Raw genomic sequence first — 57,107 nt, 5'->3', positions numbered from 1 at the left:
TTGCGGATGTCTGCAATCTTGGAGGAGAAGAAGGAGGTGAAATCATCAGCAGTGAGAGATGAGGGAGGAGGAGGGGAGGGGGGCAACTAGGGAGGAGAAGGTGGAGTAGAGTTTGTGGGGGTTGTTGACGGTGGATTCAAAGGGCGATTGGAAGTAAGATTTCTTGGCTGAGGTGAGTGAGGAGGAGAATGTAGACAATAGAGAGCGGTAGACTTCGAGGGCAGCTGGGAGTTTGGTCCTTTTCCACTTCTGTTCTGAGGAGGGGAGGGATGGGCAGGACGAGACGTGAGAGGACAGAGAGTCAAGGGAAGAGGTGAGGGAGGAGAACAAAGAGGAGGTAGCACAGTTGACAGATAGATGGGAAAAACAGTCAATGGAAGGTAAGAGAGTGAGGGCAGTGGAAGCAAGGGTGGAGGGGGAGACAGAGCGGAGGTTACAATAGAAGGTGACAGAGGGAGTGGGTGGAGTTGGGAGGGAAAGGGAGAAGGAGATGAAGTGGTGGTCTGAGTTACTATAATGAAAATATATTCAAATTACAACCTCACACGACGCTTCCAGAAATAAATGTATTAGCCTGGCATTTCCACAGTGCGGAGCAGGAGGGGGAATCAAACATAAGAGATTAATGACAGGCCCCACACCGTCCTCCTGATGAAGAAGAGGCAGCCAGTGGAGCACACACACAACACAGAGATGAAGGCCAGGTGGGATAGGCACAGCTCTCTGCCCCAAACAGGGAGACGACAAGATTGCATATCAAGTTAAAGACACAATGTGTCTAGGAAAGCTGAAGCAGATTACAGTACAGCAGGGGTATAGAGCACTGTAACTCCATATTGTACTGTACTATACTCCACAGCACAATACTGTACTGCACTTTTTTGTATTAAACTACTGAATAAACCAGTGTAATGATTTATAATAACGTTAGCATTAAAAATAATACTGACATGTTAATGGTCAAGCAAACTAATCTGTTTCTCCAGACGGTGCATCTGTTTCCTCCACAGGAGCAGGACCGGACTTACCATTGGGCTTGACTGGGCTCCAGCCCATGGGCCCCGCCAGTACGGGGCCCCACCTGCTTACTTTAGTTTGTTTTGTTCAGTTATTTGCCGGTCATTTTATTTTTCATTTGAAGTTTGCTGAATTATTTCATTTGATTGACTAAATGACATGTCAGTGATCTTTATGTTTGCCGATTGGTTATTGGTGGTTACAATGTGTCGCGTTTACACATCGTGTTACACACCCGTCTGCATTAGATGCTGTTAACATGGCGGACAAGCGGTATTGGATGGCGTGCTTGAAAGAAAACTCAAAAATGAGAGACCGCAACGCGAAAGGAAGCACTCAGCAAAATGAAAACGATCACTGGATTTTTCACACCTGCGACACCACAGCCTGATGTGCAAGCAGAGAATCTAGAGGACAACCTGCTGGAGGAAACCGCTGGAGTCAATCTGACTTCACGAGCAGGGCAGCCCATCAGTGGATCATCATCTCTTCAGTCAGAAGCCATTGGCTTGGTGGAAGAAATTTCAACTTTTTCAGCTACTGAACCAGATAGGCATGCTTTCTGAAATCATTGCTGAAGTAAAAGTGGCCAAGTACTTTTCTATTATTATTGATTCAACTCCCGACATGACGCACATCGACCAGCTTACATTCATCATAAGGTACATTTCATCCGAGGGCCTCGTTGAAGAGCGATTCTTAAAATTCCTCCCTATAGCTAGCCACACGGGGAAGGCACTGTGTGATGCAGTGCTCACAGTTTTACATGAGATGGGCATAAACATCAGTAACTGCTGAGGACAGTGCTATGATAACGCCGCAAACATGTCAGGAGTGTACAACGGGCTGCAAGCTCACATCAAAGATATTAATCCAATGGTAGAGTGGGTGCCGTAAATAGCGTATAGCGTAAATTAATAGCGTAAATTGCTGTGCAGAGACCGCAGATATCTTTAACTTCATGCAAGCTTTGTTCAACTTCTGCTCCAAATCCACAGCTAGATGGAAGGTGGTAACTGCAGGATTGCAGACTAATGAAAACCACCGCATTGAGACACTGAAATCTCTCTCTGACACCAGGTGGGCTGCACATGCACAGGCCACCAAGGCACTGTGCAGAAATTATGCCAATATTCAAGAGTCAATGATGAACATTGCAGAAGACGGCAAACAGAACCTGACAACACAACATGATGCAAGGTCACTGCATAAAAAAATGAACAAGCTTGAGACTGCTTTTATTTGCACTATGTGGAATCATGTCCTCCATCGCTTTCAGGGGACAAGTGTTGCACTACAAGCTGTGGAGATGGACCTGTGCAATGCTGTTGATTTGGTGAGGTCACTGCAGGAATATATTGTTGGGTTGAGAGAGGAATTTGATATGTTTGAGGCCCAAGCAAAAGCAATGTCACCCACGGTTTCAGCAACATACAAACAAGACACATGTGGGTGAGTCTGCAACACCGGAGATTCACTTGTCAGGAAGAGACAAATTCTCATCTGGTGTGTTTCTGGTTGTGATGGATAGTCTGCAGGCTGAACTTGATCGCTGTTTTCAGTCCTATAATGACCTCAACAGCACTTCTGGTACCCTGAACAACATATCATCTACCCTCTCTGCAGAACATCTGTGGAAAAAAACAGCAGATCTACAGAGGAGCTACCACACTGACCTGGAAAATGAATTTTGTGAAGAAATCATACAGTTCAAAGACTTCACCTGCTATGATGAGCCATCATCTACAAGGGAACTTTTATTGTCCATTAGAAAAAGAAAACTACAGACCAAATGTGGATGTTGCTATCAGACTTTACCTGACATTACAGTCACGAATGCAAGTGGGGAGCGCACTTTCTCCAACGTGGGACTGGTAAACCATAGACTGAGATCCACAATAGTACAGGATGAATTAAATCATCTCACTCTGTTGATAATGTCCATGAATCATTATTTTGGTGGATGTGCTGCGCTATTGCTCTCTGTACTGCAGTAGCATCGCATATTGATCAGTAGAGTAAAAGTACTCGGTGACATTTGGACCTGGCGTTTCACTCGCAGTGTTTTCACAGCACTGGCACAAACCCACGAATGATCTGTCATTCCCAGTATCACTGATGCCACTGAATCAGTCATGTTCATATACACAGCATTTCCAAAACGAGCTCTCTTCAATCTCCGTTTCCAGTCCATGTTTATTTGTGGGTAATCACTGTATCAGCTCAATCTGAATACAGCTGTAAGAAAACACCTGTAATGCTGTACAATGCGTGTTTTTCAAGCACATGAAAGACTGTAGACGGGTAGAGATCGCTACTGGAGCGCCAGACTGACTGTATTGTAAAGGGAAGGCAGGATTATGCGTAATATTTGAGTTATTATGTATTTAAATGACCGGTCAAAATAACCAGATTTTGGCTATTCTAGGTAAATGTGTTTATAACGTATTTATTTTCGCGTTTATCCAGCTAAAACGCGGTAGGCATGTTTAATACATATATTTAGGAAAAGTCACGAACGGGTATGTGCAGTGTCTTTAGGAACACAGAGTAATTCAAATTTTAATAACCAAATCGGTCAAATTGACCGGCTTGGTGCTGCTAGTGTTAAGCAAGCAACCTTAAATATCAGTAGTTTATTCATACTAGAGAGAATCTGTACTGGATTAGATTTGTATATTAAAATTACACAAACAGTTATGTTAATAGTTGTATGTATCAGTGCTATGTGTATCATTGTATTGTAGCAGTCAGCCAGAGTCACCAGAAAAATACAATTCGAGTCAACATGGTGGGGGAGTAATTTTTGGACAACTACATCTCCATTTGACACCCCAAAAAAGGCAGTCCAAGTCAAACCACAACGTAGTCACTACCACAGTCATTTTCATTAGCTCTGATTGTCAGCATTTTTAGGAATGACCAGAAGACAGCTGCTGCCTTTGACACACCTGCGACTGCTAGAAAGTTCAATAATGAGTCAGTGCAGCACAGCACATAATCGTGTGCAGATTATAAGAGATGCTTTCATTTTGATCAGAAACACTGGTCAGCTGTCCATTCAGTCTGCTGAGTGACAGGAGTGTGAAGCAGCTGATCAGAGCAGATCTTTGTCAGACACAGCAGTTAGACATCAGTGTTTGTCTGGAAATTCACACAGTTCTGTGTCTGACTCCATTCTCCAGCAGTGAACGGCACTAATCTGTACCACACATTAAGTACACTATTGTGGAACTGAAGCAGTTCATAATACTTTATTATTATTTGCAGAATCCTTACCAAGGATGACTTGGTTGACAGATTTTCCAGTTTAGTGTGTTCTGATGTTTTTTGAATGATTATTCACTGTTAGTTTCAGTTTTTAACAGTGTTGTTAAAATGTGACTAATCACTCTTATAGTGTTTATATTTGAGTCATATTTGTATTCTAATCTGAATTGTTACTGAATTTGTAGATTTCACATCTATGGCATTAATCACTTATTTTTCTTAAATAAAAATGTACCTTAACTCTGCTGCAGTTCTTTCTGTTGGGTGTGTCAAGGATGTTGTTTTTCAGAAGATGAGAGAAACCTTTGAGTATCAACAAAAATGAATTCACGATCCACAAAAGTCAACCACAATACTCTCTGTTTTTCCAAGGCTGTTGGATACAAAGGGATTGGTAGGTTTAAAGAAAAATGTCACTAAGAATAACCTTATGAGAAGACTATGGAACTAAAGTCATAGTGTTATGTCTCAATTCAGTTTTAAAAGTGAATCGGAAGAAATTCCTGCTAAATTACATACTGACATAATGGCTTCAGTGAAACAAAAAGTAATTGTGTAAATTGAGGGCCCTGACCCTGTTTGTTTGCTTCATTATTATCTATGTAGGCTGGGATAGTGACATGTCCTCCCTTCTACTGCTTGTTCACCTTTTGCCACCATTACAAGAAGGGAAAAAGAAATCTGTTAAAATAAGTGTCCGTGATGCTGTCGAACATGTGATAAAATCTCACAAGGTATGCATTTCAGAACAGGATAATGCCTTTTTTGGTTCCTATAGCTTAATCATATATAATTTCCCCCCTTATAAACTTGTTCTTTGTATCGATATAGGGGTTGCAAGTTTGTTTAATGTTAATGTAACATACTGTATTTTAATGATTACAGAAGTTATTTTTCTAATCAGACTAATGGATATCGGGACAATAACCCCCTTCTCCCCTTGGTGTGGACATACACACACCATTGTTCTGAGAACTGCAGAAATTAGTATCATAGAGGGTATAGGTGTGCCACTATAGGCGGGTGAGAGACTATATTTTGAGGAATCATTTTTTTTTATGTAGTTCCACTTTACATCTTGATATAGATATATACCACAACATAGTACCAGGGTATTTTTTTTATATATATATTATTTTTTTAATATTATTTGCAATTTAGAATGGTCAGTGCTAACTGCACGTATGTAAATATTTCAACAAATGATAAAACAAACTTGTCTGGTTGTAACGCATGACCTTTTATTTTGACATTGAGTTTGTATACAGTGCATCTGGAAAGTATTCACAGCACTTTACTTTTTCCACATTTTGTTATGTTACAGCAGGGGTCTCCAACCCTGGTCCTGGAGAGCCCCTATGCAGCAGGTTTTAGAGGTCACCCTTCTATTGCCAATTTATAAACACCTAGAAGTATTTCAGTCAGATCAGTGAAGCTTTGGTTTGGTAAATTCAGTAATTTAGAAACCATTTAAGCAATTAACAGAAAACCTGCAGCCTCTCTGAGCAAGAGCTGTCTTGGTTGATTTGCTTAATTGATTAATAACTCACATGTGTTCCTAGAATTTAGAAATTGGTGATTTAGGGTGACTTATAAGAAACTGGATTGGGGCTCTCCAGGACCAGGGTTGGAGACCCCTGTGTTACAGCTTTATTCCAAATGGATTAAAATTCATTATTCTCCTCAAAATTCTAATGACAATGTGAAAGAAATTTATTTGAAATCTTTTCAAATTTATTAAAAATAAAAAAATAAAAAAGCACATGTACATAATTATTCACAGCGTTTGCTCAATACTTTGCCACCAATTACAGCCTCAAGTCTTTTTGAGTATGATGCTACAAGCTTGGCACACCTATTTTTGGGCAGTTTCTCCCATTCTTCTTTGAAGGACCTCTCAAGCTCCATCAGGTTGGATGGGGAGCGTCGGTGCACAGCCATTTTCAGATCTCTCCAGAGATGTTCAATTGGGTTCAAGTCTGGGCTCTGGCTGGGCCACTCAAGGACATTCACAGAGTTGTCCTGTAGCCACTCCTTTGTTATCTTGGCTGTGTGCTTAGGGTCGTTGTCCTGTTGGAAGATGAACCATCGCTGCAGTCTGAGGTCCAGAGCGCTCTGGAGCAGGTTTTCATCAAGGATGTCTCTGTACATTGCTGCATTCATCTTTCCCTCGATCCGGACTAGTCTCCCAGTTCCTGCCGCTGAAAATCATCCCCACAGCATGATGCTGCCACCACCATGCTTCACTGTAGGGATGGTATTGGCCAGGTGATGAGCGGTGCCTGGTTTCCTCCAGACATGACGCTTGCCATTCAGGCCAAAGAGTTCAATCTTTGTTTCATCAGACCAGAGAATTTTGTTTCTAATGGTCCGAGTCCTTCAGGTGCCTTTTGGCAAACTCCAGGCGGGCTGTCATGTACCTTTTACTGTGGAGTGGCTTCCGTCTGGCCACTCTACCATACAGGCCTGATTGGTGGAGTGCTGCAGAGATGGTTGTTCTTCTGGAAGGTTCTCCTCTCTCCACAGAGACACGCTGGAGCTCTGTCAGAGTGACCATCGGGTTCTTGGTCACCTCCCTGACTAAGGCCCTTCTCCCCCGATCGCTCAGTTTGGCCGGGCGGCCAGCTCTAGGAAGAGTCCTGGTGTTCCAAACTTCTTCCATTTACAGATGATGGAGGTCACTGTGCTCATTGGGACCTTCAATGCTGCAGACATTCTAATACTGTTGGAAACCGGCTACATTAAAGTATATAAGACCATTTTAATATGCAGTGATGATTAAAGCACAGTGATTCAAGTATCTCAAGTGCATGCCTGTCTGACCCTCACTGGTGCTGATACTACTGATACTACAGCTGCTTCAGAGGAGACTTCAGTCTCAGGGTTTAAAAATATATTGAATATGCTTTAATATAGACAAATACTGAATGTACACTTTTTGTCGCTAAAACCCACTGTAGTCTATGAAGGATGTGAATAATTCTGGAGGCAACTGTAGCTGTTGGCCTAGTTAGTAGTATTACAGAAGATGCAACATTTTTTTTTTTCCTTCTCTGCTAGAATGGGATCCTCTCTTATATATTTATTTTGCCAGCTGGTCTTTCGACACAATTAAATGTGTCTGTTTCAAATTGAAATTGTTTTTTTTTTTTTTTTTTTTTTTTTTTTTGGACACAGCTCCTAAAACCTGTTTTTTGTAAAATATGTTGTCGACTTGCTAAATGTATCCAAATTGCAATCATAATGATAATAAACATGTTCACATTGTACCCTCGCCAGGATAAGCGGTTTCGAAGATGGATGGATGTTCACATTAGCGTGTCCTAAGGGTGCCAATGTATTTTTTATTACTATTGTCTTTAGAAATCCAATTTGTATGATTAATTATGTATCACATTAGAGATAATATTGTTGATATTGTAATTATTAGTATTAATCTTTTTAATAGTCGTTACAATAATATTATCCATGCATGATACTTATTATATTATGGTCAGGAACTCTTCATGGCCACCTGGTGGTTGGTATGACAATGTTTGAAAGCTTGACTGGAAAGAGTGCCAGGTGGAGCTAATAGTTTTTCAACACCAGCAGTAATGAGAGCAAGAGTAAAAGCTTTTTAGTTCTTGGTTTGGTGATATTTTTTTTTTAATGTAAGCAGTTCAAGTCCAGTGAATAACCTGAAATGGTACAAAGGTAAGTGGTAAACTGCCAGAGGTTACACAGACGGTCACAGATCACTCAGTTTCAATCAGATTTCAGAGAAGCATAACAGAGCCTCCGGACCCCCTCACTGTAGGGTCCAGCAGTCAGGCCTGTAATGTTCTCTTGGTGTTGCCACACATGCACTCGTCCACTTGTCGAGAACACTAGCCAGTTGAGTGTCTTTGTGACTGAAGCTCCTGCCATTTGTGCCCCAATAATAACCCCTCTTTCAAAGTCACTTAGATCCTTTCCTCTTGCCATCTTGATCCAATATCGAGGTCAGCTGGGCCTGCTCAGCATTGTATACACGCCACAGAGCATGATAGGATGTTAATTGCTTAATTGTATCATGCAGTACACCTGTTTGGAGGCATCTGCATTCGTTATGTTCCTCCACTCATTTATTCAGGTTTTTCCTTTAATTTGTTTTATGGTGGCGCGGTGGTTAGCGCTGCGGCATCACAGCTCCGGGGTCCCGGGTTCGAGTTTCGGGTCGGGAGTCTGTCTGTGTGGAGTTTGCAAAGCAGAATATTCCAAGAGTAACAAGCAGGTAGCTTTAGCTATAAGAGCACCAAGGCTTCCCAGGGAGCCACTTATCCAGCTCCCCAGAGACCAATCCAGGGTCTGGTGAATTTGAGTTACTTCTTTACGAATGTGATGTGTAAGATCATGAATCTGTTCAGAGTTGTCAGGTATATAGGTACAACATTCAACCATTTCAACTGTTACCTTAAACAGTTTTATTACATGTTTATATTATATCTGTTCTGGTCAGCACAAACATCATGGGAATTCCTCCCAGAGCATTGTGGGGCACGTGAGCACACTCAGCTCAGTATTCCAGTCTTTAGTAAACTGGTAAGACAGTTGTTCACTCTTGTCAGGTGGCTACTGTCGAATCCTCAGTCGTATTTGATCAGTGTAAGTGTTAATGTCTGTCTTGTTGATATGCGTAAGGTGGGAGGTTACTAGCACATGACATAGTATTTGTGGACTTGTGTGTGCTGTTGCTCCTTTTGGACCACTGCTCCGGCCCTGCGCTGGCCTCGTTAGCTGGAGGCTGATGATGATGTCAGCTGCTTCTGGACTGATTTTCTCAGTCAGCGATGATCCCATTGGCTTGGCATTGAAGGCACCCTCTTCCCAGGCTGTTATGGTGCAGATGATGGTCCTGCAGGCAGTGAGGAAGAGGATCCAGGTGAAGGGGAGAGCATCCCTCTGGTCTCCACCAGTGTCGTTTTGATCGCTTGGATGGGTGAGTTTGCAGTGGGAGGAGTGGATCCATGTCTTTTCTTTTGGCACTTCACAGCTGTGTGGGTGGTCAGGAGCACCTGGTCAGGCCCTGTCCACCTGGGCTACAGGGAGGACCTTCTCTTGTGTGCTTTGTTGTACACGTAGTCACCTGGTTGAAATGGGTGACAGTCCTGCTGGGCTGGTTCAGTCTGGGCAGCTTTAACCTGTGAATGTACAGCTTCGATCGCAAGAGTTAGTCCCATACAACAATACAACATAGCATCATTCGAGTGGGTGTCCATCTCCCTTACAGACAATGGAGGAGTGACGGGGAGTCTCGTAAGTCATCCCATAATAATCTGATGCAGACAAAGGGATGTTTATTCTTTAGCATCCCATTTTGTCTCTCTACTGCTCCAGCTGACTGTGAGTGATAGGGGCAAGGAAAATGTTTAACCTGCAGGGCTTTGCATAGCTTTGCAAAGCTAATGCCTCCTTTTAAATAAATAAAAAAAGCGAGTGTCATGCCATTTGCCTCTCTGTCATAATTGTATATCGTATTTAATTATATTACATCATATATTAAACAAACATTGTCAAATTACATACATTACTGGCAGGTGACATTCAGCTCCACAGTGTAAACAGGTAATGTGCTCTGACATGAAGGAAGATCTGATCTCCCTCCTCCTTGAAGCGCTTACAATGAAATGAAGAAGGTGATTGGCCGCAAGAAAAGTGATTGACAAGCATTTCCTGCAAAGTGATTGGCTGCACACAATTGAGTTACTGCTCTCGCATCCCAGTGTCTGCAGCTGGACGACGGGCCAATGGCGTGGTTTATAGTGATGGGCATTCCGGCTCTTTTGGCTCCCAAACGGCTCTGACTGACTGTCTGTCTGTCTGTCTGACTATGATTTTTGTTAAAACAATTCTAATTAAATTATTACATTAAATCATACTCTACCTTAACCACAATGTATTTAAAAATGCATTGGTTTGTTATGAAAATAAGTTGCATTTAAAGTTGAACTTTTTAATGTATATAAACAAACTGCATATAAATCTAACCATTCAAAACGAATACAATCTGAACAGCATAATAGAATATTGCACCATATGAAACAAAAATAAATAACAATTTGCAAAACTGCAGCATTAAATAAATGTAAAAAGAAGGATGCTATTACACATGTGCATTTAAAGTATAACTTTTTTTAATGTATATAAACAAAGGGCATATAAATGTCCCATCTCTCTGCTGGGCTGCTGAGTGTGTGGCTGTGAGTGGGTTGGCCCGGCCCGCCCTCTCGCATCTTTTCATTGGTCGATGCTGCGTTTGATTGACAGGAACAGGGAAGGCTGTCAGTCTGAATGCATGTGTGTGCTCGAGCATTTAGGCCTGTATTATTGTATTTCTTTTTTTGTGATTTGAATGAGTTAATTCTATTCATTTAAATCTTTTGATTGTTCATATCTTAATTTTTTTATACATTTATAAATAGATTCGGCTCTTCTGATATGTGAGCCGGCTGCCAACGTTCACCTACAAGAGCCGCACGACCCGCCACTGTCCTCCATTTCTCGCCTCACTGGGGCTTCACTGCGTCCGCAGCCTGAGCAGCATGTCTCTGTCCTACACTTACAATAGTCTATTCATGTGTTCACAACAAACAGAAAAAGGTAGAGATAGTGAAAACTGGAGGAGGGCATGATTCACGCATATTTCGGGAATCCACTCTTGGTCGTGGCTCACCACCTAATGTGTCTTTAATTGTCTTGAATATAAGTAGAAGTTTAAAGGACAAAATAATGTAGACTAGCCTATATGTCAGACCAAATATGATATGATCATATAGCTGAACACTGATGCTGTGAAATGACCTCCTGTTCACATAATACAACATAATCCTTAATTTGTCTCTGTTTTGCATTTGATCTACAGACGCTTTTGTAACCAAGTCACATTAGCAGCTTGCAAAAGAGCAGGTTGCTCTTCCAAAGGAAGCAAACGATGTCCTGGGACATGCATAAGACGTCCAGTCATCGTTTGATGTGGTGTAATTCTGCTAGTGGAGTGTGGTGTTGCCATTAGGCACAGAGGTAATGCCCCAGCCCACCTTTTTGGATCGTCTTGACACATTTTTTTTCCAAAGTGTCTTTAGAATGCGGTTTCCATGCGGTTTTAGCTAAAGGACCAATTAAATCAATTTGAATATGAGTCCAGGGACCTTCCGGCGGAGTTGATAGTCTGAGTTTGGATTTGTGTGTGAAAGGTGCAGGATTCACCTGTAAGCAGACAAGACAGTGGTTACATGCAGTGGTCATGTCAGCTTTCATCTGGGAGTTCACCAAGGCAGAGACATTTTCATTGGTAGGCAATGGGTCTGGCAAATGCCACGGACCACAGTGTCTAGCAGCAAATTTAGCACACTGATCAGCTTCATCATTTCTGATATGATGTTCACTTCTCTGATCCTTTCTCACATGGGCCTTAACTTTCAAAACAGCAATTTTGCCTGGTCTAGACTGAATAGAAGACCAGATATGTTGTAGTAAGGTAGCATGTTTCAAGGGACAATCATCTGATGATTGATTGGAAAAAAAAATTGGCATAGAGAGGTAGCAAGGTACATGCAGTAACAACATAAGCACTATTTGTATAAATATCTGCAGAATCATCAGTTATCCTAAGGGCTAATTTCCGACTTGGACAATAACTGCATCTGATTTGCGACCAGCTTGAAGTCTGCGCTGTTTTTTAGTCAGTGTAACTGAGGCACTGGAAAATCAAAGTGCAACGATGGCTGGTCTCTATGGAGCATCGGAATAGGGTCTGTGTGCTCTGTTCAACTCCAATACGGGAGCCTTTTGGTTGCAGATCTTGGAACCAATGAGGGATTAGTTGTTGAAGAAAACAAATGGGTTGATTTCCCTCCACTCCCTCTGTTAACCCAACTAACCTCACGTTGCAGCAACGGTTTCTGTCCTCAATATCTGCCAACTTGTCTTGCATTGTGTCAATGCGAGCATTGCGTTGATGATCAGCTTTTTGCTGATCTTCCTTCGACATGGACATGGGATGGTCACAGGATCTCCGGATTTTATTTTCTTAATTGCATATATACTGTATCTGTTATGTATGATTTATTAATAGCTCTATTGGGGTTTTATTCATGTTGTAGGACAAGTATTTGATCTAAATCAAAACAGACAGTAAGTCACTGGGGTTTATTTTCTTAATTGAATACATACTGTATCAGTTATGTATGATTTATTTTGATCTCTGAATTTATTTTATTTCTGTAATTTGCAAAGGGAATGTGTAAAATGTCGGTGACTTATTGTCTGTGATTAATTGCCGGGATGCCCCTATTCTGATCTGCTCTCCTGTCTTGTCCTCCTTCAGGAGCTGGAGAAGACACCGGCCTCCCTGACTCTGGGAAAAGGTCTCCCACTGAGCAGCAGCCCTGTGAGCAGGAGTGGGGCTCCAGTCTGAGGCAGGACACAGAGCCCACAGCTACTGAAGACAACAAGAGTCTGTCTGAGCAGCACAGGAGCAGACACAGTGAAATGGAGCTCAGTGGACTGGAGTCTGGCCACATGGCGGAGCCACAGACTGTGGGTTTAACACAGGGACTCAGGGCACTGGGATCTGAGTGTGGACCCAGTGCAGCTGGTGTTGAGCCAGACTCTACCAGTACACAGTGTGAGCCCAGTGTTGCGTCTGTTCACATTAAGACAGAGGACAGTGAGCTGAAGTTGGAAATGCTTACGAATTTGAAAGATGAACCCTGTAATCTTAGAACAGAGAATATTACAGGAGGCCTCTGTAAACTAGAACCGCAGCTCCCAGTAGATGGACTGTGTGACACTGATTCTGTTGTCTTGAGGACGGGGCTCAGTGGAGGCAGTGACAGTGCAGTGAGGGACGAGAGCCGCCTTCACAGGGCAGACAGCTGAGTCCTGGACCTTCCAGCTCTGACTCTCCTCACTCAAACACAACTAGGAAAACTCGGGGGTACCATCGCTGCCCCCAGTGTGAGAAAATGTATAGGAATTATGAAAGCTTAAAAAAACACCAGTGCATTCTTACAAGGAAAAGAGTGCACAGCTGCACCCAGTGTGGGAAGAGCTTCAGTCAGGCAGCAAAATTGACAATTCACCAGTGCATTCACACAGAAGAGAAACCGCACAGCTGCACCCAGTGTGATAAGTGCTTCACTCAGGTAGCACACCTTAAATATCACCAGCACATCCACACCGGAGAGAAACCGTACAGCTGCACCCAGTGTGGGAAGAACTTCCGTAATGCAAGAACCCTTAAATATCACCAGCGCATTCACACAGGAGAGAAACCGTACAGCTGCACCCAGTGCGGGAAGTGCTTTTCTAAGTCAACACACCTTAAATCTCACCAGCGCATCCACACGGGGGAGAAACCGTACAACTGTTCCCAGTGTGGGAAGAACTTCCATTGTGCAGCAAAACTGACAATTCACCAGTGCATTCACACAGGAGAGAAACCGTACAGCTGCACCCAGTGCGATAAGTGCTTCACTCAGGTAGCACACCTTAAATATCACCAGCACATCCACACCGGAGAGAAACCGTACAACTGTTCCCAGTGTGGGAAGAACTTCCGTAATGCAAGAACCCTTAAATATCACCAGCGCATTCACACAGGAGAGAAACCGTACAGCTGCACCCAGTGTGGGAAGTGTTTCACTAATGCATCATGCCTTAAATCTCACCAGTGTAGCGTAAGGTACACTTATAAAATTCAATTAAAGAAGTGAATTTATAGTATCACCTTATCACGAATCCTGGAATCTTGTAGAACTCAATTTCTGTAATAATTGGACGCAGACACCAATTCCAAAGATATACATTGTCAAATTTATTCAAAACAAAGACTAAATGTAGCACTACACTAATTATACAAAAGGGAAAAACTAATTAAAATTCAACTCTAGATCAACAAATCAAAGACAAATCACTTCCGTGACCAAATCAAAGACCATGGGATCGCGTATGATAACACAAATCGTTAAACAAAAAAGGTTATAAACACATTGACTACAATACCGGTTAGTAAGACGAAGGTGAGTCTCTCGTTAGTATTATTAGTCAGACATTAAATAACTACGTAGGTTAGTATTTATGTCAGGTAACTTCTCGTTATATATATATCAGTCTCATTTACGTTTAGGTGCCGAGAAAGATCCTATCATTACTTGTTACCACAATTTCCCTTAACTGATTATTATTCAATGATTAAGGATAGGCAGGGCCACCAATCTAATGTCTATTAACTTGTGTCAATTTCAGACTAAACAGTTAAACAGGAATGAGAAGATATTTCTCAGCGTTGACAGATTTTATTTCTAAAATTATCAACAAAACAGTTTAATGCAACACACATTTATATTTAAGAAAACTAAATGATATTACACATTCTAGAGTTATGAATCACAGATTAACATTTCTAATTGATTTCTCAAATGTCATGAATCATGAACTCCAAACTGTTAAACTTATCTGAACTTCGTCGCAGAGAGGCCTCTCTGGCTTCGGGCTCAGATAACAGCACACGGCACGAGGTCCGTGTGGTTGGAACAAAGGCAGTCCGGTTCAGCTTTGTCCAAGAACTTCCACTCAGTCGATGCACCTGGAAGTTGGGGTTTCGCGAAAGTAGAGTCGTTTCCAAACAGATTTTCCACTGGTTTGAAGGCTCCAAGGTTGTGCACAAAATCTTCTTGGCAAGCAGGGTCTCTCACCGTACTTATTTGAAGACAAAGTCTTTGAGGAAAGCAGGGCCCTGTTCGTTCCAAGGGTCAAGTTTCTTAAGACTCAATAGCTATTTAAATGACTGACACTTTCGTATTCAGTCGACAATTGTCCAGCTGTAAAACTCCACTGATCAGGTGGGCACAGGCGGGCAGCGCAGTCTGTAAAGTTCTTTATTTAATAAAGTCCTTTAAAAGAATTCTTCGTACGGCTCAATCTCCTTCTCCCAGTTTAACTCTTCTGTTGCCGGCAAAGACTTGGTTGGTTTCTGGTTCCGGTTCTGGCAACAGAGCTACAGGTTGAGCTGTGGCAGCGAGTTACTGGTTCAGGTGAGAGAGAGAGAGAGAGAGAGACTGTCCGCTGTTCCTTATAGTCTGTCAGATCAATAGGTGATTGGTCCCTGAGTTCTTGAGATTGGATTTCGGTTTCAGCCTATTGGAGAGGGGGCTTGATTTATGACTGATGTCAATCCATGCCATCTTTTGGAAATGCCGGTTGGCCTGGGTTCGTAGCTCTATGTCGGGATTTCGGCTCTCGTCCACTTCAAAGAGTTTTTATCACCTACAGGCCCCTTTCTCCAGACATCTCATAGCAGAATTCCAAACTATTTGGCCTCTTCTCGGTGCCATCCTCCCCAAAACTGTCACTTTGATGCAAACCAGTTCCAAGCTGATGAGCTAAGGAAATCGGATAACTTTGGGGGGGGAGAGGTCTTCTTTAGATCAGTGCTTCAGCTCAGAGCCCAAATGCTCTTGTATTGTAGGTATTGTAGTCAATGTGTTTGTAACCATTTTTGTTTAACGATTTGTGTTATCATATGCGATCCCATGGTCTTTGATTTGGTCACGGAAGTGATTTGTCTTTGATTTGTTGATCTAGAGTTGAATTTTAATTAGTTTTTCCCTTTTGTATAATTAGTGTAGTGCTACATTTAGTCTTTGTTTTGAATAAATTTGACAATTTATATCTTTGGAATTGGTGTCTGCGTCCAATTATTACAGAAATTGAGTTCTACAAGATTCCAGGATTCGTGATAAGGTGATACTATAAATTCACTTCTTTAATTGAAATTTATAAGTGTACCTTACACTACACAGTTTTTCATGTGCAGATTACAAGAGATGCTTTAATTTTGATCAGAAACACTGATCAGCTGTCCATTCAGTCTGCTGAGTGACAGGAGTGTGAAGCAGCTGATCAGAGCAGATCTTTGTCAGACACAGCAGTTAGACATCAGTGTTTGTCAACTATGTTGTTGTTTTTTTAAATGATTATTAACTGTAAGTTTCAGTTTTTAAGTGTTGTTAAAATGTGACTGATAACTCTTATAGTGTTTATATTTGAGACATTTGTATTCCAATCTGAAGTCTTACCATGTTTTGTAGATTTCACATCTATGACATTAATCACTTCTTTTTCTAAAATTTAAAATAACCTTAACTCTGTTGCAGTTCTTTCTGTTGGGTGTGTGAATAAGTTCTTGTAAGTCAACGTTTTTGCTTGTCTGTGTGTATGGCATGCATCAAATATGTGAAGAAAAACAGCATGCTTTTAAAATCACAACCAGGGATCGATCTTTTTACATTTGACATGAAAACATTGCAAAATTCTATCTCTGAAATCAACTGCAAGTAGCTGTGATGAGACGAAGCAAGAAGCTGAAATTTACTCAACTCACACTGCGCTACTTTAGACTTGTGATTGGTGTGTAATTTAAGATCAACTCCCAGATTTAATTTAGGTTTACAATTCTTGACTTACTAAGCAAGGTGATTTAGTTTGTATTTAACTAATTGATAAGTTTTTATAATTAAACATTCCATCAGGTCTCCTGATTTACATAGAAAAACTTTTATTTATATAGAAAAACTTTTATTTATATGTGTGTAATAATCAAAGTTTTGTTTAAATTGAAGGAATGGTTAATTTGTTTGCAGTCAATCAAATACTTCAACAATAATCAAATGGTGTACTTACAATATAGCCCCAGAACAGATTAATTATATAATTTTCTTTATATATTACTCTTTTTTTATTATTAATATTAATGATATTCTTCTTACCATTATTATCAATGTTGGTATGTATGGAGCCATTACCAGAATCCCTGTAACAGGTACAATTATTGTGCTGGTTCGTGTCGCACACAGTTTCATATAAGGGCGTGACGTCACACTTGGCCAGATTCTTGAGTTCTGCCCTCTGTCATAGTGTTTGAAGTTTGAGTGCAATCCCTGCAGCAGTTCTGGTTATTTTAATAGCCTCAAAACTAATATTACATTTTTGCTATTGCTGGGGTGGAGGAAGAAAAACAAATCTTACAATAACAGAGTTAGCCAGGATAACTTTCAGGATAACTTAAGAAAACTCTGGCTTTTTCTGTTCCTCGAAGCAAGTCCTGCTGAGTACATTTCTTTGAAAGAGCTTCAGAGTTCAATGGCTGAGATGGGAGAAAATGTGCATCAGTCAATAATATCCAGAGCACTTCACAAAACAAGCCTGTATAATAGGGGGGCAAGACAGAAGCCCCATTAAAACCAGTAGATACAACAGTAGATAAAACAAACAATGGTTCAAGAATCAGCTGGACAGTTTTTTTTTTATCACCAGTGCAACTCAAACTGGCATCTCCATGTTAACACTTATAACAATTTAAAACAAAAGAACGTATTGGAGGCAGCTAAAGACTTAAAACTGGGATGAAAATTCACCTTTCAGCTGAATAGTAATCTGAAGCCCAAAGCCACACTGGAGTGGCTTCAGAATATGAAAGTGAATGTCAAAGTCCTGATTTGAATCCTATTGAAAATCTGTGGAAAGACTTGAAAATTGCCGTTCATAAGCAATCCCCAGGCAACTTGAAAAAGCTTGAGCAAATCTACCAAGAAGCAAACATTGCACCAAGTCGGTGTGTAAGGTTGGTAAAGACTAACCCCAAAGACTTCCAGTGGTATAAGAATTACAAGAATTGTTCAGCATCCATATTGAATGTAACAAAATTAATTAGTTTTGGCTCATACAGGGCCTGTGTGCATCTGATTTTATAAATGTCTTGAAGTCTGTAGCAGACAGAGACACTCAGTTCTCAAAACATCTGATCTCCCTTGCCTTGACACTTTATGTTGATGAAGTAGACATGGATACATTGTTAAAAAACAACAACCTTGCTGCAAGGTTACAGAAGTGGTGAGGGAGAAATATACCACAGGGTTTGGCAAATCTATTCATTAGCTATATTGTGGATTATTCAGTAGTCAAAATACTTGGTTAGCCTTGCATATTAATCAGGATTTAATCAATATTCATTGGTTCTTCCAAATTATCCCCTTTGAATAAAACTAAAACCTGGTAAATTCCACTCTGGCAATATTCCACAGGTCTGGACAAGTCCAGGCTCCCTAAATGCTCTTGAGAGGTGCGCTGATTCACAGAAAGTGAGAGGGGGGGTTAGAGAGGAGGGGCGTGGTGTATTGGGAGACTGCAGTTTTTATCTGGAAACTGTATAATGTGTGTGTGTCCAGTCTCAGTGTCAAGTCAGGCAGTCAGTGTGTCTGTTCTGTATTAACCCCTCTCTCTCTCTGTATCAACCGCACTGCACAAGATGTTGGTCTCAGACCAGTTCCCTCAGGGCCACCGTCCCGGAGCTGCTGTGCCAGTGCTCAGGAGAGTGCGCTGGAGACATCGCCTCGCCCTGACTCTTGTGGAGGCCCTGCTCCCCCTTGCCTCTCTCTGCCAGAGACACCTCTGTCTGCCTGCCTGAGACAGTGCCTGGGATGATCCTCACTGTCTGCCCCCCCTTTCCCTGTGTATATAGGCTTAGTTCTGCAGTGTCGGATAGTGTGTGTCTATACTGTATTATCACTCTCTTAGTGTAGTGTTAGTGAACACTGTCCTTACCTTTATTTCAATAAGCAGTCAGTTTATGTGCCTGTATTCATCTTTGGCAGTCCAGTCTGTGTGTGTGTGTGTGTGTCTGTCTCTCTCTCTTCTCACTCTCTCACCCCCATCTCTATCTCTCTTTTTCTCTCTCTGCATTTCAGAGTGTTTTAAGTGCTATCAGGAGTGCTGGCCTGCCTCACTCCTCTCCCTGCCGTGCTGGAGGACCACCTCCGCAGGATGGCAGCCCCTGCCTCAGTGACCCCAAGACCCGGCAGCCTGGGGGATGAGATTTTCTCTCTGCCCACCATCGTTCCCGACTACTTGCCCACAGTGGCTCTCTTACACATCAGGCTGCAGTGCTGTACTGCGATTGCACCACCATCCCTCTCCCTGTGTTCTGCCTCGGTGGACTGGGTCCAAAATTCAGCCCTGGCATTTTAGCCACACCAGCCCCCCCCATACCCAAACCATAAACAACCATCAGTTCCCCCCCCAACCCCTCCCCCACTGGCCTCCTCCTGCCCTGCACACCCTCACCACTAATTGCACACAGGAGGGATTGTCACAAACCTGCGAGTGTACAACACAGTTCCTCAGCGTTTAATTTGACCGTTGATAAATAGTAATTTGGTTTGACCAGCACTTTTAGAACATGTTTAAGACAAATATTACAAACACAATTGGAGACACAACTCCCCACTATAGGTGTACCTCTCTGTTGTGCTGCCTGTCCCTGTATATTAGTTCCCCCGACCCCAAGTGTTAATTAATATTACATATAGAGCCAACATAACAAGGACCTGGCAGCACATCTGTGCACCTCTGTCTTCGGTGTACCTCCACTGCACTCACCTCTCTGTCTCTGCCGAGTCGAGCATCATTGGGACTGTTATAAAATCCCCCCTTGGCCTAGGCGCTAGGGGTGGGAATGTGCAACATTATGTAGAGACAGAATGGGGCCACAGACAATGCAGTAAAATAATAAATATTTATTATTAGGACAACTGATACAGCCCAACCCATGGGTGCCAAATCAAAGAAATAAAGAAAACCCCAACCTATTTAAGCCACTAAGGCAACACCCTCCTACCATAGCCCAAAAATACACATTGTGGCACCCTGTAAAGGACTAGCCTAGTGTTTTGAAACAGAAACCAAACCCTACGTGATGTAAATGGAAGCCCTGGGGTGTCTTACCTACCTACCTTGCCCTCCCCAGGCTTATTACAGGGATGGGTGACAGTGGGATTGAAACAGATAACATACAAGACAATACAAACGAAACCCGCAGGTATAACAACAGGAAACGCACAAATCTCTGAACAGCACAGACAACACACTAAGAATGACGAGCCTCCTGCTGGGGAAAATGGGAGGGTTGAAGTAGTTATGGAGCCTCCTCTGATCGGATGACAAGCAACAGCTCGTCGAGGGAGGAACCCAGACCTGAGAGAGAAATGGAGCGCAAACGAGAAAACAACGACACCACACAGACCGCACATGCGTGGGGTTGTAACAGGGACCAGAAGACCAGAGGACCACACTCCCTGTGCTGGGCCCAGCAGCATCCTGGTTGTGATTGAATAAACACACACATTAGACAATGATGATCACTAAATAAATGCCTAATAGATGACCAGTGGTTCAATACTTTATAAGGGCCCTCTGCTTTAGTTATTATTATTACTATTATTATTTTTATTTCTTGGCAGACGCCCTTATCCAGGGTGACTTACAACATAAGTGCAAAACAAAGTGCAAAAATACAGTTCGGTAAGGCATCAATCATTACAAATTCAATTTACATAAACATAGCAATTCAAAATATAATACATTTACAACTTCCAATTTACAATGTACACAGGCAAGTACAGTAAGTGAGGTCCTACATCCTGGATGGTAAAAGCTAAGTGCTATCTAACAGGGATTAAAAGGACTAATATTATAAGTACTGTCTGAAAAGATGTGTCTTGAGTAAGCGCTGGAAGGAGGTCAAGGACTCTGCGGTTTTGACTTCGGTGGGCAGGTCGTTCCACCACTTAGGGGCCAGAGATGAGAAGGAGCGGCTCTGGAGGAAGGAGAGTGGAGAGGAGGTAGAGTTAGTCTTCTGGCACTGGAGGAGCGCAGTGGTATGGAGGGGATGTATGGAGAGACGACTGTCTGAAGGTAGCTTGGTGCAGTGTGGTCAAGACAGCAGTAGGTGAACTGGATGCGTGCCGGTATCGGGAGCCAGTGGAGGGAGCGGAGCAGTGATGAGCTTGGAATTGATCTTGTCACTTGACTGGAATGTTAAGCTTTTTTTAAAGGGTTTTCATCCCCTTTTAGGTTTATGTCAGATGGTCAGCATTATACTATAATACATTGCACAATGTATTATACTTCCTACAGTAGTACAACAGATACTATACTTCACACTGTATACAATATACACCGTTTTATGCCATAATACAATATTATACTGTGGTAATTTGTGATGTGATGTACAGATAGTGCTCTGTTACACAACTAAAATGTGATGTACTATAAGGTGCTAGAGTATTTAATATAGTACTATAACATATAAGAACATAAAGTTTACAAACGAGAGGAGGCCATTCGACCCATCATGCTTGTTTGGTGTCCATTAATAACTAAGTGATCCAAGGATCCTATCCAGTCTAATTTTAAATGTTCCCATATTTTCAGCATCTACCACATCGCTGGGGAGTTCGTTCAGATTGTGACGCCTCTCTGTGTGAAGAAGTGTCTCCTGCTTTCTGTCCATTTGTCTCCTCTGTTCCAGGGTGAAGAGGTTCAGTTCCTCAGTCTCTCAGTAGGACATTCCCTTCAGACCTGGAATAAGTCTGGTTGCTCTCCTCTGAACTGCCTCTAGAGCAGCGATATCTTTCTTGAAGTGTGGAGCCCAGAACTGTCCACAGTATCCAGATGAGCTCTAACTAGTGCATTGTACAGTCTGAACATCACTGCCCTTGTTCTCAATTCTACACTTTTGACAATATACCCTAACATCCTGTGTGCCTTTTTTATTGCTTCCCCACATTGTTTGGATGGAGAAAGTGAGGAGTCCACATAGACTCCTAGGTCTTTCTCATGCGATACTTCATCCAGTTCTATTCCTCCCATAGTGTAATTATAGTGGACATTTTTGTTACCTGCATGTAATACCTTGCACTTGTCCACATTAAATTTCATCTGCCAGGTGTCGGCCCACAACTGAATATTATCTAAGTCCCTCTGAATAGCCTGTGCTGCCGAGATTGTATCTGCTGAGCCACCTATTTTAGTATCATCTGTAAATTTGACAAGTTTGCTAACTATCCCAGAGTCCAGATCATTAATATAGATTAGAAAAAGCAAAGGCCCTAATACTGATCCCTGTGGACCTCCACTAACAACCTCACTCCAGTTAGAAGCAACTCCTCTAATCAACAGTATATCATATGCTTTCACATGATCTACAGCTGCAGTTGCATGTTCAAAAAAATCTAAAAAAATAGTAAAGACATGATCTGCCTCGTCTAAACCTATGTTGACTATCTCCAAGAATATGGTTTTCATTAAGATGTTCCTCTATTTTCTGTCTAATCATTTTTCCCAACATTTTACAGGTGATGCAGGTGAGACTGATTGGTCTGTAATTTCCTGGCTCAGTTTTGTCCCCTTTCTTTTGGATTGGTTTGACATTTGCTGTCTTCCAGTCCAAGTAGTATATTCTTAAAATATACCCATCCATTTTCATCTGACTCTGTATCCAGTGTGCTCCAGTCTACCTCTTCTAAGTGCCGCCTCATAACTTCAAGGTTTCTTTTCTGAAATTGTAGACCATTGTTTTAGACTTGGTTCTTGTTTTTGTAAAGAATGCCTCAAAGCTAACCATGTTGTGATCACAGTTTACCAATGGTTCTCTAACTAGTGTCCCTCTGACTCTGTCTTGGTCATTTGAAAAGATCAAGTCAATACATGCTCTCTCTCTGGTTGGTTCCCTGACAAATTGAGTTAGAAAGCAGTCATTTACCATCTCAACCATTTCTATTTCTGCTTCTGTAGTCCCAACTGGGCTTTCCCAGTATATGTTTGGGAAATTGTAATCCCCCATTATAACAGCCACATCGTTGCTACATGCAGTCCTGATTACTCTATACAATGCAACATCTTGCTGAATATCTGAGTTGGGTGGCCTGTAACACTAATCCTCCAAATCTCTTGTCCAGAAGTTTCACCCACAAAGATTCTATTCCGTTACTGGGATTTAATGTTAGTTCTTCTGCTTCAATGTCATTTTTTACATATAATGCTACCCCACCACCTCTTCGATTTTGCCTGTCTCTCCTAAACTGTGTGTATCCTTCCAACTTGTATTCATCCCCATCGTTTTCTGTAAACCATGTTTCTGTCAATGAGTTCATCCAGGAAGGCAATCATTCTGCAAACCTGACACTGGAGTGGCCACATTCTTCTAAATATTAGTTGTTGTTTCTTTTTAAGTCCCTTGGTTCCTGTTGCCTAGTCAACTGTTTAACTTTTGTGAAACAGCACAGCTCTCTCAACAGCTGCTTGACGTAGATTTTGTCTACCTGCCACCAATTCACACCTAACTGGCCCCACCTGGCTCCTCCTGCAACACAATTCCTGCAAGTCCTAGACAAAAACTCCCTTCTACAACTTGTTTCATTTCACCAACTCAGCAGCTGAACTGAATTGACTTCAATGTAGGCAAACTACAGACAATGCTAACTTCAATTAAGGCAAACTTAAAACAAAATGAGCAATGCTAAGACTGGTCTGAAACTAGTCAAACAACAAGATGGCTGCCTCTCTCCTGTACTTTTTGAGTAGAAGTGAGAAACACACGCAATGATAATCAGCACCGAGGCGACTGCGTCTCTGAAACCCTATTTAACCATCACAATTAAACTCATTCAGCGTCTACACAGCACAGATACACTGAAAACACAAAACACAAAACGCGAGATCACATGTAGATGTAGGCCATGCGGATTGGAGCTCCCCGCCCAGCGCCTCTACGCTACGCACGGATGAGCCCCGTTACACAGAGAAGCAGAAACGAAAATACAACTATACGAATATGCTAAGATAACTCAGCCTTTTATTTGTATTGATGCATTAAGGGATTTACACCGATTCGCTATTTCAGACACTTTTACTGTATTGAATAAAATACAAGATAGTTAACATGCATTCGTCACCGCGCACAGTTAATTATGAGTGGATATATTTTCATTCATTTTTACTTTTATTCTTTTTTTTTTAAACAATGACTATAGGCCAGCCTATTGATTATGGATGCGGCTGTTTTGGGGGTGTTTACGGCGCAGTCGTGGCAGATCAATAACCTGTCGGAGATCTCAGTTGATGTTAATGGTTTGATGGGAAACTGTGCTTATTGATGAAGTCTGGGATGATGGTCCCAAATCACTGTTACATTGTCCCTGTTGCCAGACACGCAGCAATGCTTTTGTATATTTTGTGTAATTCGCCCTGTGCTAAGAAAATGAATTTATTCACATTATGAATCATGCGCAAACCAACCCGGGACACGTGACTCGTAGAGGCGCCGGATTCGGCGTCACACCGGATCAGTTAGTGACCAGATCATTAACAAACAACATTTCTGTTCAATCTGTATCGTCGCATTAACTCTCATCATCATAATCTCGCTGTAACACGGCTTTCCTGTCACGGAAGCTGCGCTCAGTCGTCTTTCATTGCTGCCATTTGCCAATAACTAACTAGTTATTGACCTGTGAGCCCATATTGTTACTGTAGTGTGTCTGACAGGCCGCTGTTTGCTGCTGTTCGCTCATTTTTAATCAAATCTCTCCTCGCTGCTCGTCTCTGCGGGCATTTTAAACATGGCGGCTGAACTCCAGCCAATCACTTTCTGTGGAGACGACTTCACCCGCCCCGGCCCTGACGTCACTGTTCTTAGGTTCCAGACCAGCAAGTTTTTGGTGCCAGAAAAAGCGGCTCCGTGCGGCCGAGAGACGGGTCTTCTGCGGCGGAAAAGCAGAAAATGGTTGCAAATTAGGCACCGACTCCGAACTGGCACCGAGTCCTTGTCGGTGGAAAAGCGCTACGGGACAGCCCTTAACGGCCACCGTAGCACTTCCGCCCCGCAGGGGAAGGGACGAGGGATCAAGGCTGCGACCCAAAGCACACGCTGGCGCCGCTGCGCACTGAGCCGCCCAGCAGCCCGAGCAGCATGTCTCTGTCCCAGCGCTTCACACAGCGCCTGTCCTCGGCTCTGGCCGAGCTGATGAGAGCCGCTCAGTGTGCGGCGCGGAAGGCGCTGGCAGAGACGCTGGCGGAGCACCGAGAGGAGATGAGCCGAAGGCGGCGAGAGACCGAGAGGCTGCGCTGGAGGCTGCGGGAGCTGCGGGCGGCGAAGCGGAGTTTGAGAAGCGGCGGACACGGAGGAGGAGAGACCCCGGGAGCTGCCCTAGGTAACTTGTTCATTGTGTTCATGTCCGCTGGTTAAAGAGACGCGATGCGCAGACGCGATGGGCTGGATCTTATTCTGTGACGCATCTGTGCGGCTTCTCATCAGGGCTGAAAATGCGCATCCGCTCGTTTCATATTAAAAGCGCTGTGAGAGGATCTCGGCGCGCCTGCGCAGTGAGGTGCGCTGCTGCGCATTTCCTCAGACAGACAGTCCGCTCAGCGACACAGACTCTGTTGAACCCGTTCATTGCAGACGACATTGCGCAGCTTCCGACCTCATCTATAATGGACATCGATCTAGTATTAGATCTGAGCACCGCAGCGATATGAGTTCATTTACATGCGAAATTTGATACTGACGTGCCATGGAGACTATTAGTATTGTAATCATAATATAAACCATAGCCTATATATTTATATATTACATTTATATTTTTATATATCAATACAATCTAGTAGACAATGGAGCAACAATTAGTTGTACACAGTGGCGCAGGTTTGGTTTCAGTTTGGGGGGGACGTGTCCCCTACGCCTGTGGAGCCGGCATACATTATTGGGGGGCAATTCAACAATCTCTCTCCTACGCATATGGTTGTACAGTTTCGGACGGCGGTGTGTGTTAAAAAAAATAAAAAAGTACTCTGTATTAGGGCCGTACGATATGACGATACAGTGAGGGAAAAAAGTATTTGATCCCCTGCTGATTTTGTATGTTTGCCCACTGACAAAGAAATGATCAGTCTATAATTTTAATGGTAGGTGTATTTTAACAGTGAGAGACAGAATAACAACAAAAAAATCCAGAAAAACGCATTTCAAAAAGGTTATAAATTGATTTGCATGTTAATGGGGGAAATAAGTATTTGACCCCTTCGACTTAGTACTTGGTGGTAAAACCCTTGTTGGCAATCACAGAGGTCAGATGTTTCTTGTAGTTGGCCACCAGGTTTGCACACATCTCAGGAGGGATTTTGTCCCACTCCTCTTTGCAGATCCTCTCCAAGTCATTAAGGTTTCGAGGCTGACGTTTGGCAACTCGAACCTTCAGCTCCCTCCACAGATTTTCTATGGGATTAAGGTCTGGAGACTGGCTAGGCCACTCCAGGACCTTAATGTGCTTCTTCTTGAGCCACTCCTTTGTTGCCTTGGCTGTGTGTTTTGGGTCATTGTCATGCTGGAATACCCATCCACGACCCATTTTCAATGCCCTGGCTGAGGGAAGGAGGTTCTCACCCAAGATTTGACGGTACATGGCCCCGTCCATCGTCCCTTTGATGCGGTGCAGTTGTCCTGTCCCCTTAGCAGAAAAACACCCCCAAAGCATAATGTTTCCACCTCCATGTCTGACGGTGGGGATGGTGTTCTTGGGGTCATTCCTCCTCCTCCAAACACGGCGAGTTGAGTTGATGCCAAAGAGCTCGATTTTGGTCTCATCTGACCACAACACTTTCACCCAGTTCTCCTCTGAATCATTCAGATGTTCATTGGCAGACTTCAGACGGGCCTGTACATGTGCTTTCTTGAGCAGGGGGACCTTGCGGGCGCTGCAGGATTTCAGTCCTTCACGGCGTAGTGTGTTACCAATTGTTTTCTTGGTGACTATGGTCCCAGCTGCCTTGAGATCATTAACAAGATCCTCCCGTGTAGTTCTGGGCTGATTCCTCACCGTTCTCATGATCATTGAAACTCCACGAGGTGAGATCTTGCATGGAGCCCCAGACCGAGGGAGACTGACAGTTATTTTGTGTTTCTTCCATTTGCGAATAATTGCACCAACTGTTGTCACCTTCTCACCAAGCTGCTTGGCGATGGTCTTGTAGCCCATTCCAGCCTTGTGTAGGTCTACAATCTTGTCCCTGACATCCTTGGACAGCTCTTTGGTGTTGGCCATGGTGGAGAGTTTGGAATCTGATTGATTGATTGCTTCTGTGGACAGGTGTCTTTTATACAGGTAACGAGCTGAGATTAGGAGCACTCCCTTTAAGAGAGTGCTCCTAATCTCAGCTCGTTACCTGTATAAAAGACACCTGGGAGCCAGAAATCTTGCTGATTGATAGGGGATCAAATACTTATTTCCCTCATTAACATGCAAATCAATTTATAACTTTTTTGAAATGCGTTTTTCTGGATTTTGTTGTTGTTATTCTGTCTCTCACTGTTAAAATACACCTACCATTAAAATTATAGACTGATCATTTCTTTGTCAGTGGGCAAACATACAAAATCAGCAGGGGATCAAATACTTTTTTCCCTCATTGTATATATCGTATGACGATAGAAAAACGTTTACCGTTTCATATTATGCTCTATCGTTTATATCGTGATGCCGCAAATCGTATTCTTTACGGCAATATTTTTCGTCATTACACTACACTACGGATGCGGCATGAAATGTGCATCAGAAACACAAACGGACACGGAGGAGAGTGAACTCGACCTAACCAAATAATAAGAATAACCAAAATAACCAAGAGATACTTTAATGCACAAGCTCACATTATTAATAATAATAATAATAATAATATTTCTAGGCAGATGCCCTTATCCAGGACGACTTACAACATAAGTGCAAAACAAAGTGCAAAAATACAGTTCAGTAATATTACAAGTACAAGTAGCGCCGGAATGAGGTCAGGGACTCTGCTGTTTTGACTTCGGTGGGCAGGTCGTTCCACCATTTAGGGTTCAGGGATGAGAAGGAGCGGCTCTGGAGGAAGGAGAGTGGAGAGGAGGCAGAGTTAGTCTTCTGGCACTGGAGGAACGCAGTGGTCTGGAGGGGATGTATGGAGAGACGAGGGTCTGAAGGTAGTTTGGTGCAGTGTGGTGAGACAGCGGTAGGTGAGGGTGAAAGTCCTGAACTGAATGCGTGCCGGTATCGGGAGCCAGTGGAGGGAGCGGAGCAGTGGAGTAGCGTGTGAATCGGGGCAGAGAGAAAACCAGACGAGCCGCAGAGTTCTGGATGAGCTGGAGCGGCGGGTAGTGGATGCAGGCAGGCTGGCAGGAGGGAGTTGCAGTAGTCCAGGCGGGAGAGGACCAGTGACTGGACGAGCAGCTGAGTCGAGTAGTCGGTGAGGAAGGGATGGATCCGGCGTATGTTGCTCAGGAAGAATCTACAGGTGCATGTCAGCGTGGTGATGTGCTGGGGGTAGGAGGATCGAGAGTGACTCCTAGATTTTTAGCGGATAGCTGATAATATATTTTTTGTTAGAGACATTTTAACTATTGGTCAGCTTTTTAACCTGGATATGGGGATTCTTTCCATTGATCAGCGGGGGATTCGTCAGGGTTGCCCTCTTTCTGGAATGTTGTATTCCTTGGCAATTGAACCCCTGCTGTGTCTGTTGCGGACCCGTCTAACCGGCCTGGCCCTGCCCTCTGTGCCCACTGCTTCTCCTCTCAAACTTTCAGCTTATGCTGATGATGTGACTATTTTTAATACTAATCAGGCTGATGTGGCAGCAGTGAAGGACAGTTTGAATATATTTGGAAAGGCTTCTTCTGCTAAAGTGAACTGGGGGAAGTGCACAACTTTGCTGCTGGGTCGGTGGAGTGGTGTAGGTGCCCCAGTTTTGCCAGAACAGCTGCATTGGGAGAAAACTGGCATGATGGTGTTAGGGGTGTTTCTTGGGGGGCAACAGTGTGAACAGAAGAACTGGGAGGGGTTGGGGACAATGTTAAGAAGAGGCTGTGTAGCTGGACATGGCTTTTGCCAAAGGGGGTTCTTGTCATAAACAATTTGGTTGCCTCAATGCTTTGGCACAGGCTGGCCTGTTTGGATCCTCCCCCGGGGCTGCTTCAGGTCATTCAAACTGAGTTATTGAATTTCTTTAGGGACGGTCATCATTGGCTGTGGCCGGCTGTCTTGTATCTTCCCATAGAAGAGTGGGGGCAGGGGCTGGTGGACATCTGCAGTCGGGTGGCAGCTTTTCGCCTGTGCTCTGCTCAACAGCTGCTTTTTTCACCCAAGACACTGTACAAAAACGTCACTGTTGCTTTGTTATTATTATTGGAGTTATTTTATATGTTTAATGTATATTTCAATTATCTAATTTTTTTAACTCTAACTAGCTCGAGCCTTCCTTGACGCACCCCCCTTGCAGCGCGACCCACAGTTCGACCTAGCAAGTACAATTGCCAAATCCCATTTGCCGATATTAACTTACTAATTAGATAACTTGATCATTGATGTTGCAGAACTATGTAGCAGTCTAGCACATATTTTTACAGCAAAAATAAACAAATGAACAAACTCTTGCAGATCCTATTCAAAGTAAAATTAGCTAAAGATGCAAATACACAGCCACCATGTTACAATAAAACGCTATTTGGTGGTAGGTAAGGTGAACTTGGACTACCCAGTTTAATAAAACCATACAGCCAGCTACTCATTGACTGCAGTCATCATTACAACAGTTGTCATGCAAGCAACCTACTGTTCAGCAATACAAACTAAGCATAATCAACTAATATTAGAATACCTTTCCCTTGTGCTTGTTTTTCTTCAGTTTATTTTTACTCTTTTGTGCGCCAGATTGGCTGCGTTCCTAGTCTGGATGGTTCTGAGTCACAATCCTATATACATATTTTCACTGTGAGAAATTGAAATGTGCCTCTTGTGCTGCAAGACAGTCTTGTTGTTTTGTTAAAAACAGTATCATTGTTTTCAATCCTTCCAAGAGCACTTCTAGGACTCCCCCTGTATATGAACATCTGACCAAGTCATAAGAAATGTGCTTTGAGAAAAGTAAGTTTTGAAAGAACTTGATGTTTTCCTTAAACTCATCCCTACATTAGAGCAGATGACAGATATGGTTTCAGAAGTGAAAAAGTTCTGTCACAAATAATTATCTAATTTGGTATTTTTGTTTTTTTGTGAATTTAAACTATCTATATATATATATATATATATATATATATATATATATATATATATATATATACACTCACCTAAAGGATTATTAGGAACACCTGTTCAATTTCTCATTAATGCAATTATCTAACCAACCAATCACATGGCAGTTGCTTCAATGCATTTAGGGGTGTGGTCCTGGTCAAGACAATCTCCTGAACTCCAAACTGAATGTCTGAATGGGAAAGAAAGGTGATTTAAGCAATTTTGAGCGTGGCATGGTTGTTGGTGCCAGACGGGCCGGTCTGAGTATTTCACAATCTGCTCAGTTACTGGGATTTTCACGCACAACCATTTCTAGGGTTTACAAAGAATGGTGTGAAAAGGGAAAAACATCCAGTATGCGGCAGTCCTGTGGGCGAAAATGCCTTGTTGATGCTAGAGGTCAGAGGAGAATGGGCCGACTGATTCAAGCTGATAGAAGAGCAACTTTGACTGAAATAACCACTCGTTACAACCGAGGTATGCAGCAAAGCATTTGTGAAGCCACAACACGTACAACCTTGAGGCGGATGGGCTACAACAGCAGAAGACCCCACTGGGTACCACTCATCTCCACTACAAATAGGAAAAAGAGGCTACAATTTGCACAAGCTCACCAAAATTGGACAGTTGAAGACTGGAAAAATGTTGCCTGGTCTGATGAGTCTCGATTTCTGTTGAGACATTCAGATGGTAGAGTCAGAATTTGGCGTAAACAGAATGAGAACATGGATCCATCATGCCTTGTTACCACTGTGCAGGCTGGTGGTGGTGGTGTAATGGTGTGGGGGATGTTTTCTTGGCACACTTTAGGCCCCTTAGTGCCAATTGGGCATCGTTTAAATGCCACGGCCTACCTGAGCATTGTTTCTGACCATGTCCATCCCTTTATGACCACCATGTACCCATCCTCTGATGGCTACTTCCAGCAGGATAATGCACCATGTCACAAAGGTCGAATCATTTCAAATTGGTTTCTTGAACATGACAATGAGTTCACTGTACTAAACTGGCCCCCACAGTCACCAGATCTCAACCCAATAGAGCATCTTTGGGATGTGGTGGAACGGGAGCTTCGTGCCCTGGATGTGCATCCCACAAATCTCCATCAACTGCAAGATGCTATCCTATCAATATGGGCCAACATTTCTAAAGAATGCTTTCAGCACCTTGTTGAATCAATGCCACGTAGAATTAAGGCAGTTCTGAAGGCGAAAGGGGGTCAAACACAGTATTAGTATGGTGTTCCTAATAATCCTTTAGGTGAGTGTGTAATATATATATATATATATATATATATATATATATATATGTGTATATGTATTCATCACACTTTTATGTATTTTTTTATAGCTTGATTGATAAGTGTGATACCATAAGTAACGCATAACCATTCAAATATATTGTTGTCCAAAAATCCAGTGCTATGGAAACATTCCCATGTTTGCTTGTTTTTTGGTTTGTTTTCTATTGGGGTTTTATTTATGTTGTAGGACATCAATACGTTTTCCATCTAAATCAAAAGAAACAGTAAGTGACTGGGTTTTATTTTTGTTTTAACAACTGTTTTTTTTTATTGTTAATAGAAACGGACATTAACCATATTCACCCTCCCCCTCAGTTGTATTTAAAGCAGTAAAAGAAACTTAAAAGTTGTGTAACTCAACAGCAGAGTCCCATGCAACCAAACTCCTAGCAGAGGCTGAGTTTAGTCGAGCTTTGGATCTTTCTAAAATAATATCATAAAAGTGATCAAGTCTAAGCATTTTCTCCAACATTTTACAGGTGATGCAGGTGAGACTGATTGGTCTGTAATTTCCTGGCTCAGTTTTGTCCTCTTTCTTGTGGATTGGTATGACATTTGCTGTCTTCCAGTCAGTTGGCACATCCCCTGTTCTAAGTGTCATTTGGAATATTTTAGTTAGCGGCCTATAAATATTTTCCCTCCTTTCTTTAAGTACTGTTGGAAGTATCCCATCTGGCCCAGGTGATTTGTTTGTTTTTAATTCTGCTAGTCCCTTTAGTACCTCCTCCTCATTTATCCTGATCTCTCTTAGGGTTTGACCTGGACTGATTCTTAACCTGTGGCTTGTTGTCTGTTTTTTCTTTTGTAAAAACCTTTGTGAAATACTAATTTAGACATTTAGAACATCTTGTTCATCAGAGTCTGATCATGCTGGATCAGACAGTGAATGCATGATTCCAACCTTCGGACTAAACATTTGCCATATACATTTATATCTGCATTTAAGAACTTTTTTAGGGTTCCTCCCTCTTCTTTAAAAGAAGAAAGAGCAGCGCTGGTTTGTGGTCTCTGTGTAACGAGACAATTTCTATTGAAACATTAAGGGAATTTAGAAGAATGGGGCCAACCTGTTTCTATAAAACTTCTGGAGACAAGTAATCTAAACCTGGGGCACGGCCTCTATTCATAGAGCAAACCACATCTTCAAGCTCCTGTAGTGTAAGAGGCATATCTAGCATTGAAGCTTGTTCAGGAGACAGTGAGGGTAATTCTAGAGGATTTAAAAATACTGATATACTGGTACTGATATACAATACTGAATCTAGAGTTTTTAAGCCATTCTGATATCTGCTCTGATGAATACAGCTGAGAGTAGAATGATTTGATTTGGTTAACTTGCTCTGGTTGAGAAACCACCCTTTCGGTTTTGTCTATGATTGCATCTATAGAAGCAAATTGTTCAGCCTGTTTTAAAATGTATGTTGACTGTCGGTAGTGCAACATGTTGTAAGATCCTAATATAATGTCAATTCTGCTATATGTTTTATGTCTACCTGAAAATAAGTATAATCTCTGTCAGAGGGGTGCTGAGCTTGCTGAGCTTTCCTGTAGAAATTGGGTAATTTGGGAGATTGTGTGGGTGAAGAGTATGATGTATCCAACACTGGATCAAATAGCCGATTGAAATCCCCAGCCAATATAATAGGGATATTTGTCAGAGCCGGGTCCCGCCGTGGTTGACTTTCAGAACAACAGGAGACACCAGGAAATGTTCTGCTCTGTGGGGGCAGAGCCTTGCCCTGACCGGTCCAAACGCCTTTCTCTTCACAGCAGTGACAGCAGAGTAATCCACACAGACGGCTAATTTCCGACTTGGACAATAACTGCATCTGATGTGCGACCAGCTTGAAGGCTGCGCTGTTGGTCAGTGTAACAGAGGCACTGGAAAATCAAAGTGCAAGGACGGCTGGACTCTTTGGAGCATCGGAATAGGTTCTGTGTGCTCTGCTCAATACGGGAGCCTTTTGGTTGCAGATCTGGGAACCAACGAGGGATTAGTTGTTGAAGAAAATGAACTGGTTCATTGCCCTCCACTCCCTCCGTTAGTTGCAGCAACGGTTTCTGTCCTCAATATCCGCCAACTTGTTTTGCATTGTGTCAATACGAGCATTGCATTGATGAAGATCAGCTTTTTGCTGATCTTCCATCTACATGGATATGGGATGGTCACAGGATACCCGGGTTTTATTTTTTTAATTGCATACATACTGTATCTGTTATGTATAATTTATTAATAGCTGTATTGGGGTTTTATTTATGTAGGACATTAATAAGTATTTAATCTAAATCAAAATGGATAGTAAGTGACTGGGTTTTATTTTCTTAATTGCATACAGTGAGGGAAAAAAGTATTTGATCCCCTGTTAATTTTGTACGTTTGCCCACTGACAAAGAAATGATCAGTCTATAATTTTAATGGTAATTTTAACAGTGAGAGACAGAATAACAACAAAATCCAGAAAAACGCATTTCAAAAAAGTTATATATTGATTTGCATGTTAATGAGGGAAATAAGTATTTGACCCCTTCGACTTAGTACTTGGTGGCAAAACCCTTGTTGGCAATCACAGAGGTCAGACGTTTCTTGTAGTTGGCCACCAGGTTTGCACACATCTCAGGAGGGATTTTGTCCCACTCCTCTTTGCAGATCCTCTCCAAGTCATTAAGGTTTCGAGGCTGACGTTTGGCAACTCGAACCTTCAGCTCCCTCCACAGATTTTCTATGGGATTAAGGTCTGGAGACTGGCTAGGCCACTCCAGGACCTTAATGTGCTTCTTCTTGAGCCACTCCTTTGTTGCCTTGGCTGTGTGTTTTGGGTCATTGTCATGCTGGATCCCCATCCACAACCCATTTTCATGATGTTTCCACCTCCATGTTTGACGGTGGGGATGGTGTTCTTGGGGTCATTCCTCCTCCTCCAAACACGGCGAGTTGAGTTGATGCCAAAGAGCTCGATTTTGGTCTCATCTGACCACAACACTTTCACCCAGTTCTCCTCTGAATCATTCAGATGTTCATTGGCAGACTTCAGACGGGCCTGTACATGTGCTTTCTTGAGCAGGGGGACCTTGCGGGCGCTGCAGGATTTCAGTCCTTCACGGCGTAGTGTGTTACCAATTGTTTTCTTGGTGACTATGGTCCCAGCTGCCTTGAGATCATTAACAAGATCCTCCCGTGTAGTTCTGGGCTGATTCCTCACCGTTCTCATGATCATTGAAACTCCACGAGGTGAGATCTTGCATGGAGCCCCAGACCGAGGGAGACTGACAGTTATTTTGTGTTTCTTCCATTTGCGAATAATTGCACCAACTGTTGTCACCTTCTCACCAAGCTGCTTGGCGATGGTCTTGTAGCCCATTCCAGCCTTGTGTAGGTCTACAATCTTGTCCCTGACATCCTTGGACAGCTCTTTGGTGTTGGCCATGGTGGAGAGTTTGGAATCTGATTGATTGATTGCTTCTGTGGACAGGTGTCTTTTATACAGGTAACGAGCTGAGATTAGGAGCACTCCCTTTAAGAGAGTGCTCCTAATCTCAGCTCGTTACCTGTATAAAAGACACCTGGGAGCCAGAAATCTTGCTGATTGATAGGGGATCAAATACTTATTTCCCTCATTAACATGCAAATCAATTTATAACTTTTTTGAAATGCGTTTTTCTGGATTTTGTTGTTGTTATTCTGTCTCTCACTGTTAAAATACACCTACCATTAAAATTATAGACTGATCATTTCTTTGTCAGTGGGCAAACATACAAAATCAGCAGGGGATCAAATACTTTTTTCCCTCATTGTATATATCGTATGACGATAGAAAAACGTTTACCGTTTCATATTATGCTCTATCGTTTATATCGTGATGCCGCAAATCGTATTCTTTACGGCAATATTTTTCGTCATTACACTACACTACGGATGCGGCATGAAATGTGCATCAGAAACACAAACGGACACGGAGGAGAGTGAACTCGACCTAACCAAATAATAAGAATAACCAAAATAACCAAGAGATACTTTAATGCACAAGCTCACATTATTAATAATAATAATAATAATAATATTTCTAGGCAGATGCCCTTATCCAGGACGACTTACAACATAAGTGCAAAACAAAGTGCAAAAATACAGTTCAGTAATATTACAAGTACAAGTAGCGCCGGAATGAGGTCAGGGACTCTGCTGTTTTGACTTCGGTGGGCAGGTCGTTCCACCATTTAGGGTTCAGGGATGAGAAGGAGCGGCTCTGGAGGAAGGAGAGTGGAGAGGAGGCAGAGTTAGTCTTCTGGCACTGGAGGAACGCAGTGGTCTGGAGGGGATGTATGGAGAGACGAGGGTCTGAAGGTAGTTTGGTGCAGTGTGGTGAGACAGCGGTAGGTGAGGGTGAAAGTCCTGAACTGAATGCGTGCCGGTATCGGGAGCCAGTGGAGGGAGCGGAGCAGTGGAGTAGCGTGTGAATCGGGGCAGAGAGAAAACCAGACGAGCCGCAGAGTTCTGGATGAGCTGGAGCGGCGGGTAGTGGATGCAGGCAGGCTGGCAGGAGGGAGTTGCAGTAGTCCAGGCGGGAGAGGACCAGTGACTGGACGAGCAGCTGAGTCGAGTAGTCGGTGAGGAAGGGATGGATCCGGCGTATGTTGCTCAGGAAGAATCTACAGGTGCATGTCAGCGTGGTGATGTGCTGGGGGTAGGAGGATCGAGAGTGACTCCTAGATTTTTAGCGGATAGCTGATAATATATTTTTTGTTAGAGACATTTTAACTATTGGTCAGCTTTTTAACCTGGATATGGGGATTCTTTCCATTGATCAGCGGGGGATTCGTCAGGGTTGCCCTCTTTCTGGAATGTTGTATTCCTTGGCAATTGAACCCCTGCTGTGTCTGTTGCGGACCCGTCTAACCGGCCTGGCCCTGCCCTCTGTGCCCACTGCTTCTCCTCTCAAACTTTCAGCTTATGCTGATGATGTGACTATTTTTAATACTAATCAGGCTGATGTGGCAGCAGTGAAGGACAGTTTGAATATATTTGGAAAGGCTTCTTCTGCTAAAGTGAACTGGGGGAAGTGCACAACTTTGCTGCTGGGTCGGTGGAGTGGTGTAGGTGCCCCAGTTTTGCCAGAACAGCTGCATTGGGAGAAAACTGGCATGATGGTGTTAGGGGTGTTTCTTGGGGGGCAACAGTGTGAACAGAAGAACTGGGAGGGGTTGGGGACAATGTTAAGAAGAGGCTGTGTAGCTGGACATGGCTTTTGCCAAAGGGGGTTCTTGTCATAAACAATTTGGTTGCCTCAATGCTTTGGCACAGGCTGGCCTGTTTGGATCCTCCCCCGGGGCTGCTTCAGGTCATTCAAACTGAGTTATTGAATTTCTTTAGGGACGGTCATCATTGGCTGTGGCCGGCTGTCTTGTATCTTCCCATAGAAGAGTGGGGGCAGGGGCTGGTGGACATCTGCAGTCGGGTGGCAGCTTTTCGCCTGTGCTCTGCTCAACAGCTGCTTTTTTCACCCAAGACACTGTACAAAAACGTCACTGTTGCTTTGTTATTATTATTGGAGTTATTTTATATGTTTAATGTATATTTCAATTATCTAATTTTTTTAACTCTAACTAGCTCGAGCCTTCCTTGACGCACCCCCCTTGCAGCGCGACCCACAGTTCGACCTAGCAAGTACAATTGCCAAATCCCATTTGCCGATATTAACTTACTAATTAGATAACTTGATCATTGATGTTGCAGAACTATGTAGCAGTCTAGCACATATTTTTACAGCAAAAATAAACAAATGAACAAACTCTTGCAGATCCTATTCAAAGTAAAATTAGCTAAAGATGCAAATACACAGCCACCATGTTACAATAAAACGCTATTTGGTGGTAGGTAAGGTGAACTTGGACTACCCAGTTTAATAAAACCATACAGCCAGCTACTCATTGACTGCAGTCATCATTACAACAGTTGTCATGCAAGCAACCTACTGTTCAGCAATACAAACTAAGCATAATCAACTAATATTAGAATACCTTTCCCTTGTGCTTGTTTTTCTTCAGTTTATTTTTACTCTTTTGTGCGCCAGATTGGCTGCGTTCCTAGTCTGGATGGTTCTGAGTCACAATCCTATATACATATTTTCACTGTGAGAAATTGAAATGTGCCTCTTGTGCTGCAAGACAGTCTTGTTGTTTTGTTAAAAACAGTATCATTGTTTTCAATCCTTCCAAGAGCACTTCTAGGACTCCCCCTGTATATGAACATCTGACCAAGTCATAAGAAATGTGCTTTGAGAAAAGTAAGTTTTGAAAGAACTTGATGTTTTCCTTAAACTCATCCCTACATTAGAGCAGATGACAGATATGGTTTCAGAAGTGAAAAAGTTCTGTCACAAATAATTATCTAATTTGGTATTTTTGTTTTTTTGTGAATTTAAACTATCTATATATATATATATATATATATATATATATATATATATACACTCACCTAAAGGATTATTAGGAACACCTGTTCAATTTCTCATTAATGCAATTATCTAACCAACCAATCACATGGCAGTTGCTTCAATGCATTTAGGGGTGTGGTCCTGGTCAAGACAATCTCCTGAACTCCAAACTGAATGTCTGAATGGGAAAGAAAGGTGATTTAAGCAATTTTGAGCGTGGCATGGTTGTTGGTGCCAGACGGGCCGGTCTGAGTATTTCACAATCTGCTCAGTTACTGGGATTTTCACGCACAACCATTTCTAGGGTTTACAAAGAATGGTGTGAAAAGGGAAAAACATCCAGTATGCGGCAGTCCTGTGGGCGAAAATGCCTTGTTGATGCTAGAGGTCAGAGGAGAATGGGCCGACTGATTCAAGCTGATAGAAGAGCAACTTTGACTGAAATAACCACTCGTTACAACCGAGGTATGCAGCAAAGCATTTGTGAAGCCACAACACGTACAACCTTGAGGCGGATGGGCTACAACAGCAGAAGACCCCACTGGGTACCACTCATCTCCACTACAAATAGGAAAAAGAGGCTACAATTTGCACAAGCTCACCAAAATTGGACAGTTGAAGACTGGAAAAATGTTGCCTGGTCTGATGAGTCTCGATTTCTGTTGAGACATTCAGATGGTAGAGTCAGAATTTGGCGTAAACAGAATGAGAACATGGATCCATCATGCCTTGTTACCACTGTGCAGGCTGGTGGTGGTGGTGTAATGGTGTGGGGGATGTTTTCTTGGCACACTTTAGGCCCCTTAGTGCCAATTGGGCATCGTTTAAATGCCACGGCCTACCTGAGCATTGTTTCTGACCATGTCCATCCCTTTATGACCACCATGTACCCATCCTCTGATGGCTACTTCCAGCAGGATAATGCACCATGTCACAAAGGTCGAATCATTTCAAATTGGTTTCTTGAACATGACAATGAGTTCACTGTACTAAACTGGCCCCCACAGTCACCAGATCTCAACCCAATAGAGCGTCTTTGGGATGTGGTGGAACGGGAGCTTCGTGCCCTGGATGTGCATCCCACAAATCTCCATCAACTGCAAGATGCTATCCTATCAATATGGGCCAACATTTCTAAAGAATGCTTTCAGCACCTTGTTGAATCAATGCCACGTAGAATTAAGGCAGTTCTGAAGGCGAAAGGGGGTCAAACACAGTATTAGTATGGTGTTCCTAATAATCCTTTAGGTGAGTGTGTAATATATATATATATATATATATATATATATATATATGTGTATATGTATTCATCACACTTTTATGTATTTTTTTATAGCTTGATTGATAAGTGTGATACCATAAGTAACGCATAACCATTCAAATATATTGTTGTCCAAAAATCCAGTGCTATGGAAACATTCCCATGTTTGCTTGTTTTTTGGTTTGTTTTCTATTGGGGTTTTATTTATGTTGTAGGACATCAATACGTTTTCCATCTAAATCAAAAGAAACAGTAAGTGACTGGGTTTTATTTTTGTTTTAACAACTGTTTTTTTTTATTGTTAATAGAAACGGACATTAACCATATTCACCCTCCCCCTCAGTTGTATTTAAAGCAGTAAAAGAAACTTAAAAGTTGTGTAACTCAACAGCAGAGTCCCATGCAACCAAACTCCTAGCAGAGGCTGAGTTTAGTCGAGCTTTGGATCTTTCTAAAATAATATCATAAAAGTGATCAAGTCTAAGCATTTTCTCCAACATTTTACAGGTGATGCAGGTGAGACTGATTGGTCTGTAATTTCCTGGCTCAGTTTTGTCCTCTTTCTTGTGGATTGGTATGACATTTGCTGTCTTCCAGTCAGTTGGCACATCCCCTGTTCTAAGTGTCATTTGGAATATTTTAGTTAGCGGCCTATAAATATTTTCCCTCCTTTCTTTAAGTACTGTTGGAAGTATCCCATCTGGCCCAGGTGATTTGTTTGTTTTTAATTCTGCTAGTCCCTTTAGTACCTCCTCCTCATTTATCCTGATCTCTCTTAGGGTTTGACCTGGACTGATTCTTAACCTGTGGCTTGTTGTCTGTTTTTTCTTTTGTAAAAACCTTTGTGAAATACTAATTTAGACATTTAGAACATCTTGTTCATCAGAGTCTGATCATGCTGGATCAGACAGTGAATGCATGATTCCAACCTTCGGACTAAACATTTGCCATATACATTTATATCTGCATTTAAGAACTTTTTTAGGGTTCCTCCCTCTTCTTTAAAAGAAGAAAGAGCAGCGCTGGTTTGTGGTCTCTGTGTAACGAGACAATTTCTATTGAAACATTAAGGGAATTTAGAAGAATGGGGCCAACCTGTTTCTATAAAACTTCTGGAGACAAGTAATCTAAACCTGGGGCACGGCCTCTATTCATAGAGCAAACCACATCTTCAAGCTCCTGTAGTGTAAGAGGCATATCTAGCATTGAAGCTTGTTCAGGAGACAGTGAGGGTAATTCTAGAGGATTTAAAAATACTGATATACTGGTACTGATATACAATACTGAATCTAGAGTTTTTAAGCCATTCTGATATCTGCTCTGATGAATACAGCTGAGAGTAGAATGATTTGATTTGGTTAACTTGCTCTGGTTGAGAAACCACCCTTTCGGTTTTGTCTATGATTGCATCTATAGAAGCAAATTGTTCAGCCTGTTTTAAAATGTATGTTGACTGTCGGTAGTGCAACATGTTGTAAGATCCTAATATAATGTCAATTCTGCTATATGTTTTATGTCTACCTGAAAATAAGTATAATCTCTGTCAGAGGGGTGCTGAGCTTGCTGAGCTTTCCTGTAGAAATTGGGTAATTTGGGAGATTGTGTGGGTGAAGAGTATGATGTATCCAACACTGGATCAAATAGCCAATTGAAATCCCCAGCCAATATAATAGGGATATTTGTCAGAGCCGGGTCCCGCCGTGGTTGACTTTCAGAGCAACAGGAGACACCAGGAAATGTTCTGCTCTGTGGGGGCAGAGCCTTGCCCTGACCGGTCCAAACGCCTTTCTCTTCACAGCAGTGACAGCAGAGTAATCCACACAGACGGCTAATTTCCGACTTGGACAATAACTGCATCTGATGTGCGACCAGCTTGAAGGCTGCGCTGTTGGTCAGTGTAACAGAGGCACTGGAAAATCAAAGTGCAAGGACGGCTGGACTCTTTGGAGCATCGGAATAGGTTCTGTGTGCTCTGCTCAATACGGGAGCCTTTTGGTTGCAGATCTGGGAACCAACGAGGGATTAGTTGTTGAAGAAAATGAACTGGTTCATTGCCCTCCACTCCCTCCGTTAGTTGCAGCAACGGTTTCTGTCCTCAATATCCGCCAACTTGTTTTGCATTGTGTCAATACGAGCATTGCATTGATGAAGATCAGCTTTTTGCTGATCTTCCATCTACATGGATATGGGATGGTCACAGGATACCCGGGTTTTATTTTTTTAATTGCATACATACTGTATCTGTTATGTATAATTTATTAATAGCTGTATTGGGGTTTTATTTATGTAGGACATTAAGTATTTAATCTAAATCAAAATGGATAGTAAGTGACTGGGTTTTATTTTCTTAATTGCATACAGTGAGGGAATTTTGTACGTTTGCCCACTGACAAAGAAATGATCAGTCTATAATTTTAATGGTAATTTTAACAGTGAGAGACAGAATAACAACAAAATCCAGAAAAACGCATTTCAAAAAAGTTATATATTGATTTGCATGTTAATGAGGGAAATAAGTATTTGACCCCTTCGACTTAGTACTTGGTGGCAAAACCCTTGTTGGCAATCACAGAGGTCAGACGTTTCTTGTAGTTGGCCACCAGGTTTGCACACATCTCAGGAGGGATTTTGTCCCACTCCTCTTTGCAGATCCTCTCCAAGTCATTAAGGTTTCGAGGCTGACGTTTGGCAACTCGAACCTTCAGCTCCCTCCACAGATTTTCTATGGGATTAAGGTCTGGAGACTGGCTAGGCCACTCCAGGACCTTAATGTGCTTCTTCTTGAGCCACTCCTTTGTTGCCTTGGCTGTGTGTTTTGGGTCATTGTCATGCTGGATCCCCATCCACAACCCATTTTCATGATGTTTCCACCTCCATGTTTGACGGTGGGGATGGTGTTCTTGGGGTCATTCCTCCTCCTCCAAACACGGCGAGTTGAGTTGATGCCAAAGAGCTCGATTTTGGTCTCATCTGACCACAACACTTTCACCCAGTTCCCCTCTGAATCATTCAGATGTTCATTGGCAAACTTCAGACGGGCCTGTACATGTGCTTTCTTGAGCAGGGGGACCTTGCGGGCGCTGCAGGATTTCAGTCCTTCACGGCGTAGTGTGTTACCAATTGTTTTCTTGGTGACTATGGTCCCAGCTGCCTTGAGATCATTAACAAGATCCTCCCGTGTAGTTCTGGGCTGATTCCTCACCGTTCTCATGATCATTGAAACTCCACGAGGTGAGATCTTGCATGGAGCCCCAGACCGAGGGAGACTGACAGTTATTTTGTGTTTCTTCCATTTGCGAATAATCGCACCAACTGTTGTCACCTTCTCACCAAGCTGCTTGGCGATGGTCTTGTAGCCCATTCCAGCCTTGTGTAGGTCTACAACCTTGTCCCTGACATCCTTGGACAGCTCTTTGGTGTTGGCCATGGTGGAGAGTTTGGAATCTGATTGATTGATTGCTTCTGTGGAGAGGTGTCTTTTATACAGGTAACGAGCTGAGATTAGGAGCACTCCCTTTAAGAGAGTGCTCCTAATCTCAGCTCGTTACCTGTATAAAAGACACCTGGGAGCCAGAAATCTTGCTGATTGATAGGGGATCAAATACTTATTTCCCTCATTAACATGCAAATCAATTTATAATTTTTTTGTTGTTATTCTGTCTTCCACTGTTAAAATACACCTACCATTAAAATTACAGACTGATCATTTATTTGTCAGTGGGCAAACATACAAAATCAGCAGGGGATCAAATACTTTTTTCCCTCACTGTACATGCTGTATCTGTTATGTATGATTTATTAAGAGCTCTGAAGGGCTCTAAGGAGTTTTATTCATGTCATTTGTAAGGCAATGACATGTGACTTATTTTGCGTGATTAATTGCCGGGATGCCCTAATTCTGATCTGCTCTCCTGTCTTGTCCTCCTCCAGGAGCTGTAGAAGACACCACCTTCCCTGACTCTGGGAAAAGGTCTCCCACTGAGCAGCAGCCCTGTGAGCAGGAGTGGGGCTCCAGTCTGAGGCAGGACACAGAGCCCACAGCTACTGAAGACAACAAGAGTCTGTCTGAGCAGCACGGGAGCAGACACAGTGAAATGGAGCTCAGTGGACTGGAGTCTGGCCACATGGTGGAGCCACAGACTGTGGGTTTAACACAGGGACTCAGGGCACTGGGATCTGAGTGTGGACCCAGTGCAGCTGGTGTTGAGCCAGACTCTACCAGTACACAGTGTGAGCCCAGTGTTGCGTCTGTTCACATTAAGACAGAGGACAATGAGCTGGAGTGGGAAATGCATACAGTTTTGAAAGATGAACCCTGTAATCTTAGAATAGAGAATATTACAGGAGGCCTCTGTAAACTAGAACCACAGCTCCCAGTAGATGGACTGTGTGACACTGATTCTGTTGCCTTGAGGACGGGGCTCAGTGGAGGCAGTGACAGTGCAGTGAGGGGTGAGAGCCCATCTTCACAGTCCAGACAGCATCCTGGACCCTCCAGCTCTGACCCCCCTCCCTCAAACACAAGTAGGAAAACTCTGGGCTACCATCGCTGCCCCCAGTGTGAGAAAATGTATAGGAATTATGGAAGCTTAAAAAAACACCAATGCATTCTTACAAGGAAAAGAGTGCACAGCTGCACCCAGTGTGGGAAGAGCTTCAGTCAGGCAGCAAAATTGACAATTCACCAGTGCATTCACACAGAAGAGAAACCGCACAGCTGCACCCAGTGTGGGAAGAACTTCTGTAATGCAAGAACCCTTAAATCTCACCAGCGCATTCACACAGGAGAGAAACCGTACAGCTGCACCCAGTGTGATAAGTGCTTCACTCATTCATCAAGCCTTAAATCTCACCAGCGCATTCACACAGGAGAGAAACCGTACAGCTGCACCCAGTGTGGGAAGAACTTCACTGCATCAGGAAGCCTTAAATATCACCAGCGCATTCACACCGGGGAGAAACCGTACAACTGTTCCCAGTGTGGGAAGAACTTCCGTAATGCAAGAACCCTTAAATATCACCAGCGCATTCACACAGGAGAGAAACCGTACAGCTGCACCCAGTGTGGGAAGTGCTTCACTCATTCATCAAGCCTTAAATCTCACCAGCGCATTCACACAGGAGAGAAACCATACAACTGTTCCCAGTGTGGGAAGAACTTCTGTAATGCAAGAACCCTTAAATATCACCAGCGCATTCACACAGGAGAGAAACCGTACAGCTGCACCCAGTGTGGGAAGTGCTTCACTCAGGCATCAAGCCTTAAATCTCACCAGCGCATCCACACAGGGGAGAAACCGTACAACTGTTCCCAGTGTGGGACGAGTTTCAGTTGTGCAAGAAATCTGACAATTCACCAGCGCATTCACACAGGAGAGAAACCGTACAGCTGCACCCAGTGTGGGAAGTGCTTCAATGCATCAGGAAGACTTAAATCTCACCAGCGCATCCACACCATGGAGAAACCGTACAACTGTTCCCAGTGTGGGAAGAACTTCCGTAATGCAAGAACCCTTAAATATCACCAGGGCATTCACACAGGAGAGAAACCGTACAGCTGCACCCAGTGTGGGAAGAACTTTACTACATCAGGAAGCCTTAAATCTCACCAGCGCATCCACACAGGGGAGAAACCGTACAGCTGCACCCATTGTGGGAAGAGCTTCACTCAGGCAATAACCCTTAAATTTCACCAGCGCATTCACACAGGCGAGAAACCGTTCAGCTGTACCCAGTGTGGGAAGAACTTTACTACATCAGGAAGCCTTAAATCTCACCAGCACGTTCACACAGGGGAGAAACCATATAGCTGCTCCCAGTGTGGGAAGAACTTCAGTCGGGCAACCCAGCTTAAATCTCACCAGCGCATTCACACGGGAGAGAAACCTTACAGTTGCACCCAGTGTGGGATGTGCTTCACTCAGGCAGTACAGCTTAAATGTCACCAGCACATTCATACAGGAGAGAAACCGTACAGCTGCACCCAGTGTGGGAAGTGCTTCACTCAGGCAGAAACCCTTAAATATCACCAGCGCATTCACACAGGAGAGAAACCGTTCAGCTGCACCCAGTGTGGGAAGTGCTTCACTGGTGCATCAAACCTTAAACGTCACCAGTTCAGTCACATACGAAAGAAATTGCACAGCAGCTCCCAAAGTGGAAAGAGCTTCAGTTAAGCATGCAACCTTAAGTGTCAGCAGTGTATTCATACTAGAGATAATCTGCATTGGATTAGATTTGTAAATTAACTGTTTGTGTAATTTTAATTTTATGTAAGTAGTTATATGTATCATTGTATTGTAACCGTCAGCCAGCTCCTTTACTGTCCAGAAAAAACACTGGGAAAATACAATTCTGAGTCAACGTGGTGTAAAAGTTCTTTCTGTTGGGTGTGAATAAGCTGTTGTAAATCAACGTTTTTGCTTGTTTGTGAGTTTGGCAATCATCAAATATGTGAAGAAAAACAGCATGGTTTTGAAATCACAACCAGGAATTGTTCTCTTTCAATTTGACAAGACAACACTACACCTTTTCTATCTCTCTGAAATCAACTGCAAAATAGCCATGATGAGACGATGCAAGAAGCTGAAATGAACTCGCACTCAGTGACTTTAGATTTGCTGTGTAATTCAATTCCCAGGCTTCATTTAGGTTTACAATTCTAGCCTTACTAAGGAAGGTGATGTTTATATACATCCTAATTGATAAGTTTGGATAATTATTCCTGCCACCAGGTGTCCTGATTTTATACAAACAAAGATACACTTGTACATTACTTTCATTTATATAAAATGTAATGAGCTGATCTGAAGAAATAAAGTTCATGCAGTTGAGATAAATATCTGAGGATCCAGATGACAGGAAAGATTGTAACGAAATGCATCTGTGTATTATTTAATTTATGTGTAATAAGTTTTGATTAAGTTTAAGGAATGGTTAATTGGTTTGCAGTCAATCAGATGGAACTATAATTAAAGGGTCTACTTTTGGACTTACAATAGAGCCACAGACTAGATTCAGTAATGTTTTCTTTATATCACCCTATGTTGTTTACAAATATAAATACATTTTGTATTTTCTTAATATCAGTAATATTTTTATTATAAATTTTGGTATGTATGAAGCCATGACCAGAATCGAGTAACAGGTATAGTTATTGTGCTGATTTGTGTCTCGCACAGTTCCATATTTTTTTTGCCATTGCCAGGGTGGAGGAGGAAAATTAAAAACGTACAATAACTGGTTTCCAGCTATTCTGCCCAATCACAAGTGTAAGCATAAAGCATGATGTTAAAATTCTTTGTCTTGTGGTAATAGTAGATTTATTTTATTTTGTTATACAGTGTCCTTCAAAAGTATTCAGCGTGACCCTCCCACAGTTTTTACATTGTGTTGCTTTAAAGTTTGCATTCAGGACATTTTGAGTAGGAATTAGTATATGTTATATACACATACAAATAAATCAGTCAAAAAAGTGTCAAAATATCCAAATTCTTTTCTATGGCAAACCTACATTAATGTTCACAAAATGACCTTAACGAGCCACACAATTCATTGAATGGCCTCTGTCTGTGTGTAATAATAGCGGGTTTTTTTTTTTTTTTTTTTTTAAGAATAAAAACACCAGTCTCTGGGATTCCTGGGTCAGGTATTGAGTTTCAAGCAAAGACTCAACCAAGAAGACCAGGGAGATTTCAAAGCAAGTCCTGGATAGTCACTGAACAGTCTGGAGAAGACTACAAGAATATCAAAGTCTGTGAATATCCCTGTGGGCACAGCTTACTTAATCATCAATAAATGGAAGTTGTTTTGTTCCACTCACTGCCTAGAACAGGCCGTCCCTTGAAACTAAACAGCCGGGCAAGAAGGAAACTGGTGAGCGACGCCACCGTGAGGCCAACCCAGATGGGAGAAAATGTGCATCAGTCAACAATTTTCAGAGCAATGTGTGTGCGTGTGTGCGCATTTGTGAAGTCAGGGTCTACTATCCTCCCCAGGCTGCAGCGGAGTAGTAGTGAACACAGCCAGGTGGACCTAATTGGGAGGGTCTCAATATTGTAGACCAACAGTGTGTTATACATGTGAAAGACAATCCCTGATCCAGGAGAGCTGTAACATACATCTACCACAGGATGAAAATTCCAGCATACCAGGGAAGCCCTTTCACAAGAAGGGAGCTATTATTATTGTAATGTTATGTAAATGTAACTCATTAATTAAACCCTGCTGGTGTGTTTGGTTCAACTAGCCAATACACTATTGAGGTGAAAGGTTATATTTTTTCCTTATGCTAATGAATGCTTTAGGGCAGTGGTCCGCAAAGTCGTGCCCACTGGCATTTTCGTGCCCTTAAGAGGTGTCTGCTGTGCCTGCAATGCTTGTTGTACATTTTTAATAAACAAAGTTTCTTGAGGGGAAAAAGCACCACGTTTTTATTCCAATAATGCACTGCAAAAGCTAAACAAACAATATTTGTCAGGCACTCTCACACACAAACATGCAGCATAGTGACAGATTGAGCAGAGCAGTTTCTGAATGATGTGTCTGTGGAACAGGTGCTCAAGTCCAGCAAAATTACAGACTTTTAGTTGCAGTTACCAAAATAAAAATACAGCTTTTGGTGTCCGCAGCTTCAGAGATCCTCTGCATGTTCATAAGCACATATCTATGTAGCGACGCTTCCCTTTTTTTTTGTTGAAGTGCCTTATTGGTCCCAACCGCACTACCTGCACCCCGTCATCCTCTGCGGACCACAGTTAACCGCAACATCCACCCGCCCCTCCCCCCGGACCGCCAGATTCGTGCCCATGTAATAAATACATTGCGGAACACTGCCTTAGGGATTATTAATCTGACCCCAGCGGTCCGGTTCTGACGTGCTCTGGTCTGAGCTGTTGTGCTATTGAGCGTGCGGGTCAAGGAAAGGCCTCAGCAGCCGCAGCACATTCTCGTCATTGCGTGGGATTCTCTCCAGCATCTCCTTCATGGCAACAATGGAGTCCTGCACACCCCATTTCTCCACCACCAGCTCTGCCAGGTCCTGGTGATCGGTCCCCTCCAGCCTCCCCTTGGGGATAGACTTGCGTGCTGTTTGGTTGTTCAGCAGTGACTTCAGTTTCTTCAGCTCTCTTTCTTGTAGATCCTCCAGGATTTCAGTCAGAGCCCTCTTCCAGTACCCCTCTGTGATCGGGTCTTCCCCTGCTGCAAAGAAAAGGAGGTTGGTTTAACCAGAGCAGTGTGTTGAGAAACACCAGTTTAACTGTAATTTCTGCTTTACAGTGATTATTTAGTACAAGTAGCTAAAGCCCTACACAAGAATTTCTGATGTTCTACTTACTAAATACTTTTGTGTTTATAAGACCCGCTGATGGTTTTTCCATTCAACCAATGCTCTAAGCTTGTGTATTGGCACTCGGTTACAAGCAGAACACTTCCAGAACAAACCTAAGAAGTGTATGAAGTGCACAGGTTTCTGAAGTGTGATTTGTGACCCATTAACAAACAAATAATTCACTTACTATCAAGTCCGTGGGTGTATCTTAGCATGACATGACAGTTCCCCTTTGTTGCGCTGACTATGGGATACAGTTTCTTCCCTTTGAGGCCCTCGAAGGCCACGCCCAGATACATCCCCATCACCATGTAGCTCAGCGTACCCTCGTCCATGTCCAGCACCACCAGCAAGGGATTCTGCACCATTAAATGCTCATTTGGTTTGAGAATTGCAGGGTAAGTCTCTCCTGGTTTACTCTCACTGTCATGGTACAGTTTGTTGTCTCTCAGATTCCACCCCCATGACTCTGGGTTGTTCCCCACCAGGGAGGTATACTCAAATGAGTAGAGGGGTGCGTCCTCAGTTGCCACCCCCACCACTGCGTGTGTCCCCCTCTCATCCAGGGGCCAGTAGATCTGCCACACGTGCAGCCCTCTGGTGTAGCCCTTCCGGCCCCTGACGCAGTCGGTACTCTCAGACATGGTGTTCCTTTGGAAGGTCAGTTTGTCCTCCTTGATGACAATGTTGCTCGAGCGGTCTTCGTTGTTCCAGGCGTGTTTCAGCTGGACCTCTAGTTTGGCAGGCATTTCTTTAAGTAGTTGGTCAAGGCGGGGTGGCTTGCAAAAGTTGGGACCTTGCAGCCGGTGCCTAAGCTTCTTAACACGCACAGTCTTTTTAGTCTCTGTGAAAGCGATGGCAGGGGGAAAAGAGAGAGCATTGTTTTGTTATTTATTTATTTAAAGTCATGGAATTTATTTATTTATATAGCCCTAATGATTATATGTGGAGCTGTCCCTGCAAATGTCTACAATTTGCCCTGTTTAGCTCCCAGGACCGATCTCAGTGGTACCCTCTTCATATTTCAGAAAAGCTTGTTGCCAAAATTCATTCATAATGAATATTTGCTCTATAGCTTCAATGTACCAGCTTTTGGTACACAAAATACATATATTTTAGCAAAATGTTTTCTTTTTTTATATACATTGTCTCCACCAATTTCCAGTCCTGGGAACCTAAGGATTTATGCATTTCTGGAGCATAATAACATTTGTTATGGGAAGGTGGAGGAGGGATTGTGTTGCTAAAAACAAAGACATGTCTTTAGAGAGAGACTGCAACGATTATTAAGTGTTGACCCTGTTATTCGTATCTGGGCAGCAGTGTGGAGTAGTGGTTAGGGCTCTGGACTTAACTGGTCTCATGGGTTCAATCCAAGTTTGGGGGACACTGGTGTTGTACCCTTAAGTAAGGCACTGTACCAGGATTGCTCTAGTAAAAACCCAGCTGTATACATTGTTGTATGCAAGAAAAAAAATGTGATGTAAGTGGCCCTGGATAAGAGTTTCTGCTATGAAACTTAATTATACTGCACCAACATGTCATTTCACTAAGAGAAAGACTTACTGAACATTGTTGGCATTGAGGATGGTATTTCGTACATCTATGGAAACTTCTGGTAAATTAATAATGAAGTCTGTTTTAATTTAAGGAGTAATTCAAATAGTTGGATGAATAGAAAACCAGCCTGAATATATCAGACTTGTTGAGATGAGTTCAGTACTCAAACCTTGAATGTCAGTTGAGTCCGAGTCATCAGTGTCTGTGTCCGAGTCCAAGTCATCATCCTGAGTCTTATGGGATTGGACTGTTTGAATAAATGAATGAGAAAAGAGTGCATCTTATAAAAGGGAAGACATAATCAAACAAACAAAACTAAATGAGAACACATAATACATAGAACAACTGAAGACCAAGATGATGATCTAAAAGAGACCTTCCTTTATAAGAGTAATACTACTTTATAAGTAGTTAGTAGAACTACCACACAAGGATACAATGGATAGGTGCAGAACTTGCAATCTTGTAGTTTCTGTATTTATTATGAACTCAAACTTAAAATTCTATATTCTTATTGAAATTTTTCCCTTCTTTATTCCTTTCAAAACGAATCAGCAATATACATTTGGTAGCTATATATAAAATTGGGAAACACTTTATATTAGAGTTAAACTATTATGTATGTTTTTAAGTGCTCACTGTGACATTCCCTGTCTGACAATTCCCCAAATCACCACTAGATGTAACCTTTTTCCCAAGCCTCAACTCTGTTTCCCATAGTTATTCAGCTAAATTGAAACTAATTAAGGTCAATGGATCCTGTTCCCTGTTAATTAACAGACTGGTTTCCAATCTCCCCAGCTCATCAACACTAGCATATAAGTCCCTTTGTCTCCAGAGTTCACTGCTAAGTCTTGTTTTGTGTCTTGACATCTCACTTGACCTGACCAGTCTCCTGAGCTCTGCACTTGGGTCCAATACCTCTGGTGTTCCCCGGCATGACACTCAATAACAATCACAAAATAAGACATTTACTGGCACAGAATAAAGCTTTACAAGGACCTTATTACACACGTAATTGTTTATAAATAGTATTTGCAACTAATATATTCAGAAGTGAAGTGAATCACGAATACTGTAGTAAATAAACAACCAATCACAGTGAACTGAGAAAATGTCCTTCCATTGTAAAGGTAGTTTCAGAGGGCCCAGTTATCTAAAGAGGATATCAAAACAATAGGCCAAATTATAAGAAACTATTGGGGTAAACTTGGCCAGAACATTGGGAGCACGCCAATCCATCCCTGTCAATTTGCCCCCAGCCCCCCATCATATGTTCTCCACATGAGCATTTGTAACCAGTGGCAGCTCCAGTCCCTGAATTGCTAACCACGCCCACTTTTGAAATGGTTATTTGAATAATGACGTGAAAACTAAAGCAATTCAAGCAAGTGGCGAGTCACCTGTGACTGGGTTTTAGACTATGAGAGGATGGACAGGAAAAAGCCCACTGACACTATTGCAGTAGCCCACAAAACGCTGCCGCTGCCTACATACTTTAAAAGATGGATTTCCTTCATCCTATGACCCAAGTGACCCTGACAAAAAATAGCATGAGGATAAACTAAAGTCTAAAACTAGCCTACTACAATTCATACCTATTTTCACAACAATGAGAAAGTGTGCCTTACAGTGCTTTACAGCTGGAGTGTCATATATAGTTTCATTCATTAGAAGGTGGCTGAAAGTTTCATTCATATCCGTTGCTTACAAGATGGAAAAAAGCAAATGTGTTGTTCGACACATTTTTTACTCAATTTAAAACTTTTTCACTACTCGGAAGAGCGAGAGTGTGTGATGTCACAAAATGACAATAGGCACATTTGCCATTTCTGACCCGGATCAAATGCATCAGAACACTTGATCAGGATCAGTGGTGTTGCGTTTACACTTCCATTTGATCAGGATCAACGCTCAGCCACCACAGGGTCCAAACTTCATTATTTTTTGTAAACTTTTGTAAAGTTACTTTTCGCAGCCGAAGCATTTTAAATTAAAATACATTGTTTTTTATGCTCAGTTAAAGTAAGAAGCCATTTAGTGTTATTTTTAACTATTTTATTTGTAAGGGAAGTAGGGATGGGTCTCTTATCTGCTCCCCTGATGCATGTCTGCCACCTGGCTTTAAAACACTGCACGTTAGCACGTCTGACCAAACTTAATTATATTTATATATTAAATTAGTCTTTAGAACACAGGGCTCTATCGAAAATTTAATTTACCTCATTACTCTTGTATTCAGTAACTTTGCTCAGCGTTTCAGAGGCAGGATTTGAACTTATCATCACAATGACATGTTTGTTGCTCAGTCATTCAGCAACCAGATTCATTTTAGTAAAGCTATAGGGATAATTAACACGTTCATTTATTTCAATTTAGCCTCTCATTTTAAACCCCGTTTTGTCTCAAAATGTCCTGTGATTGCGGGGTCAGGTGGCAACCCTACAGAGCAGCCCATCACAGAGAGAGGTGCGTCTCCCAGCCTGGGATTCTGCCCAAATTAGCAAATCTCACGTTTGGTAGGGCCTTAATAAATCAGAGACGCTCGTACTTGGATGCAACCATATATTATACACCTGTTTACCATGGGCAACATTAAGTAAGTTAAATTTGATAATGCATTTACCAAAGATCTTGATTTTTAAAATGTATGTATTTCATTGTTTAGAACTGCAAAAAGTCTGAGTGTGGAAATATACTAAATATCATACTATAACTTTCTAAAAGTGATAAAAATAACTCTGCTGGTTAGGATATCAAAGGGAGTTAGCATACAAATTGTAACTGGAATCTATTGTAAGTTATTTTAATAATCATGAGCTACAGAATAGTACTAGTAAATGTGTGTAAAATATGATGTCTTTCTAATTAGTGAATCATTAGTGAATACTGAGTCATGCCCTGTCTAAACAGCACCTATCCCACTGGAATGTTGAAGGTGTCACACTGGCCTATGAATCTATTAGTCTATCTCCACCTGGCAGTGTCATGGCACACTTAACAGCCTGAGCCATTCTGTCAGACATCGGACGTGTGGGAAGTTGGGCCTGAGGTGCCACTGACTCAACCTTCTGGAAGGTTGCTCCGTCCACGAGAGCCTTGGTTTTAGACTCTGTACTGCCTTTGAGTCCAGATGCATGAAAACCAGTCCGATGACTAAGTTTGGAATTACAGCAATTTTTATGAATGTGCACTGTGGGACATGACACATGACATGGCACTATATACGTACTATGGACCCCTTGCTATGTTAGCTTACACATTACAGCCTGTATTTCCTTCACCACTGTGACTGGTACGGCTCTGTGTCAATTATGCTACAAGGCATTCATGACCCTTTTGTCTTCTGAATATTCGGTATACTGTATTGCCCTGCAATTGCCATGTTTGTGTGTCTCTGGTTGCCAATAAAAGCTTAATTTCTTTGTTATCCCAAAGACCAGACATTCTGTGTTTCAACATGTGACTTGCTCTCAGTCTACAAATTCCAACACTTGTATAACCTTTGCATGTAAGAACTATAACCCATAAATGAAACATGAACTCACCATTAAGTCCATTAATGTATCTCATTGTGACCTGACAGTTCCCAAAAACTGCACTGACTATGGGATACAGTTTTTTCCCTTTGAGGCCCCTGAAGGCCACTCCCAGATACTGCTCATCCACTATAAAGCTCAGGGTCCCCTCATCCATGTCCAGCACCACTTTCAAAGAGTCGGGCACTGCTAATAATTTTTTTGATTTCAGAATGTTAGGGTAAGTTTCTCCTGGTCGGTTCTTGCTGTCGTGGTACAGTTTGTTGCGTCCCAGGTCCCAGCCCCATGACTCTCGGCTGCTGCCCACCAGGGATTCAATCTCAAATGAGAAAAGGGGGGCGTACTCAGTGGCCACCCCCACAACTGCATGTGTCCCCCTCTGATCCCTGGGCCAGTAGATCTCCCACATGTGCAGCCCTCTGGTGTAGCCCACCTTGCCCCTGATGCAGTCGGTACTGTTCATCACAGGTTTCCTGTAGAAGGTCAGTTTGTCATCCTTGATGTAGATGTTGCCAGAGTGGTCTTTTCTGTCCCAGGCATGTTGCAGCTGGACTTCCAAGCCGGCAGGTGGCATGTCCAGCAACTTGTGAAGCTGGGCAGGTTTCTGAAAGTCAGGATCCTGCAGCTTCACTATCTGTTCCGCAAGCTCCTTCATATCCAAATACTTTTTACTTTCTATAAGGGGGGTGGAAACAAAGTTATTGTGTGTGTGTGTGGGTGTGTGTATATACACTCACCTAAAGGATTATTAGGAACACCTGTTCAATTTCTCATTAATGCAATTATCTAACCAACCAATCACATGGCAGTTGCTTCAATGCATTTAGGGGTGTGGTCCTGGTCAAGACAATCTCCTGAACTCCAAACTGAATGTCTGAATGGGAAAGAAAGGTGATTTAAGCAATTTTGAGCGTGGCATGGTTGTTGGTGCCAGACGGGCCGGTCTGAGTATTTCACAATCTGCTCAGTTACTGGGATTTTCACGCACAACCAGTTCTAGGGTTTACAAAGAATGGTGTGAAAAGGGAAAAACATCCAGTATGCGGCAGTCCTGTGGGCGAAAATGCCTTGTTGATGCTAGAGGTCAGAGGAGAATGGGCCGACTGATTCAAGCTGATAGAAGAGCAACTTTGACTGAAATAACCACTCGTTACAACCGAGGTATGCAGCAAAGCATTTGTGAAGCCACAACACGTACAACCTTGAGGCGGATGGGCTACAAAAGCAGAAGACCCCACCGGGTACCACTCATCTCCACTACAAATAGGAAAAGGAGGCTACAATTTGCACAAGCTCACCAAAATTGGACAGTTGAAGACTGGAAAAATGTTGCCTGGTCTGATGAGTCTCGATTTCTGTTGAGACATTCAGATGGTAGAGTCAGAATTTGGCGTAAACAGAATGAGAACATGGATCCATCATGCCTTGTTACCACTGTGCAGGCTGGTGGTGGTGGTGTAATGGTGTGGGGGATGTTTTCTTGGCACACTTTAGGCCCCTTAGTGCCAATTGGGCATCGTTTAAATGCCACGGCCTACCTGAGCATTGTTTCTGACCATGTCCATCCCTTTATGACCACCATGTACCCATCCTCTGATGGCTACTTCCAGCAGGATAATGCACCATGTCACAAAGGTTGAATCATTTCAAATTGGTTTCTTGAACATGACAATGAGTTCACTGTACTAAACTGGCCCCCACAGTCACCAGATCTCAACCCAATAGAGCATCTTTGGGATGTGGTGGAACGGGAGCTTCGTGCCCTAGATGTGCATCCCACAAATCTCCATCAACTGCAAGATGCTATCCTATCAATATGGGCCAACATTTCTAAAGAATGCTTTCAGCACCTTGTTGAATCAATGCCACGTAGAATTAAGGCAGTTCTGAAGGCGAAAGGGGGTCAAACACAGTATTAGTATGGTGTTCCTAATAATCCTTTAGGTGAGTGTATAAAGTCCATGAGGGAGTAATACTTTTGAGAGCCACTGTGTGTGTGTGTGTGTGTGTGTGTGTGTATATATACACTCACCTAAAGGATTATTAGGAACACCATACTAATACTGTGTTTGACCCCCTTTCGCCTTCAGAACTGCCTTAATTCTATGTGGCATTGATTCAACAAGGTGCTGAAAGCATTCTTTAGAAATGTTGGCCCATATTGATAGGATAGCATCTTGCAGTTGATGGAGATTTGTGGGATGCACATCCAGGGCACGAAGCTCCCGTTCCACCACATCCCAAAGATGCTCTATTGGGTTGAGATCTGGTGACTGTGGGGGCCAGTTTAGTACATTGAACTCATTGTCATGTTCAAGAAACCAATTTGAAATGATTCGACCTTTGTGACATGGTGCATTATCCTGCTGGAAGTAGCCATCAGAGGATGGGTACATGGTGGTCATAAAGGGATGGACATTGTCAGAAACAATGCTCAGGTAGGCCGTGGCATTTAAACGATGCCCAATTGGCACTATAAGGGGCCTAAAGTGTGCCAAGAAAACATCCCCCACACCATTACACCACCACCACCAGCCTGCACAGCGGTAACAAGACATGATGGATCCATGTTCTCATTCTGTTTACGCCAAATTCTGACTCTACCATCTGAATGTCTCAACAGAAATCGAGACTCATCAGACCAGGCAACATTTTTCCAGTCTTCAACTGTCCAATTTTGGTGAGCTTGTGCAAATTGTAGCCTCTTTTTCCTATTTGTAGTGGAGATGAGTGGTACCCGGTGGGGTCGTCTGCTGTTGTAGCCCATCCGCCTCAAGGTTGTACGTGTTGTGGATTCACAAATGCTTTGCTGCATACCTCGGTTGTAACGAGTGGTTATTTCAGTCAAAGTTGCTCTTCTATCAGCTTGAATCAGTCGGCCCATTCTCCTCTGACCTCTAGCATCAACAAGGCATTTCCGCCCACAGGACTGCCGCATACTGGATGTTTTTCCCTTTTCACACCATTCTTTGTAAACCCTAGAAATGGTTGTGTGTGAAAATCCCAGTAACTGAGCAGATTGTGAAATACTCAGACCGGCCCGTCTGGCACCAACAACCATGCCACGCTCAAAATTGCTTAAATCACCTTTCTTTCCCATTCAGACATTCAGTTTGGAGTTCAGGAGATTGTCTTGACCAGGACCACACCCCTAAATGCATTGAAGCAACTGCCATGTGATTGGTTGGTTAGATAATTGCATTAATGAGAAATTGAACAGGTGTTCCTAATAATCCTTTAGGTGAGTGTATATATATATATATATATATATATATATATACACTAATTGTTTAAAATGAGTTAGTGTGATATTTCACAAATGGTAAATAGTAAAATATTATTTTATAATGTAGTTTGTGATCTTATTGTTGTTTCCTTGTTAATCTAGTTTAATGATGGAGAGTAAAACATATTTTGACACCTCTCTTAAAACA

General features: G+C 42.6%; 4 protein-coding genes across 4 annotated transcripts; 2 read left to right on the top strand and 2 right to left on the bottom strand.

The window, feature by feature from the left end:
* The first annotated feature begins 12,499 nt into the window (after nt 1-12,499).
* LOC136768472 (zinc finger protein ZFP2-like) lies at nt 12,500-14,146 on the top strand. The gene has a single exon (XM_066722701.1). The coding sequence runs from the start codon at nt 13,275-13,277 to the stop codon at nt 14,022-14,024; it is 750 nt and encodes a 249-aa protein (XP_066578798.1). The 5' UTR covers nt 12,500-13,274; the 3' UTR covers nt 14,025-14,146.
* Nucleotides 14,147-24,860: 10,714 nt separating this feature from the next.
* Nucleotides 24,861-47,664, top strand: LOC136768468 (zinc finger protein 271-like). Its single transcript, XM_066722696.1, is given in 3 exon segments — nt 24,861-25,358; nt 43,174-45,302; nt 45,305-47,664. Coding segments are annotated over 3 exon segments (2,415 nt in total). The 5' UTR covers nt 24,861-25,117; the 3' UTR covers nt 45,350-47,664.
* A 478-nt stretch (nt 47,665-48,142) lies between these two features.
* Nucleotides 48,143-50,368, bottom strand: LOC136768091 (SPRY domain-containing SOCS box protein 1-like). Its single transcript, XM_066722146.1, has 3 exons — nt 50,304-50,368; nt 48,762-49,418; nt 48,143-48,444 (listed from the first exon to the last, which is right to left on the bottom strand). Exons 2-3 carry the CDS (start codon nt 49,321-49,323, stop codon nt 48,143-48,145), a joined length of 864 nt encoding a protein of 287 aa, XP_066578243.1. The 5' UTR covers nt 49,324-49,418; nt 50,304-50,368.
* Nucleotides 50,369-53,120: 2,752 nt separating this feature from the next.
* Nucleotides 53,121-54,337, bottom strand: LOC136768090 (protein gustavus-like). Its single transcript, XM_066722145.1, has 2 exons — nt 53,683-54,337; nt 53,121-53,149 (listed from the first exon to the last, which is right to left on the bottom strand). Exons 1-2 carry the CDS (start codon nt 54,326-54,328, stop codon nt 53,121-53,123), a joined length of 675 nt encoding a protein of 224 aa, XP_066578242.1. The 5' UTR covers nt 54,329-54,337.
* Nucleotides 54,338-57,107: the final 2,770 nt, after the last annotated feature.

This window comes from Amia ocellicauda, chromosome 14 (assembly GCF_036373705.1).
Source record: "Amia ocellicauda isolate fAmiCal2 chromosome 14, fAmiCal2.hap1, whole genome shotgun sequence".
NCBI classification, from domain to species: Eukaryota; Metazoa; Chordata; class Actinopteri; order Amiiformes; family Amiidae; genus Amia; species Amia ocellicauda.
Note: the sequence above shows the minus strand (reverse complement) of the source record. Positions and strands in the feature narration are given on the sequence as shown.

What these genes read in the sequence shown, in the direction of transcription:
- LOC136768091 (XM_066722146.1), bottom strand. Translation starts at nt 49,323, where the DNA reads ATGCCTGCCAAACTAGAGGTCCAGCTGAAACACGCCTGGAACAACGAA. An exon ending in ATACACCCACGGACTTGATA is followed by an intron (nt 48,445 to 48,761) that starts GTAAGTGAATTA and finishes TTTTCTTTGCAG; the next exon opens with CAGGGGAAGACCCGATCACA.
- LOC136768090 (XM_066722145.1), bottom strand. Translation starts at nt 54,328, where the DNA reads ATGAAGGAGCTTGCGGAACAGATAGTGAAGCTGCAGGATCCTGACTTT. An exon ending in ATACATTAATGGACTTAATG is followed by an intron (nt 53,150 to 53,682) that starts GTGAGTTCATGT and finishes GATGTCTGACAG; the next exon opens with AATGGCTCAGGCTGTTAAGT.
- LOC136768472 (XM_066722701.1), top strand. Translation starts at nt 13,275, where the DNA reads ATGTATAGGAATTATGAAAGCTTAAAAAAACACCAGTGCATTCTTACA.